The 60253-nt window shown below is 40.5% G+C and overlaps 4 protein-coding genes and 1 long non-coding RNA gene across 5 annotated transcripts; 1 reads left to right on the top strand and 4 right to left on the bottom strand.

The window, feature by feature from the left end:
• Positions 1-3213: 3213 nt before the first annotated feature.
• Positions 3214-10694, bottom strand: LOC124256754 (receptor-type tyrosine-protein phosphatase mu-like). The gene is made up of 12 exons (XM_046690717.1): positions 10221-10694; positions 9988-10049; positions 9668-9744; positions 8989-9076; positions 8597-8670; positions 7298-7334; positions 6845-6942; positions 6533-6658; positions 5333-5484; positions 4686-4821; positions 3800-3915; positions 3214-3582 (listed from the first exon to the last, which is right to left on the bottom strand). The coding sequence occupies exons 1-12, from the start codon at positions 10499-10501 to the stop codon at positions 3363-3365; spliced, it is 1467 nt and encodes a 488-aa protein (XP_046546673.1). The 5' UTR covers positions 10502-10694; the 3' UTR covers positions 3214-3362.
• Positions 10695-11785: 1091 nt separating this feature from the next.
• Positions 11786-19236, bottom strand: LOC124256733 (scavenger receptor class F member 1-like). Its single transcript, XM_046690696.1, has 3 exons — positions 19229-19236; positions 13999-14270; positions 11786-12561 (listed from the first exon to the last, which is right to left on the bottom strand). Exons 1-3 carry the CDS (start codon positions 19234-19236, stop codon positions 11786-11788), a joined length of 1056 nt encoding a protein of 351 aa, XP_046546652.1.
• Positions 19237-20072: 836 nt separating this feature from the next.
• Positions 20073-21403, bottom strand: LOC124256730. Its single transcript, XR_006893071.1, has 2 exons — positions 21255-21403; positions 20073-20287 (listed from the first exon to the last, which is right to left on the bottom strand). It is a non-coding gene; the product is annotated as an uncharacterized LOC124256730 (long non-coding RNA).
• Positions 21404-22708: 1305 nt separating this feature from the next.
• Positions 22709-28216, bottom strand: LOC124256732 (ornithine decarboxylase-like). The gene is given in 8 exon segments (XM_046690695.1): positions 22709-22875; positions 23555-23726; positions 23963-24128; positions 26009-26123; positions 26772-26832; positions 26834-26850; positions 27347-27443; positions 28193-28216. Coding segments are annotated over 8 exon segments (819 nt in total).
• Positions 28217-50126: 21910 nt separating this feature from the next.
• LOC124256763 (KH domain-containing, RNA-binding, signal transduction-associated protein 3-like) lies at positions 50127-56231 on the top strand (the record flags this gene model as incomplete). The annotated part of the gene is made up of 3 exons (XM_046690725.1): positions 50127-50338; positions 54912-55033; positions 56093-56231. Coding segments are annotated over exons 1-3 (388 nt in total), but the record flags the coding sequence as incomplete, so codon positions are not given.
• Positions 56232-60253: the final 4022 nt, after the last annotated feature.

The raw sequence follows: 60253 nt of genomic DNA, 5'->3' as shown, positions 1-60253 counted from the left end.
ATATGCATTTTGTTGTTTTCAGAATTCCATTTTACAGAAGACAGACTACATATCAGTGGAAACAATTCTTAAAGTAGTTGTGAGCACCTCGTCCTGACAATATATTCCAGATGAATATCTAGTTAATTGATGTAAGACATACAAAGGTTTGTACTGGTGGACCGGGTAACTATAGTAGTATTTATAGTGACTTGATTGTATACGAGCATGTGCGGCTTGTATTACTCATACTGTGGAGGACGGTGGGTAACCTAGGTAGTTTATAGCGTTCGCTCGTCACACCGAGCCCTGTCTGATTCCCTCACATGGGTACAATCTGTGAAGCCCATTTCTGGCGTCCCCGCCATGATATAGCTGGAATATTACTAAAGCGGCGTAAACTAAACTCACTCACTCACTTTAGCGTCCCCGCCGTGATATTGCTGGAATATTGCTAAAAAGCAGCGTAAAACATACTCTCACTCCTCCTAGTGCGGACATGGCGATCACACTATAAACATGCAATCTTCTACCATGAATATGATGTGGCCATGACACACCTCTCCACAAACCCTGTTAGTATATAGCAGGTTATGGAAACCCTCGACTAACCTTGCCTATGTATAAGTACGGATATATTTTGCATTCTGCCCGACTTGGAAGTCTTTCAAACCACCTTGATGTCAACGTATCTTGTTATGACGCATGATCTTGTTACGGAGATTGTCTTCCTCTGCCGCTACATGTTACTGCATTGGGAAATATATGTATATTCATATTCCGCAACAATTTGGATTGCTTTATTTATCACGCAACTCGGAGAGGGACAAGAACGCCCATGTCTTATTGGTAACTATACTGTCCCTCTGTCAACGTCATGCACAACAACAAAGCAACACACCCATGCTACACCCACTCACCCCCTTCTTAAACACACCCCTACCCCTCCCCTTCCGCAATAAACATACCCAACACCTTAAACACAACCTCCACCCCACAATAATCGCCCCCGCCCCCATTCCGCACAACAAACACACCCAACACCTTAAACACACCCCTCCACCCCCCACCCTACAATAAAACACACTCTACACCTACTCAACACCTTAAACACACACAATACACACCTACACACAAGAAACACACACAAACTCTCTGTCTCTCCTTTGAAGAGGAAACTTCTTAAAGACGATGGGTACAACGTGAAGCACATACTTCTGGTATCCCCGCGTTGATACTCGCTAGAGATATTGCTAAAAGCGGCGTAAACTCACTCACTCTTAAAAAAGAATGATTGTTTTGACTCCATTTTGAAGAGAAAGAGGACAATCGAACTGTGTGTTTCTATTTGGACCTCACACCTAGCTAGCACACCTTGACAAAACTGAAATAATGTTCAAAGTGACGTCAACAGCAATAAAGACTCACACAGATCATCAGTTCGAGAAACTACTGCATTACTTACCTTCAGTGAACGCTTGTCGCTGATCCGGCTACAGGAAACCGAAACAAAGAGAAATTTCCAAGTAAAGTTTCCAGACATTCCGACCTACCACACTGCAGTTGGGTAGAAACTGTGTGCCTGCATGGCCGAATGATAGATGCATCCTAAGATGCATACATTGTATACTATCGCTTCGTGCCTTTAACTAAATTGCCCTTGATAATGCAAGTTATTTCTTAACTTCTTTAAGAGGCATTTAGAAGTTGAGCCGTAAGGAAGGATAACAATATATGGATGAACTGAAATAAAGCAGTTGTTCATCATATATTGTTATCCTTCCTTGGGTTATTTCCCTTACCATCCACGGGGTTATTAAATAATTTCAAATAAAAACTTTTAATCATGACAAAATATAAATGTAAATAATATTTGGCACAAATAGAAAAAGGAAAGGAACAATTTATAAAACGGAAGTATCCGAAGATTTCCGAGTGTTACGAAGTCTTTTCGAATGCATGTCAAAATACCGGTTTTCAATCAGCGTATCGCAATACGTTTCGTTTTCATGTCTGAACCGGTATATACCTGTAAACCGGTTATATTGCGCAGCCCTAGTCTTTACTATCCTCTCGAACAAATTCCTTTCCGAGTTCCCTTACTGCTGTCGTACCCCGTCTCCATGCACAATCGTCTTAGCATCTTATCGTTAACGCTATGACGTGTTTGGCGGGATCCTGCTATCGACATTAGATAGTAATAATTCATAAACACATCCTGCAGGTATATGATGAATATGGGAAAGGTTTTGTCACTTTCGTTTAGAATATATATAAAATAAAAACCCATAATGATCCATAGCGCTTTATTTAAAAAATAGTAGAAAGCTTAAACAAGCTGAAACAAACAGAAATCAGTAAACTTTGTTTCAATCGACAGGCTTTAACATGCCGAAATCGGCTCTCGATTATGCAAGACAGATGTTGAACTGGAACGCGTACCTGCGAAACCATCACGATTAACACGAACAAACACAAATAGTGATAAGGTTAATATAAACATTCAAAGCTATAAGTAACATGTATGAAAATAATATCGGCGATAGCTAGACATCAATATGTACAAATTTTATTGAAAGTTGCAGAGTAATCTATTTCTTTTATCATGTCAAATTCACCTGGGAAGTAACTACGTTTGTAACGAACTCGAGGGACCACCAATAATTCGTTATAATCATTTCAACGGAAATATATGGCACGTGGACGCGACCGAAACAGTTATAAACGCAGTTTACTGTACAATCAAACATATCTACATTTTACAGTGAACTAGCAGCTTACACACTCTGCAAATACTGATTCATATCTCAAACGAAATGTACCCGAACGATGCTCTACTCATTACTGCAAACCACGCAGTGTAAACAAGATATGAACTTGAGGACGTGGCAGAACTAAAGAGTGACTTGTCTGTGTCTTGTGTTCTGTCTCTTGTCCCTACATTTTCCACTACACTAAATTAGAATCACATGCTCCCTCAGCGAGTACCGTTTGTAAACACCTGAAGAGATGGAGACGTGTGACAGCTGTGATTGGATGAAATAGTGCTTTGAGAGACATTTTAGAAGTTGTGAAGATGAAGGAAAACTAAGTTCTATGGATAGTCAACTACTTTATTGCAACGAGTGCGACGTTTCGGTCTAGGTTCTAATACCGTTATCAAGCAAGTGATCACTTGCTTGATAGCGGTGTTAGTACCTACACCGAAACATCACTTGCTTGATAACTAGCAGGATAAGTTAGCCGGAATTTGTGTTTTTATTGTAGTATAAAGGCCAGACTGTACCCGTGTGTACATGGGACGGCTGTTAACAGCCTGGGTGATTTAAAAATATATAACGTTTCTATAGAAGTCTATTTGAAAACATTTGGTGTTGTGAAGCCTACAGAGGTGAGACCCAGCTCACCCTTCGTGCCTCCTCGTCCATCGTCACTTCCGGAAGTGTCCCCTCCGCGGTACTGTCTGTGTGACTTGTCAGCAAGGGTATCGTTTCACAGACCACGTCACAGACATCGGGGAGAGAGGCCGTATCTCCATCTCCATGTTGCAGCTGACGTGTCCAGTGACGGGGAACATTTTCATACAGCACCTCTTCCTCATCACTGTCGGGGAACAGAAAGCAACATTCACCTTAACATCGAAACTGTAGTATTTTGAATTAATTTGTTCAAGAACATCTTTGATGAAGATCTCATATAAAGAAAATATGTTCAGCTGGTAAAATATCCTCTCCTCATTGGGGATTCCGAGAGATAAAATGTCCCAAGTACTGGTGGTCGTTGTGTGTCACTCCCCTTCCCCCCTACCCCCCACACTCACCTGTGCTTCTCAACCCGGCACCAGCATGCCTCACACTGAATATGCACTGGCTCCTTGAAGGTGTGTTCCGATTGTACGGCGTCCTTGAGAATGCTGTGTATGAATATATATTGTTCCTGGAATGCAACAGCTGTAACTTAATATCAAAGTTAGCAAGGAGCTGGGAACGTTTTGTACTTCGGGAATGTAAATGCTCATAATAATCCTGACCCAATATCATCAATGTCTGTATTATATAATGAGACTGGAACACGAGGTCAACATGCCATCATGTCATGAAATACAGCAATTTCGCAAAAGTTCATGTCTACACTGGAACATTTCCCGCTCATTGTTTTTGAACTGATAAAATAAAGTTATTGATTTTATAACATTTCAGCCTTTTGGGGAGAAAACCATTAATGTTGAATTTCAGCACACCCGGTTCATCAGACTGAACATAAGTACATAATGCCTGTTGAAAGAGGTCAAATGTAACATATGAAACGTTATATTTGGGATTACACTTTCTCCCTACATATTCGAGAACTCTTTGGCGCGGTGGGGTAGCCTAGTGGTTAAATCGTCCACTCGTTACGCTGAAGACCCTGGTTCGATTTCCCACATGAGTACAATGTGTGAAGTCCATTTCTGGTGTTCCCCGCCGTGATATTGCTTGAATATTGCTAAAAGCGGCGTAAAACCATACTCACTCACTCCAGAACTTTTTGGTTTGAGTCCCATCCGTGATTCGAACCCACACTCTCAGGGCACCTTTCGCCATAGATGTAACCTACTCAGCCACGGCGGCTGCCACAAACAAAGAAGAGTTCACAGACATCCCCGCCGCAAGCAGCGTCAGAAGAGCAGGCTATTTCATCAGTTTGTTTGACATTCAGTAACTAACCTTTGTCTGAACCATTTTCATCCTCTTCATACGGAAGTGCTGCACACAGTTGTAGACACAGACTCGACCCTCGTTCCGGGCCTGATCCAGGAGGTAGTCCAATGCTAGGAATGTCCCAGTCCGTCCAACGCCAGCACTGTGTAGGACAATCAATGATATTCTCAGTAAAGAACCTGCATATTTGTTAACTCTGTGGGGGCATTCGAAACCTACACCTAAACATTATCCATCATATATTGAGACCCGTGAAGATCCAGGTTAAAATCTATGTTCAGCAACCCATGCTTGTCGTTAGAGGCGACTAACGGGATCGGGTGGTCAGACTCGCTGACTTGGTTGACACATGCCATCGTTTCCAAATTGCGTAGAACAATGCTCATGCTGTTGATCACTGGATTGTCTGGTCCAGACTCGATTAGTTACATGTACAGACCGCCGCCATGTAGCTGGAATATTGCTGAGTGCGGCGTTAAACAACAACCAAACCCAAACAAAGGAGACCATCCACATTGATAAACGCAAATACCACGTGCATTTCATTCGGAAAAGGAGGCAATCCCAATATTAATTTTCAGGAACCTGAAGGAGCCATTGCAATTTTGACACCAGGTTCTAAATGAACGAGAAATTGTTTGAACACATCTCACCTGCAGTGAACCACTAAAGGCCCTGACACTGGCGGTCCCGACTCTTTCACTACTTTGTAGAAGTGTAACAACGCAGCAGTGTCCTCGGGAACCCCGTGGTCGGGCCACTGGGTGAAGTGGAACTGCTGGATCAGTGTTGTCTCTGTACCTTCCTGCAATCACAGACCCGTGAAGATCCGGGTTAGAATGAACCTTCAGTAACCCATGCTTGTCGTAAGAGGCGACTACAGGGATCGGGTGGTGAGGCTCGCTGGCTTGGTTGACACATGTCATCGTATCCCAGTCGATGCTCATGCTGATGATCACTGAATTGTCTGGGCCAGGCCCAATTATTTACAGACCGTCGCCATATAAGTGGAATATTGCTGCGGCCAGGGAGTGGAGAGTGGTGGCCACCTACCGTACAGACGGCCAGGGAGCGGAGGGTGTTCGCCACCTACCGTACAGATGGCCAGGGAGCGGTAGGTGTACGTCACCTACCTTAGAGACGGCCAGGGAGCGGAGGGTGTACGTCACCTACCGTACAGACGGCCAGGGAGCGGAGGGTGTACGTCACCTACCGTACATACGGTCAGGGAGCGGAGGGTGAACGTCACCTACCGTACAGACGGCCAGGGAGCGGAGGGTGTACGTCACCTACCTTAGAGACGGCCAGGGAGCGGTAAGTGTTGGCCACCTACCTTACAGACGGCCAGGGAGCGGAGGGTGTTGGCCACCTACCGTACAGACGGCCAGGGAGCGGAGGGTGTACGTCACCTACCTTACAGACGGCCAGGGAGCGGAGAGTGTACGTCACCTACCGTACAGACGGCCAGGGAGCGGAGGGTGTACGTCACCTACCTTAGAGACGGCCAGGGAGCGGTAAGTGTTGGCCACCTACCTTACAGACGGCCAGGGAGCGGAGGGCGTTGGCCACCTACCTTAGAGACGGCCAGGGAGCGGAGGGTGTACGTCACCTACCTTACAGACGGCCAGGGAGCAGAGGGTGTACGTTACCTACCTTACAGACGGCCAGGGAGCGGAGGGTGTACGTCACCTACCTTAGAGACGGCCAGGGAGCGGAGAGTGTACGTCACCTACCATACAGACGGCCAGGGAGCGGAGGGTGTACGTCACCTACCTTAGAGACGGCCAGGGGGTGGAGAGTGTACGTCACCTACTATACAGACGGCCAGGGAGCGGAGGGTGTACGTCACCTACCTTAGAGACGGCCAGGGAGCGGAGAGTGTGGCTATCGTGGACCTCTTCGTCCACGAACTGAACACTTATACAGCCGTACATCGTGGACTCGGACGTACAGTCTGGCCAGTACCTGTGGCACTTCACCTGGGAAAATGATCATCGTTGAATCTTCACTACATTAATGCAGGATAGTAGAACTTTTATTTACGAATGAATATCTAATGTGATGCTATAAACGGCGTGTAATGAAATCTGTATCTAAAGTACAAAATACATTTTACATGAATTTGTGAATAGGCTACCAAAAAAGTGTACATAATGCATTCTAACCCGTCCCATCTCCATGAGGTTTGTAAGCATGACAATCTTGTTGGTGTTCAGCTGCCATATCATTCTCCAGAAGTCGTTCTTGGTTTCTTCCAAAGGCCCTGTTGAAAAGTGTCAAAGCCACTCTTTTGTAAACAAACTTCAAGACACTATATTATGAATGTCATCGAATTCCTACTTCTTACTACTGGGTTGTGAGAATGATGAACTAATCAGTCTATCAAGTTATGATTGTTGACGTATTAATACCACTTGACATCAATGTGTACTTTGCTTTTTTGAGTTTACACGTTTATAAGTGAAAATATTTCCTTGTTTCGAAGAGTTCCTTGTAAGATTACAAATGTTGTGCTGGGACATTTCTGAATGACGGATAGAGTATGCCTATTGACAGTGTTACTTATGTGGAGATGGGGAAAAATGTGTTATTCCAAACCAGTGAACGCCTCCTCGTACCTTGAGCTGCAACATACCGGGCTGTGTCCATGTAACCCTGTAGGGAGATAGAGTCTCCATGATAAACTGAGTAACAGTACAGTAGGAAGTGAGGGGCATGTACCAGTTGCGTGGATATGTGCGCTATATATACTGGGACTCTCTATTATCGCGGCACGCGAAAACATCGGGAAAGCAGACACACCATGCCCCGCATCGACTGTTTACATAAAATATATTCATCGCTCTTGAAAAAGTCATTTGTTTCATTGGAATGTCATGTCTAATCGTAGAAATATTAAAGCATTCATCTTTACTGCCATTACATCTAGCATGAATCAAAACTTACTTGGTCAAAGGTAATCCTGCGACAACTATAAAGTCATTTGCATAGTTTCCGTGCTAAAAATATAACAGGAAGTGACGTATTATGCAACTTCCCTCTACACAGGCAGCAGCTTGTATGGTACGTTTAAAGGCGGAAAAACATTATTTTGTAATGTTATTGTTACCTTGCATCCAAATGAATAGAAGTTTCAGATGTTTGGGTTACAAACATGATGATATTACTAATGTGAATGAAATTCCTAAATATTTTTTAATGATCAAACTATTTAGAATCGTTACTTGTCTTAGTAAATGTTTCACAGTGCCATCTGCTTGTACCGCGTGCAACAGTAAGAAAATAGCAATACCGCGATAATAGAGAGTTGCTTCAATTTCCGGGTCAAACGAGACAATCGGAATTGCCGCAATGGTATTAAACGAGTTGCGACTATGTGTCACATTATTTATGAAAGAAACGAAGATTATACATCAGTCAACTGAAAATATATATAAAATGCTAAATGTCAGTAGCCGTTCATAATCCCGATGGCGACAACATTAACTACCGCGATAATAGAGGGTCCCATGATAAATATCCTATAATAAACAGGGACATTGCTATGAAGACTATATCTGTCACCTCGCAGCATGTCACTGTGAACGGATACTGATGTAGACAATCTACATGTACATCTTGGGGAAATCATGTGCTCGGTGTGATGCCTTTAATAAACCAAGTAGCCTTACAAGGCGAGTCTGGGTTCAGATCGACCGTCAGCTGATGGCGGCATTAACACGTATACTGTGACTGGACATCCTTACCAATTAAGACTACATACTGAAAACAAACGGAATATTAAGGGAACGGAACTGGATAAAATATTTAATTGCATTAAGCATACGTAAAACAGCCCACAGACTGACACACAATCAAACTCGATATTCTAACTAAATACAAAGATCACATTAAAAAGAAGAAGCTTGATTACGTACGTCTACGTAGGAGGCGTTGATGTAGTCGCTGTCATCTTCCTGTTCTACCTCCAGGGGCACTCGAGTGGTATCAACTGTAAATACATGGTACAACATCACATGTCTGTTTTTGTGGCACGGGACCCTCACTAAGAGTAACAATGTTATATTTGGAATTACACTTTTACAGTAGAGTACAGATTGTAGTACTTTTGTTGGGTTGAGTCCAGTAGGGGATTCGAACCCAAACTCTGAGAATCAGGCACCTAATCGCCGGCACACAAAGTCAGCCGTCTAACCCACGGAGCCACCGGACTCAAAGTAGAAGTTCCTCGTAACAAATGTTAATTTGAGTAAATATAATTTCCTTAATTACTAAAATGAACAATACAAGAGGGTATATAATTACATACATGGCAGGATATCTTTGTACCGGTTCTTCCCTTTGTTCTCGTCCAAGGAGGCAGAGTTCACTGGCTGTATGTGTGGAGATGGCAGTTTCTAAAACAGACTAGCCTGCATGTGAGTGATGTTATTTTACGCCTCAGACAGTTATATTCCAGCCATAGCGTAGCGAACCTGCTTGAATATGGTCTGAGCAAATCATTTGGTTCCATGACAGGCAAACAGCACTACCTTGCTATATACGTCAGCGAGATTATTTTGTATGTTGGGAATTAGAATCACAAGTGTGTAAACATTACAGCTGGACCCAGGACGTTCACCTCCGTGCTTTTAGCAGCGTTAACCACCCATTCATCGATATGGCCATGCATTACATCATTGTGTCGTGCGGTTGATGCATTCACTGTTTTCTTTGTTTGTTTGTTATTTAACGCCGCACTCAGCAATATCCCAGCTATATGGCGGCAACCTGTAAATTATCGAGTCTGGACCAGACAATCTAGTGATCAACAGCATGAGCATCGATCTACGCATTTTGGATATGATGACATGTGTCAACCAAGTCAGCGAACCTGACCACCCGATCCCTCTAGTCGCCTCTTGAGACAAGCATGGGCTACTGAAGACCAATTCTAAGCCGGGTCTTCACGGGTATATGATGTATTCAGAACCTAAAGGTACACCTACTTGGAACTCCCCCAGCATACACTCCATCCACGTGTCCCCGCTGAGCTCACCACACAGGTCTCCGCCAAGCTGATTGACTGGAAGATGAACGTACGGTAATTATGATGTACTGACTGCACACAGGTCGCATGTATTGTTTGTAGGAATGATCATACCGTATGTTCAGCCCTTATATGTTTGAGCCTGAATTAACCTCACATAAACATATTTGGGAGGTGGGGGGTGGGTGTGGGGTGTGGTGTCGGTTGGTTCAGGTGAAAGTCAAAACAATCCCATACACTCTGATATGGTCTGGATTAATTGTTTCGTTGTTCTGTTACCTGAACAGGTGTACGTTGAGGGTGATGTTCCTGGTGTTCCTGTCTGTCTTCCTCTCAGTCGTCTTTGTTTGAAAAGAAAACAACCTGAATGTCACTTTAAAACGTTGGATAGAGATATTAAATATACCAGACAATGTAAGATTTCGTATGTTCAAGGTGTGATTAGTTAAAGGTCATTCTGCCTGTGTACGTGACGTCAAAATGAATATTGCTAAATATAATTAACAGCTCACCTTTTGTACGCGATGAAAACGAGTAGGAAGATGGCGACAAAGACAACACATGTGATTCCAAAGTAAGCCCGAGTCTCTGTCCAGAAGAAACGTTCATTACATAGATGAAGCACACTCTCAAACAAAGCATGTCTACAGACATGTGTATCACCCTCTCGCCAGATGCTGTCATCAAAACACACAACCCTTTTAGCAGCGTTTTCAGTTGCAAACAATATATTATGTTGTATAGATAAACATAGTATGAAAGAAGAACAAGTGATAACCTGACATGTATTCATATATCTCTGCACGTCAATGTCGGTGAATTACAGCTTGTTCAGCTTGACCTGAACTACTCTACATATGCATGACCCGGGAGGTCAAATGGCACAAACGGCTGGTCGAGATAACTTCATTAAGTAGGGGAGCAGAGAATGTTATTAATGTTGCACTCGTGCGAAGCATACATACATGGATTCGTTACAGCCCGAATCGGAAGCAGTAAACCTTCTGTACCTTCTTTTTAAAGAAAGTTAGGACATTGCTGACGATTTTTCGACACAGATGTCAAACGGCGACCTTGTCTCGGCTGTTCGGACATTTTGACAATCAACTGACAAAGGTGCACCCCTTCACAATAACAGACCGAACCCGTTGTGACATCGTCACGCAATGCATTAGTATTGCTGAAGGGGTCGTTGTCGGCACAGGTACTACAGATACGTACCCCAGGTACGTTTCTGTATACAGATATGTACCCTAAACAAAGTCAAAATACAGAAACGTACCCGGTACCCTAAAAGGCGGACGAGTCCATATTCCGCAATCCAAAACTGAAACCGCATGTACTTGTTCCCTTTCAACTGATTGCACGTGGTATTCATATGCATCGCGAAATATCCGTTACTGTGTATTCTCATTACTTACATAACGCAATCAAATGTATCTAATACAACAGCATGACAGTTCCGATCAAGAATACGACACAATGGGAATGGAATCGTCCTAGGGTACGTTTCTGTATTCTCATTATGGCCAGGGTACATATCTGTATACAGAAACGTTACCTGGGGTACATATCTATAGTACTCGTGCCAACAACAACCCCTTCATCATTAGTATTCACTTGATCAGGTCAAGCTGAACAAGCTGAACAAGCTGTAGTAGGAAACAATTGTGGTCTTTTGCACAAGTCAAACCTATAAATAATCTGGTGTTTTTCAAATAGCCCCTTGTACCCGACAGACATCAAAACAGAAATCTTTACACCCACCCATTACTGTTACTACACATTCCGGTACTCACAGTAACTCCCTATAAACCTCATCCAACCGTCACAGGAACAAACTCCCTGTAAACCGCTGACAATAACCACAATGGGCCCCCTCCCTTCCCCTCGCTAGCACCTGTCACGGTAACCCACCCCAATGTCAACCAGCTGCTGCCGTCACCTATACGTCAGGTATCTATATCACAAAACCAGCTCAAGTCGATGGAACAGAAAACAAAGGCTATGTTTTGTGAGATGTAGATAAAATACACTACCCAGTTAGTACCAACACTGACACGCTATAACTGATAATTCACATTAGCCATTCCAGCTTACCATCTTGAATACGTCTTCCACCACACTTGTCCCCTGTGTACCCCGGCTTACAGCTGCCACACTCCCCTGTGATCCTATCACATCCACCTCTACAGTTGGGGGGGCAGGTAACATCACACTTGTCCCCTGTGTAACCCGGCTCACAGCTGTCACACTCCCCTGTGATCCTATTACATCCACCTTTACAGTTGTCGGGACAGGTAACATCACACTTGTCCCCTGTGTACCCCGGCTCACAGCTGTCACACTCCCCTGTGGTCCTATTACATCCACCTGTACAGTTGTAGGGACAGGTAACATCACACTTGTCCCCTGTGTACCCCGGCTCACAGCTGCCACACTCCCCTGTGATCCTATTACATCCATCTGTACAGTTGGAGGGACAAGGTGTTCTACAGTGTTGACCGTAATACTGGGGATTCTGACACGGTCCTGTACAACCAGCACCATAACGTTCACACTGTGTACAGGCTGTAGGACAGTTCACAGCACAGTTATCTCCCTTCTTGCCGGCCACACATCCCTCTGTACACACAACACGGGTGTTGTTCACCTGACAGTGAGAGTTGAGACAGGTGTCTGGACAGTTATGTTCACACTGTTTACCATAGAACCGGGACTCCAGACACTGGAGACACTCGCCAGATGACGTCACATTGACACAACGAGGTGGACACACACCGTCAACACAGGTCACGTTGTTACCGTCACAGTTGGTGCAAGGTACAGATGTAGAAGATGCCGTGACATGAACTGTAACACACATACAGTATGAAATATGAAATGCAAGGCATATTTCTAAACTCAGCATAACACACAAAGGAATCACAGTCGTTCTTTGGGTTATCTATAAGTTGTATTAGCTGATATTTAACATAGTCTTAACGTTAATATGAACTGAATGTTAACCTGTGTATGAAGACCACACTGCAAAAAGATACTTTGTCAAATGTGTACTGCCTACATTATATGTAGAACTGTACTAAAGTCATGTTACCTTATAAATGCAGAAATAAGGATTGACCTGGATGTTACAGTGAACGGAATGTGCACTTGTGTATCAGATACTAACAGTACACTATATTGAACGTAAAACGGCGTTAATAGAATCTTACCAGACATTGGGGTAATTGTAATTTGTAATTGTAATTGAATGTAATTAATTACAAAAATCTATGTAATTACATGTAATTTGTAATTGAATGTTTAAAATGTAATTTGTAATTGTAATTTAGTTAATTAATATCTCAATGTAATTGAATTTTTCAATTACTTTTTCAATTACATCAAATTACATCTCACTTGTTTATTTTGGTGGTCATCAGGCAACCCTTGCAATTATATTCTGTACAATAAGGAGGACAAAGCAGTGTTTTTCAATAAGATGCTTGTTGTCGGTATATACTCTAGCAGGTGTTAAGTTTTGAAAGCGATTTGAATGTCTAAGCCTTTGTAACTATCACCATCTGCACATTTGTGAAACAAAGGGAATCAGTAACGCATGACTGAATGTAGGTTGGTATTTTTGAGGAAATGGGGGATTAACAGTACTATTAGTCAAGTTCTATCAAAATGACCTCTTTGTTTTATTTCTCATAGGATAGGATATTCAAAATCTTACTGAACTGTAGTCCTATTTGTATAATCATGAAAGGTAATAAGCCATAAATCCAAGTTGACAAATCCTTTAGTATGTTAATGTGGATTATGTCAGATAGAGACCGGCTGATTATATATTGTAATGTAGGCCTGTAATGATGTCATGATACAGTACACCTAAGGTAACAGTGGTGGACAAAGTGTTTTTTTGCAACAAGAGATGATAGAGGTGTGTATTTGATAATAAGCCCAAAGAAATATGCAAAATACAAATTTGATCAAATAGTGTACATTGTAGATATAATCTAATTTTGCATTTCACTTTTTGATGACAAAAATATGAATTGGATTTAGTGTTTACCAACATCGATATCTTGTTGATTAAAGGAATAGCGAAATATATTTGTTTTGGTTTTTTTAACAAAGTAATTTGTAATGTAATTAATTACATTGGTAATGTAATTGTAATTTAATTAATTACATTTTAATTTAAGGTGTAATTGTATTTGTAATTGTAATTGAGGAAAATCAAAGTAATTGTAATTTAATTAATTACATTTCAAAGTAATTGAACCCATGTCTGAATCTTACCATTTTGGATCCATTGACACCACAGGATGACTGCTACCGACAAGACCTGTGACCCCATGGACACCGCCTGGAGGGACACCTGGTGTTTTTGTCTAGAATTGTCGCCAGTGGCTTGGCAGGACTGGCTCTGCGGCACAAGCGTCAAGGTGCCTGCAAGACAGCTCTTTGACACAGGGTAGCTGCAAGACAGAGTCCTTTGATACAGGGTAGCTGCAAGACAGAGTCCTTTGACACAGGGTACCTGCAAGACAGAGTCCTTCGATATAGGGTACCTGCAAGACACAGATCTTTGATACAGGGTACCTGCAAGACAGATTTCTTTGATACAGGGTACCTGCAAGACACAGTGCTTTGACATTTAGTTACCCCAAACGTACAAAGTTCCTCCTGCTGAGGGGTGTGCACATTTCATTAACTCCCGTTTCAGGAGAGTTTCAATGGTCATTTAATAAACTTACAGGCCAAAAGGGGAGTGCACCCCCTCTGGATCCGCCTGTGAAAACCAATATTTAATTTTGTCATTCGTTTTTGCCTGGAAAAGAGGAAATCATCATGCCACGACTGAGTGCCGCCAATCGAAACATCGCCATAGGCCGCATTGAAGCTGGGGGGTCGCATTTTGCAGTTGCCTGACATTTAGACGTTCATCAGAGCACCATATCTCTCCTTTGGGATCGTTTCCTTCAGACCAATTCCGCCCAAGATCGCCTGAGAAGCAACCGTCCAAGAGTCTGCACAACGCATCTCTGGTTTGAGAAGAATATCCTACCAAACTGTCAGGAATTGATTGCGTGAAGTAGAGATTCGATCAAGAAGGCCAGTTGTCGCCCTTGTTTTGGGAGACTTCCATCGGCGCAATCGCCTGCGGTGGTGTCGTGGAGTCCTGAACTTAGAAATTGGAGGCGAGTCTGGTTCAATGATTAATCACGATTTCTTCTTCATCGGCGTGTTTACCGTCGGAGAAATGAACGTTTTGCCCCTAATTGCATTCGACAGGTCGACAGATTCGGTGGAGACAGTGCCATGGTGTGGGGTGCGATATCCAGTATACAAAGATCTGATTTAGTGGTAGTTAAGGGGAATTTGACAGCAAATCGGTACATCAACGAAATCTTTGCACGTCACATGCTGCCGATTATGGACCGACTGTGGGAGTTCAAGCATGACAACGCTACTTCACATACAGCACGCGTCACGGTCCGCTACCTTGGCAATTCTAACTTCAAAGTCTTGCCATGGCCTTCCTGATCACCAGATCTAAACCCAATAGAATAGATCAACGTGCACGTCAACGCCAAAACACGCCTCAGACACTTCCACAACTGGCCATAGCATTGCAGGAAGAGTGTGGAAGAATTCCGCAAGAGCGAGTTCGTCGATAGATCCAGTCTGTACCGAGACGGTGCCGAGCAGTAATTGCTGCCAATGATGGCCATACAAAGTACTGACTTTGACGCCATCTTGTAGACTCAAGTAAACAGAAACACAACGATAAGGCTACTGTGTTGGCGAACTCTTTGTCTGTAGACGTGTGAATTTTTACCTTTTTACCACTGAAATTACATGAACTAATTGCTCTTGAACTAAAGCAAAATTTCTTCTAAAAATGGGGGGCGGTGGGGTAGCCTAGTGGTTAAAGCGTTGGCTCGTCACGTCGAAGACCCGGGTTCGATTCCCCACATGGGCACAATGTGTTCAGCCCATTTCTGGTGTCCCCCGCCGTGATATTGCTGGAATATTGCTAAAAGCGGCGTAAAACTAAACTCAGTCAGTCAGTCAGTCTAAAAATGGCTTATGCGTTTCCTTTTTTGAAGAGTGTATGTATCAAACTTGCGTTCATTGTGAAATGATTATTATCCTAATGTAGACATCAGCCTTCGGTGTTGCCGCAGGAAGAATAGCTACAGCCCTGAAAACAGCTTGACTGATGTAATGTGTACGTTCGTTTACGAGTAACGATCGTTAGCTTTCGGCAGAACACCGTAAATATATAGATACATGAAAATGTATTATGACGTACATGGAATTAATAAGGTACAACTGTGCTTCAGCTACATTCTCATAATACCACAGATGACATTTTTTAATTAATTGAAGTATTCTTTAAGGAACACTCACTCTCCTGGAGGAAATGTGTAGTCGTAGTCATAGTCACTGACTTGCACCAACTTGGCAGTATATGTTTAGACGTTCAAGAGTCTCTCTATATATAAACTCAATGTATTATTCAGAAATATCCTATACGTGTGTTTATGAATCACTATGACATTGTGACAATAATACCATGACATAAATATATATTTATCCACAACACTCACTCATTCACTCAATCTAAAACACTACAGAAACATAGACTACGAATAACTCACCACTGCTTCGTCAGCCACATCAACAGTGTTTTAACTTCCGTGCTTCTTTCCCCGAATAAAGCTCATGTTTGTCTAAACCACAAATTGCATCTGTTAGAATTCTTCCTCTCCTGCTTTTGATAGGCATTATTATGCGGAAATAGTGCCGATGCAAAGGCTAAACGAACAGAAGTTAGCTTTTCAACGAAATTTCACAGCTTTTGAAGGTTGCTGAAAGGGCATCATTTTGGACTTGAAATGGGCTACTTCCTTATGACAGTGACGCTATAAAGCACGGATTAGTTGTTGTATCATGAGTCAAAGGATGAATACGCACCCTGTATTTCATGTTTCACGAAAGTGCTCAAGGAGATCGGGTGTCTAAAACCTGGTTGCTGTCTCACCGCGACCCGCACCTCACATATATATAGATACACACAATGTGTGTCCTAATTGCTGTCTCATCGTAACCCGCACCTTATGTAGGTACGCTGTCCTGGTTGATGTCTCATCGTCACCCGTGCCTCATGTAGGTTCAGTGTCTTGGTTGATGTCTCATCATAACCCACACCTTATGTAGGTACAGTGTCTTGGTTGATGTCTCATCGTAACCCACACCTTATGTAGGTACAGTGTCCTGGTTGATGTCTCATCGTAACCAACACCTTATGTAGGTACAGTGTCTTGGTTGATGTCTCATCGTCACCTGTGCCTCATGTAGGTACAGCGTCTTCATTGATGTCTCATCGTAACCCACACCTTATGTAGGTACAGTGTCCTGGTTGATGTCTCATCGTAACCAGCATCTTATGTAGGTACAGTGTCTTGGTTGATGTCTCATCGTAACCCGTGCCTTATGTAGGTACAGTGTCGATGACGACATCAACCAAGACACTGTACCTACATAAGGTGCAGGTGACGATGAGACATCAACCAATACACTAACACCTACATAAGGTGTGGGGCTGGCAATGAGACATCAACCTACACTGTACCTACATAAGGTTACGGGTTATGATGAGACTTCAACCCGGACACTGTATACCACATGAGGCACAGATGACGATGAGACATCAACCAAGACACTGTACCTACATAAGGTGCAGGTGACGATGAGACATCAACCAATACACTGTACCTACATAAGGTGTGGGTTACGATGGGACATCAATCAATACACTGTACCTACATAAGGTGTGGGTTACGATGAGACATCAACCAGGACACTGTACCTACATAAAGTGCAGGTGACGATGAGACATCAACCAGGACACTGTACCTACATAAGGTGTGGGTTACGATGAGACATCAACCAGGACACTGTACCTACATAAGGTGCGGTTTACGATGAGACAGCAACCAGAGCTCACATGGTATCATCTTCCTGTTTCAATATAGTAGTTCAAAAGCAATTTCTCTCATTGTTGTTTGCTAATTTGGGTTAATTTTGCTTCCCTATTCCTTTTCAAATTATGAAATTGCTTTGGACATAGAAACAACCTCCCTTTGTCCACTTGGCAACGATAACGAATTATGTCCTTTTCAGAAAGAATACAAAAAACACACACAAGATGGACCAACATTGCAGCAACACATATTCCCCGGCAAACGAATTTGCAAAAACATATTTTCCCACTAATGTTTACTAAGCATAAACATATGGAAAAGAATATGAACAATACTGGTTTCAATACATGTTTGTTAAGTCCCTGTTGTACATTCTACCATGTGATTACCTCCCTTTTGTACTGATTTTGATAAACCAGGAAAGGAACTTGTGGCCCCGTCGACGCAGTCTATGCCGTCAGCTCGCTGTGTGGAGTTATGTCAATTGATGTAGTAGAGGTTTATGATTCTGGGTTCGAATCCCACATTCGCTGTGTGGAGTTATGTCAATTAATGTAGTAGAAGTTTATTATTCTGGGTTCGAATCCCACATTCGCTGTGTGGAGTTATGTCAATTGATGTAGTAGAAGTTTATGATTCTGGGTTCGAATCCCACATTCGCTGTGTGGAGTTATGTTCATTGATGAAGTAGAAGATTATGATTCTGGGTTCGAATCCCACATTCGCACTGATTATGAGTTTATTTGTCAGTGACATATCCGAGCTGAAGGGTTTCACCAAATTAGTGTAAGTGTGAAACCAGGACTACGTCGGGCTTTCCTTTAACATTTAACCCACACGAGGTGATATTCCATAAATACAACATAAACCTGACTCACTCAGTCTAATTCACAGCGGATGTAACATATAAATAAATTTATTATGGAAACGGTATTTATTTGGAGATTTTGCTCTAACATGCTCATCTTAAGAACCAAATGTTAATTACAGAAGCAAGTTAGGTCTTACATTTGTTTCAGTTGCATTACGAGGCCGACCGACACAAACACAGAAAAAATTACTTTTAACTGAAAACAAAACAGAACATTTGGGCGATTCTTAATTACATTTAGTAGGAATAATAGATACAGACGCACAATTTTTCGTCACTGTTGACGAATGACGAATGTTACGTAAGACTACTTTTTTTATTTACAAAAAACACCCCCCCCTTTTACCTCCTACAAATCAATGAACAAGTAAATATGAAACTCAGTATCCAAATAACCATCACTAAATCTTGAACAATTTGTCCAAAATGAACATTCTTCCAAACACTAGCTATCAAACATTGGCAACATCTTCAAAATTCGACTAATGATTTCCAAGTAGAATTACATCAAATCTCGGTTATTTATTCGTCAGAGTAATATAAAAAATAAACAGAGAATTATGTCATTTATTCTGTTTCAGAACTGAATGATGCACGAATAAATAATTGACAGGAATAATTATCAATAATCTATCACTTGATTAGATTATAATGATGTCATTACCTTTTCATGTTTACTAAAGCACACAGGATATTTAAAGGACACCAGATATCTGGTTGTCATTTCCAGCAAATTAATTCAAATGAGTTATTTGAACAGTTGAGGTATTTCACTAAAATGTAAATCGCTGTTTGGCTCCGCAGAAACATGCATATGCACAGTGGAAATCTTGAAGCAAGTACCGTTGGGCAGGGGGTTCATTGGTGGTGTGGGGGTGCCTCTTACATGACTCTAAACTTGACCTCGTGACGTTAAGTCAGAATGGACAACGGTACTGATATCCTGGGTTGTTGCAATACAGTCTTAATGGACGATATGCTAGGCCACATTGTGCAAATGACATTGGTTAGTTCGTACGTCAAATGGCTTTAGCACCTCTACCTTGGCCCACCAGGAGAACAGATCTCAGGTTTGTTAATAGTGCGAATCCCTCGGTCTGTAAATCTCACTGAATATGTCTTTTGTTAATGAAACCGAATCCCTCGGTCTGTGAATCTCGGTGAATATGTCTGTTGTTAATGAAACCGAATCCCTCGGTCTGTGAATCTCGCTGAATATGTCTGTTGTTAATATTCCTGAATTCCTCAGTCTGTGAATCTCGCTGAATATGTCTGTTGTTAATATTCCTGAATTCCTCGGTCTGTGAATCTCGCTAAATATGTCTGTTGTTAATATTACTGAATTCCTCGGTCTGTAAATCTCGCTGAATATGTCTGTTGTTAATGAAACCGAATCCTTCGGTCTGTGAATCTCGCTGACACCAATTGGAATATCGTTACATATAAGATATATTGATTAATTGTGAGATTTCAAAGTTTAAAAGCAATATGTGAGAAACGCAATACCATTTTCGTACTACAAGATTGTTAATTCCGTACTAAAAGTAGAACCGGTATTATTTGAATATTATCATGAGCGTCGTTTCCATAAATAGGACGACCAGATCAAGTCAAACATCAATCTAGATCGGCTGGGAATCAGGAGAGGAAACTGGAGGATGTTACTGTACTTTCAGAACGATGTCCATTCATCGGTTTCTGTCTTTGCTTCAAAACTGTTTTCCTAGAAATAGAAATTACATTCATACACTGCAAGTCATCACAGAAGCATTACACAGTCAGTCGTGTCAAGGTGATATGAGTTAAACTGCAAGTCATCACAGAAGCATTACACAGTCAGTCGTGTCAAGATGATGTGAGTTAAACTGCAAGTCATCACAGAAGCATTACAAAGTCAGACGTGTCAAGATGATGTGAGTTATACTGCAAGTCATCACAGAAGCATTACAAAGTCAGTCGTGTCAAGATGATGTGATGTTAAACTGCAAGTCATCACAGAAGCATTACACAGTCAGTCGTGTCAAGGTGATGTGAGTTAAACTGCAAGTCATCACAGAAGCATTACAAAGTCAGTCGTGTCAAGATGATGTGAGTTAAACTGCAAGTCATCACAGAAGCATTACAAAGTCAGTCGTGTCAAGGTGATGTACGAATGCTACGAGAAAGGTTACGAGATCTTAGGCTTACGAGAGCTTTGTGAAACGGGGCCCAGTTCTCCGTGTTTCCACTCTTCATGAGAACTGAATACGAGATCTTGGATTGTCAAAACAAGCCTTGATAAAACACTGGCTGAACCTGTTTTTACACTTAGTCTAGTTGTTTTCAATGCTAGGCAGTTTTCAGAGATGCATATAACTTGAATAAAGTGATCTGTAAAGGTTTTTGACCTACTTGTACACTTCACGCGTAACAAGAAGTTGACTGAGAAAAGCAGTTTAATGATTGAGTGTTTTCTGATTCCTCAGATTGATACAAAAACAGCTGATTCGTTGAAACCAGTCTTTAATCTGATGATGGGTAATAGACAGAATAACACACTAGGCACGAATGCATGCGGAAACTATGTCACACTGGGACTTGTTTTAATTCCTCGATAATGATCGAAACTGAAAATATTTATTTCATCGTTATAATATTTTCCTGAATCACTCGTGCCTTGTGAGTTATTAAGTGCATATCACCCGCCTTACCAGACATCTTCATCACACATGTAATGACACTCGGGCACCGGCATTCCGTTGAACCGTGACTGGAGACTGATAGAGTAGGCGCCCAGGTTCTCAAAGTAGAACCAGTCGCCGATCTGGAGTTCGGGAAGAGGGACTTCCTTCAGGACACAGTCAATGCTGTCATCACGTCGGACCCACAAGCTGGATGTGAAGGTCACATCACTAGTGGGTTCCTGAAGCAATGATATCTCTGTAAGAGTCTTTAAATTGCTGAACTCAACGATCAGTTGGTTCAAACGCAGATTTCAGGGTGGACTAAGTCTGAATATATAGAATTTTGATAAAACTTAAATGGTCCATTTAAACTGAAAAGGGGCAGCAATGAACTCGGAAATTCAGAAATCAGGAAATACAGACTTGATTCATTTAAGGTTTTGCATTACGAAAAGATCTGGGCGGAAGAAAAATATGCTTCAGGATAACGTTGAGAGCTTCTCAACAGAATTCACGTTATTGTATTACGTGTCAGAATACTGGAAAGGCCAAACCGGAAGATGTTACCCAATGATGAGAAATCCATGAACACAGTATCCCCTCTCGGTATATATAGGTCTCGCACTTCGGTTAACATCCGCCCTAACTCTGGATTCCTTGGCGTAGTCCCGTGGTCTCAAAATTACCTGCCCTTACTTTTCATTAGCAAATTATATTTGCTACGCTACAAACACACCTCCATGCTGGGTCGACGATGTCAGCAACATGGCGGCCACTTCCATTACAACACAGTTTGCGAAACACGAAACGAAAAACTGACTGAGACGCAAAAGAATGTGTTTTTGTTATTGAAAGGATGTCTCCCTGTTAATTAATACTAATGGTGGCTTTGCTTTCTTGACAATGTGAGTTATCCCCCTTACCGAATCTTATTCCTTACCTCGATGTTTGATTGGCTCGTAAATGTCAAGGGCGGATAATTTGAAATCGCGCGAACCACGACATTGGATCAAGCGGTTCGTGTAGGTTTACCGAAATGCCAGCACTTGTGATACAGAGGATGAGAACAGGTCTGAAACTTCAGTGAACCTACGATCAGTGGAATCTGGGGTGCATGTGTTCAAATCAAATTTGGCTCCTTACGTCACTCGCTACCGGTTTCTGCCACAAAATACCAATGAACTCCAATAAGCAAACTTGAAGCGATTTGAAAATGTAGAAATCACTCAATAAAATAATTTATCGTTTCCCCGCCAAAAACACTTCGCTTGCATAGGTCTGTTTGTTTTGAATTAACTTATAATAAAATCTTTCTTTGAAGCAAAAGGTAAGGCATAGACTGCTGAATAAATAATGTAAATGTAGTATTTGAATATATCCTAGTTTGTAAAAAGGCTTTTATGGCTTGGGTCATCAAACTACCTTTTTGGGTTTTTATCATTGGTTTCACTTTATACTTCAAAGTTATGCAATGGGTTTAGTTATAATTGTATTGGTTCTGTACATAAAGAGTTCACCTTGACTAATCGTGGTATGAAGCGAGTGTCTTCAAAGTGAACGATACCGAACGATCCATATGTACCATCGTTCATATAATACATGTAAGTTGGTTTCTCGCTGCCGAGCCTCTCCGGGTCCAATGTCGTCACTGTGAATACAATACATCTAAGCCATTCCTGTAAACATACCGATCTTGTTATTATTTCTTTGTCATTACTTTGATTTCAATAAAGGAAAGGTCTTAATGATAACCAAACACATCCTTAATCCGATTAAAGAGAAATCGACTGGGGTAAACATTAAGAAAGTACACCTCAGTGGGTTTTTTTTCAAACGTAAATATTTTACCTTCATTACAGGTCGCTTGTCGATGCTGCACGTGTAAACTGAGGTCGTGCAAAGCGTGGGAAGCATGATATCCATGAATAACAGAATGAACGTTTTCGGTCAATACCTTGATGGTCAATAATGTACTTGTGTGAGTTTATATTTCGCGAATTGATTATGCTTTCTTAATACAAATTGTTTATTCTTTATTTATCATTTTCTTACGATGGCCAATTTGTGTACTACAAATAAACTGACTTATGTGTCCTGGTTCCGTTCACCTCTGCTCTACAGAGGACATACATATATAATATGTACGTGCAGATCGACCTGGAGGAGACTCTGCTTAAGCATAGGTTCTAAGAGTTTATGCTGGTCGTAAGAGCTGAGGTTGACGGAGGAGTGATGCTCGTGTTATGCTCCAATTGTACTTGAATCATTATTTTTACCGTTATACTACGTGGCATTGCTGAAAACGGTCGCTGAAAACATTTGCTCACGTTCATGTGGATCTGTTTTCTCTGTGGGGGTCGTGCACTTCCTCTTTGCAATCACACTTGTTACTAAAGTGAAGGGTGATGTTGCAAAGTACCGTCCCGGCTCTGCTATGACCTTGACATTGGAGCTCAAGGGAAATACCTCATCCAGAGATGTATTCAACACGGCGGCAACCTAGAAATATAGCACATACTGCAAGGCATATCACCGACACTCATTTGCTGAGGTAACCGTGTGTTTTGTTTTGATGCGTGTGCGCGTGTCTATCGCTCTTTTTGTATTTGGGAAATAACGTACGTGGCAACTGTAACAGTTCACCTATCACCTCCATTCACTTCCTACGCCTCACAAACTGCTGATTCCACCTAAATTCTTTCGCCCTCTGCACAAGAAGAGGCAGTATACTTTACCTTTTCAAAGCATATTGGTGCTCCTTCGTGTCCATAGAAGCCCCCGCCAAGGTCCAGGGTGTTAAGAGTGAATTCCATTTTCGCTGCAATCTCAAACACAAGATGTGTTCTCCGTAGAGACTCGACGAACACTTCCGGGTCCTCTACTCCGCTACCCACGTGGAAACTGGTGGTAAGGACACATAGGACACAAGTATACACAATGCCTTGTTTTCACTATCACAGGTACAGAATACTGGAAACGACAATGCACGGGAATTGTGAAAGGTATCTACCAGGCTCATGATCAGCATAATCATGTTTAGAGGAAAAACATCGACCCACGTCCTTCATTAGGGACATTACAAACACAAGCGGCGTCAAAGACCACACATTTGCAACGTGCTCTTTCAAAAGAGAATATCTAATATAAAGAGCGAGGGCATTTTGAACCAAGATAAATGGTGTATGACCGACCCCAGTAAACCTTCGTAGTGCACATTAAATCGCACATGATGCTTGTTTTGCCCACCTGATGATCGCAGTGGCGCCCCTACCGGCGTGACTCATCCAGCTTACTGTCTACTACTGATACTTAGTGTGACTCCCACAAAATTATTTCAACAACATCTGTGGATCGTCAAGGCGATGATGATATTGCAAACTGGATCATTATAATACATTCTGAAACCGCAAAGTTTCGACATGTAGGTGAACTGGACTGGAGCGGGAGAAACCTAATGAATCAGGCTTACGACGGAAGTCCGTCATCATCTGAACGTAGGTCATTACCATGATATAGGTGAGTGCGTGATATAGGTTTAATCCCGCTTTTAACAATATTCCAGCAATATCACAGTGGTAGGTAAAAGAAAAGGGCTTCACACATTGTACCCAAGTGGGCAGTAGAACCCGGGTGTTTGGTGTGACGAGTGAACGCTTTAACCAGTTTCTAATATGTCCGTCAGTGCTAAAGCTCTGTACGAATGTATGACACAGTCAGAACACCATAATGGCGTAGGACGGTCATCCGAATGTAAATGTAAAGGCTGGATATTTTGTCCTAGTCTTTTGCACAAGTAACCCAAAATCCTGCCCTTTACCAGCTATCTGATAGGGTTCTGGGGCTCAAGGCACTGGTGCCATGGTCTCCACAGCAACAGTCTTTTAGCCAATCCCCAGGGGCTATGTTGTCACATGACAGGGGCAAGAGGGAGCGTGGGACCCCCAAGCCTGAAATCTTCCTCTTTCTGCCTGCACTGTCGAGGTGACAACAAGCCAGCTTGTTTTTTAGGTAAGAACCTCAGTTTGCTTCCATATTGCAACTAGGTCTTCTGTACTAAATTCCAATGCATAGTTATGTTGTTAGCTGGATAAGTAATTATCTGCGGCTTTTAAATTAATGCATTATTTAATTTGATAAATCACAATTAAAACAATTGTTGGGTCACTGTCATCAATTATTCTTGCTGTGCCAAACTGGCGAAAGGTCACTCATCTGTGACTGTCCAAACGTGCACTCGATGGCAAGAATAAATGACATGTTCTCATTGTAATATATTTTCATCTAAAAATTCATTTTAGTAAGGTACTTTGTGTGTTTAGCATTAATATAAGAGATCAGCGTGGCTTTCGTGGAGACAAATTGGTACAGATCAGAGCAGTCAACTGACATATGGTTACAATAGCAGTCGTCATCATCAATGTCTTATTGTGATCTTTCAGGATCTATCTGTTGTAACCCACAGACATCTGATATAATTCATAAGGCAATTGTTACAACAGAAGTTCATCAGTGATGTTGTACAGCACTGTCCAAAAAAAAAATACAACAAAATCAAATGATGTGTACCCTTTCAGAAAGAAGACAAAAGAAGAAATTCGGGCAACATCTCAACGTTGGTACAGATCAGAGCAGCTCGATGGTAGTTCACCGAATACCCCTTTATCCACCACCATGCACATGCAATGTTAAAAACAATTCATGTACCGAAGCATCGCGCGTCAATCAAATAGTCCCGGAAGGGTTTCTGCTTGACATGCTTGCTACCTTAAGCTAGTGGATACGTGGACTTGATCTTGTAGAGTTCAGCCTCGTTGTCAAAGGTCATCAAATCTATATTATTCTTTGCCGCATACTCAAGGTGGGAGATCTGCTTGCATGGATTGGCATACACAACTCCTGAAAGCCGGGGACACGCCCATCTGTAATACGGTCCCTATCTCGCCCTGCAAATATTGAAATCTTAGGAAAGGAGGAGGTAGGATAAGCAGTATAACGTCACTGGATAGGTGTTTTGTAAAGATTTAAGGCTTTAAAATATTTTGATAATTATGATAAATAGGTTCGAAATATCTGACACATTTTCTTACTGCCTTTGCAGGTTTCTTATTTATGGCACTGATCAAATGCAATCCACAACATGCAAATGGGTACCCGGTAGGATGAAATGACGGCCGTCTGTAATCAGACAATCCAGTGATTGACATCATGAGCATCAGCCTATGCAAATGGGACGCGACATGCATCAACCAAGTCAGCGAGCCGACAACCAATCCGTTAGTCGCCTCTAACGACAAGCAGGGATTGTTGAAGACCAATTTAACCCGGATCTCCATTGCCACGGCACTGGCGGTATGGCAACATGCTAAGTGTGGTCTAACTAAATACAACTACAGAATTCAACAGTCCTCACTATATTCAGTGAACATTTCCTTCACAAATATACGTCGAACATATGCTAATTATAGCAAGACCTCGTGCATCTCTGCGAACCAAATTAAGTTCAATGGCAACACAGATGCTTTAACCATTAGAACAAGATTGTACCTTGCTTTGCACAGTCGAAGCCGGCTCCAAGTTGGGAAAGAACTCGTAGCAATATTGGGATCAGCATTGCACTTGACAGCTACAGTCATGGAATAACGTGTAAAGATAAGGATACGGTCAGTAAGTTTTCACAACTACAATTACAAAGCACGACTGATGATAAACAGTACGCCTTTTTAGTTAATTGTTAACTAAGAATTCAAGTATTTCACATATTCTTCAAATAAAGTTCAGATGACATTTGCTTTCATTTTCAACAAATTGTCCTGACCCTTTGAAGGCAAATGTGTGACTATAATTACTATTATTACATTGACGACGCTTATTAACAAATACCCAGTGAAAGCAGGAATGAAGTTTCCTTTAAAATTGTATCAAATGCGCAATATAAAGTCCCTCCAAAATAGTGATAAGTATTATCATTAAGACAGTGATTTTGTGGTACATTTACTGGACTCTACTAATATCTCTCTCAGCAGTGACCATATAATAGATTATGGTATATATAATAGATTATATGGTCTCTGCTCTCAGTCATGCTCTCTAAATGGATATACCTAGAAGTAATCACATACCGTAGAACGGCGTCACCCTTGGCAGCAGTCTCCTCCAACGCCGGTAATTGTTTACAACGTCACCGAGATCGACAAGGAAGAGCAGATCATCACGGCCCTGCAACATGTGGAACATGTTTACAACAGGCCTTTACTTTAATACACAGTGGGAATATTGCTAAAAGCGGCGTAAAACCAAACTCACTCACTTACTCAGTACACAGTGAGGGGTTCTTCTTAAGTCTTTGACCTCGATCATGTCACACAGTGTAACCCACCCACTCCGGTCCGAGACTGCTGTGATGTAGGACCTCAATGGCCGTCTAATGTAAGGTCGCATTACACAGTAGCAGTCGTAGTATTAATAGATTGTTAGATGACTGTGATCTTTGAAGTTATAGGCAAGTACAAAATGGATAACATATCTTTGAATACTGACAAATAGATAAGGTATTGAAAAATATATTTTACTAATCGCAGATCTCACAAATCTATCAGTACAGGTAACACGTGGAAAAAGATACACGAGGCAATATATTAAAATATTATTGTACAGGGTAGGATCATTTGATAAACTTAAATGACAAACACACACACACACACCCCCACACACTCTAGATCCGCCTACGTTGTAAATATTTACAGATGGGTGTTACTAATGTTAGGCAAATATTATTAGGTAATATTTCCTGTTTGTCCACATCATCATTATGTACGGTACATTCAAAGGTAAAAATACCATTTGAATATTGTTGTGAAGTCAGAGCACTCGATTTCATAAACATGTCCTCCAAAACATTCACGACCACTAGATGTCATTGCAGCAGAGTAGTATTATGTATCTGTATATGTTATTTACACTCTTACCTTTTGATCCGCAGACTTTGCCATCTCGGTAATTATGTCGGACTTCGAGCGACAAGAATGTACTATACGATCTGGTGTCCATCCATTTGGAACAGGCAATATGTGACAAAACGGTTCTGAAATACCACAGCTATTTAGTACATAACCCTCATGTAAGGAAGACATCAGCAGTCGGGAGTCAAGAATACGCTCACGAATCACAGTAAACAAGAAATGGGGCCAAGAATACGCCTCACGAATCACAGTAAACAAGAAATGGGAGTCAAGAATACGCTGACGAATCACAGTAAACAACAAGAAATGGGAGTCAAGAATACGCTGACGAATCACAGTAAACAAGAAATGGAGTCAAGAATACGCTGACGAATCAAAGTAAACAAGAAATGGGAGTCAAGAATACGCTCACGAATCACAGTAAACAAGAAATGGGGGGCCAAGAATACGCTCACGAATCACAGTAAACAAAGAAATGGAGTCAAGAATTACGCTCACGAATCACAGTAACAAGAAAAGCCTTTAAAAGGCAACGATGGAGGAGGCACCCTGAGTAAATTAAGAAATTTAGTGAGATGGACGCGAGATGATTTGGGGTGAAGCTGATATCAAGGAGATGACCATACCTCCGTCTATTAGAGACTTGGTTCTCATTAGAGTTCGGCACTCGCATCGCAAATACGGTACTCTCATCTCCAGTATATGACATTTCATATCAAAGGTGCTTGTCATGTCTAACCATGTCTGAAATGACGGACGTAGAAAGCATGGTCCCACATATTGCTTCTATGTTAAGGCGGATAGTAACGAGTCATCAAAAGATGAAATATTCCCCGAACCATAGGCGGATCTATCAGTACAGGTAACACGTGGAAAGTAGATACACGAGGCAATATATTAAATATATTATTGTACAGAGTAGGATCATTTGATAAAACTTAAGGACAAAACACACACACACACACACACACACACACACACACACACACACACACACACACACACACACACACACACACACACACACACACACACACACACACACACACACACAGAGATCCTCCTACGTTGTAGGGGCGCGCACCCCCCCTTTTTGTCCTGAAAGTTCATCAAATGACAATTGAACCTTTCGTGAAAAATGAAGTGTGCAACCCACCCCTTTCTCAAAAGCTGTATCCGGCCCTGCCCGAACCCCGCATGTTTGCGAAAAGTCATATGAATCCTACCCGTTCAAAGAAATTCAGTCATCTCAGCACTCGCGGTAATTGTTACTCAACCCGCCTCTCGAACCAATTCTAGGAAACCAGACGGCCCAGACGCTAAATTCCAGAAAAAGCTAATGGTGCTACTAAAATGGAATGGATTTTCCGATTCTGCAATTCGAAATTTTGCACTGACTTAGTACAAGTGTGCTCTATTACATGTAAAAGTGCTTTGAATTGAAAGTGGATCAGTTTATTAACGTTTTTGATCAGTATAAACACAGAATGTGTTTAAATGGGAGATGCTGGAAACTGGACTGGCCCAAAATGAAGTGGTCTGACATTTTGGTGACCATCGAAACACGATCTCATCTGTATAGAGACGTTTTCAACATTTTGGAAACGCGAGATTTTGCCTCGACCCGCGGTCCACGCGTGACGTCACATCAGCAACCACATTCGGCTGACCCATCTAAGGAATTGATTCCAGACTGCAAGTTGCTCGGACCATTCCTGGCTTACGTCCAAACAGTTCCAGTACCGTACGGAGCACAACATCCGGCCCCGGTGGTTTGCGTAATACGTCCAATTTGCTCCAACGTCACCGATAGGCACGTCTTGCCTGTGCAGACAGCATCTACGGCAAAGGAGACAAGATTGGGATGGTGTTTTGCTCGCTGACGAGTCGAGATTTCATCTCAACAGCTCAGACGGCTGGGCAACGGTGTAGAGACGGCGAGATGAGCGCTATGCTGACGCGTGCGTTGTTCAACGTCGACAGTTTGGTGGCGATATGGTATGGGGAAACATGAAATCTCATGGTCGAACACAACTGAGATCCCGGGTTAGAATTGGTCTTCAGTAACCTATGATTGTCGTAAGAGGCGTCTAACGGCGTCATCGTATCCCAGCTGCGTAGATCGAGGCTTTATGCTGTTGATCACATGATTGTCTGGACTCGATTATTTACAGACCGCCGTCATATAGTAGGAATATTGTTGAGTGGCGTAAAACTAAACTCACTCACTCACTAAAGGCCCTATGGCAATCTGACAGGTCTGCGATACTGGGGTGAGATCATTGGACCTCATGTGCACCCGTTCATTCCAGGACAGAAAACGTAACTTCACGCTTCAGATAATGCCCGTTCACATGTCGCTCGTGCTGTGACAGATTTCCTGAGACAGCAGGACCTGTTCCTTATCGAACACGCTTGGGGTGAAATGGAGAGACGTGTACGTCAAGCCCACAATCAGGAGTGATTATTTTAGCTTCGTATTTTTAGTTTCGTATCACTGGGCTGTGCTTATAACTACTGTTAATTGGGACAAGCGTTGGTTTAGACATGTATCAGAATGTTCCCCAAGCTTTCTTCAATCGCTTAGTGTCGTCTATATGTCGTCGTTGTCTATGCGTCGTTGTCAAGCCTGCATCAACGTCAATGGTGGACACACACGATACTGAATTTGTAAACTGACGTTTGACACCACATCTCTTCAAAGGTGTGTCACGATGTCTAGTGTCAAATCATGCAGTATTCGTTATTATCCTGTCAACAGTTAAACAGTGATTAAGGAGAACCCTCTTATTATGTTATTAACCCTTTTTACATTAAAAATGGCATAGCATCAAATAATGTACAGTTACTTTATTCCTGTAGTATATTATCACTAAAGCTTTCCATATGGGAATAGCATCCCATTCACAGTTAATCGGTATTTGCCGAGACTTTTCCAGGTCAGTCAAGATTAAGGTAAATATTCTCGGAATGTTGGTTTTTGTAACCACTAATCTGTTTTGATTTGGTGGAACATTGATGTCATTGTATCAATGTGCGTTCAATGTATGTACGTTCGATATGATTTGTTAATCGTTTTGACGTTCAGAGCTTGTCTGCTTTACGCATTTGTCTGAGAGTAGCTGGTTGCCCCAGAAACCATTGGTCAACGATGTTAAACAGTTCGTCATGGGTTGCCTAACATGGTTAGGGGCGTAGTATGATAATTAAAGACTGTGACAGCCAACCAAGTGTTAACTATTAATACCGGTTTTGCTACACTATTAACTCCGCTACACTCTTAACAGTGCCCCTTAAAAGGTTTGTCTATATCATCTCCAATTAAAGGAATCCAGACTTGCTTGACTCCTGAGAATTTCCCCACAACGAAGTACATGTGATACATGTGGTCTCACCTTAGGCAGGTGAGTTTGTTCAGCATTGACTTTGTCCACCCAGCAGTAAACTTGACATTGGTGGACGCTTGTAGTGCAGGGAATTTGAACCTTGACTATGGCGGATCCTGGCAGAAGGTGCACTAGTCTTTACTCCATAAAATCACTTGTATATGAACGGATGTTACCATTGACCACTCTATATATGAACGGATGCTATTTGTGACATCAGTATATAAAAAGATGGGGCATCAATAGTGCTCTGACTAGTCTTTACTCATATAAAATCACAGTGTATATGAACGGATGTTATTTGACCACTGTGTATATGAACGGATGCTATATGACCACAGTATATATGAACGGATGCTATATGACCACAGTATATATGAACGGATGCTATATGACCACAGTATATATGAACGGATGCTATATGACCACAGTATATATGAACGGATGCTATATGACCACAGTGTATATGAACGGATGCTCTATGACCACAGTGTATATGAACGGATGCTATATGACCACAGTATATATGAACGGATGCTATATTACCACAGTGTATATGAATGTATGTATGAACGGATGCTATATGACCACAGTATATATGAACGGATGCTCTATGACCACAGTATAAATGAACGGATGCTATATGACCACAGTATATATGAACGGATGCTCTATGACCACAGTGTATATGAACGGATGCTCTATGACCACAGTGTATATGAACGGATGCTATATGACCACAGTGTATATGAACGTATATATGAACGGATGCTATATGACCACAGTGTATATGAACGGATGCTCTATGACCACAGTATAAACGTATGTATGAACGGATGCTATATGACCACAGTATATATGAACGGATGCTATATGACCACAGTGTATATGAACGGATGCTATATGACCACAGTGATATGAACGACTGCTATATGATAAAGGTCGGACAGTATATATGAACGGATGCTATATGACCACAGTGTATATGAACGGATGCTATATATGACCACAGTATATATGAACGGATGCTATATGACCACAGTATATATGAACGGATGCTATATGACCACAGTGTATATGAACGTGCTATATGAACAGTATATGCATGAACGGATGCTCCATGGCCACAGTATATATGAACGGATGCTATATGACCACAGTATATATGAACGGATGCTCTATGACCACAGTGTATATGAACGTATATATGAACGGATGCTCCATGGTCACAGTGTATATGAACGGATGCTCTATGACCACAGTGTATATGAACGGATGCTATATGACCACAGTATATATGAACGGATGCTACTATGACCACAGTGTATATGAACGGATGCTATATGACCACAGTATATATGAACGGATGCTCTATGACCACAGTATATGAACGGATGCTATATGACCACAGTATATATGAACGGATGCTATATGACCACAGTGTATATGATGACCGGTATATGCGGATGATATGAACGGATGCTATATGACCACAGTGTATATGAACGGATGCCTATATGACCACAGTGTATATATGAACGGATGCTCTATGGCCACAGTGTATATGAACGGATGCTCTATTACCACAGTGTATATGAACGGATGCTATATGACCAACAGTGTATATGAACAGTATATATGAACGGATGCTGATATATGACCACAGTGTATATGAACGGATGCTCTATTACCACAGTGTATATGAACGGATGCTATGACCACAGTGACCACAGTATATATGAACGGATGCTATATGACCACAGTGTATATGAACGGATGCTATATGACCACAGTATATATGAACGGATGCTATATATATGAACGGATGCTGCTATTGACCACAGTGTATATGAACGGATGCTATATGACCACAGTATATATGAACGGATGCTATGACCACAGTGACCACAGTGTATATGCGAACGGATGCTATATGACCACAGTGTATATGAACGGATGCTATATGACCACCAGTGTATATGAACGGATGCCGGATGCTATACCACAGTGTATATGAACGGATGCTATACTTGACCACAGTGAACGAACGGATGCTCTATGACCACAGTATATATGAACGGATGCTATATGACCATGCAGTGTATATGAACGGATGCTAGGTATGTATTGCCACAGAACAGTGTATATGAACCGATGCTACATGGTGTATATGACCAGTATATGAACGGATGCTAAATGACCACAGTGCTCTATATATGAACGGATGCTATATGACCACAGTGTATATGAACGGATGCTTACCACCAGTGTATATGAACGGATGCTATATGACCACAGTATATATGAACGGATGCTATATGACCACAGTGTATATATGAACGTATGAACGGATGCTATATGACCACAGTGTATATGAACGGATGCTATATGACCACAGTGTATATGAACGTTGCTATATGACCACGGATGAACGGATGTATTTGACCACAGTGTATATGAACGGATGCTCTATTACCACAGTGTATATGAACGGATGATATATGACCACAGTGTATATGAACGGATGCTGTATGACCACAGTGTATATGAACGGATGCTATATGACCACAGTGTATATGAACGTATATATGAACGGATGCTATATGACCACAGTGTATATGAACGGATGTTATATGACCACAGTGTATATGAACGGATGCTCTATGATCACAATGGTATAGGAACAGAAAAGATGTAATCACAATTGCTGATTGTGATGTTGAATGATATTACGTGGATTAGCATTTTAACAAACTACTTGATGTTACAGCATTATTCAGTTGGTATTAAGTCATGACTGTGTATTCCTTTATGTTCTATATTGTATTCATGATTTATCCGAGTGGAACTGTATATTTTAGTTCATGCACTCGCATGCGTACGGAATAGTCACAAAGAACATGTCACACATTGAAAAATGTAAATATTAATTGAAAATATTCACACTAATACTTGTGTATACAGTGATTTTTCTGGATGACTCCTTTTTGCATCAACATTGTGATATCTATTTCATACTATGTTGTTCCCCCTACGGAAAACAGCCAAAAAAAACCCCCATTCCATTGATGCTATGTTATTACAGGAGAGCGTTGCAAGCGTTTAAATGACTCTTGTGACTGCCAGGTTCCGCCATAGTTGACAGTCACAACATTCGTCATTTATGCAAATATCGACAATAAGATCATGAGCAGACTGGTACCAACTATTACCATATCTTCAACAGCATTAACGGGACGATTGAGTAGCCAAGTGGTTAAAGCATTGGCTCGTCACGCCGAAGACCCGTGTTTGATTCCCCACATGGGTACAATGTGTGAAGCCCATTTCTGGTCCCCCGCCACGATATTGCTGGAAGAGAGCACTCTCCTACCCAGATGTCCATGCGGCAAGCCAGCATAGTATCTCTGCCACAGGCCAGAAAAATGTGACGATTCGTCACATCTTGCAATGTCCATTCAATATAATGTACAGATCACTTTAACTGTTTTATTTTTGACGAGTCTACACATCTAACTAAACATCTTTAATAGAATGGTTTAGTTTCACTGAGAAAATATCCAAAAACATGTAACACTATTTCGATTTGTGTAGCGATCCTTTGTTTACATAGGTTGTACGGCTCCACGTGCTGTCATCGAAGCTGATGGAGAGCAAACGATGCAGCCAGTTTGATATCTAAATATGTACTGTCATAGACCTTACTGTCGCAGTTGTGGAAGAATATATATGTAACAATGTAAAACATTATGAAGAGAGCGCCGAAAAGCTTTCGTGAGTCCAGTCTCTTCTTATAATGAATATGCGCGTTTGATTACAAACAAGAGAAAAGTCCGGTCACGTGATATGCAAATTAGCCTGTGGCAGTGATGTTATGTTAAGTCATCGCTGTGCCGGAGTGTGGGAAGAGAGGCGTAAAAGTTAACTCACTCACTCAACGGCATTATGGGAAGCATATGCTCAGAAACTGGTTAAAGAAGGTTAGAGAAGGTTAGAGAAGACGAACTTGTTGAAAGTCTTTGAGAGTGGTTTAGGTCAGATGTCAAGTCAAAACATTGATTACACAACAGTCTCGTTTCCTGCTGACTGGGCTCGTTCCTATTGCGCAACTTAGTGCAATAACCAATCAAGAATTTTGAGACCAATTCATTTAACTGGATGCATAAATATTAATCAATATTATTTGATACATCTAAGAAGTTGTATATTGCAACAGTACGCTCCTTATAATCCTTGCAAACAGGTAGTGCAGCGAGCTCTGTTGTACAGCGAGCACTGACAAACGGAAACCTGGAAATCGTGCCAATCTCAAAACGAGACTCTGCCGCTAGAAAAGTTTGGCGGTCTGGTACGGACTTGATATTGTATCAATCGCATTGTGTGTTACAAAACTACACTGAATAAGCGCAAAGAACACATATCCAGATGCATTGTGAATCATTTTACTACCTGATCAAACAGGGGCAGTCTGTGACGTCTTAGTGAGGTCATGCAGCCTACACCTCGCCATATAATACAGAAATACGATGTTATTAAAGTTTAGAGTTAAAATTCATTTGTAAAACCATTTTCTTATGAAACAAGGAATTGGAATACAGTGCAACCATAGTTGTTTGTGGTGTCTATTTTCACTTTCACACGAGAAATTCGGATCGGCTGAAAAGTAGGTCATTGTCTGAATAGGTTAATGACTTAATGAAAGGTTTAATCAAACAGTCAGATGAAAGCAAGTGCTGTGAATCCATAAACCTAATACATAGAGATATGTATATACATTAGGAAGGGATCGCACCCTCTATTTTTCATAGCATCAATATGTTACCTTTAACCATAGCAAAGGAACTTATCCAATCCTCAATTGAACGTACTATCCGTATTAAATGACCCTCAAGGAATAGTTTAATGGCAAAACTTAAAACAAAGGGAACGAAAAACTAGTTTGTTAAGAGAAGCAAATGCGGCAAAAAATAACTCATTTTGTAGTGCTGATAAGTGTGGTCCTATGGCGTTAACAAAAAAGGTAATTTTCACGATTCTGGTATACAATCCTCAAGTTTCCTAAGTATAATCCGAGAACAGTATCTGGTGTAAGCTCCGCCAACTGCAATAACATCTCTGACACTCCTCTCTACTCACTGTATCACACGTTGAATTTGAGGTTGAGATATTGCCTTCCAGTTATGGTGGAGTTCTTGTTCCAATACATCGTGGTGGGCGAGCTGGCTAAGGTGCCAGGCTAGTGATCCAGCGAGCTTGGAGGTGCCGGGATCGAGCCCGCCTGTGACCGGTGGTAAAACCCTTGGGAGTAAACTTTGTGTGCAGACTCTTTCAGTGTTGTCACGAGCCCTAGTGTGCAGTACACAACCCTGTGCACTTAAACGACCCCACGAATCCGTTGGTAAATGACCAGATGATGGCCACGTGAATACGTGCAAACACCTAGTTGCGGGTACAGCAACGTGCAGTACACTTGGACAAAGTACTGGGACCATGTGTCCCAGTCCATCCAGCTGTGAATGGGTACCTCGAAGGGGTGAGAAAGTTACAATAACTCGGTGCGCCTCGTGGCAGCAAGAGTTGTATGATCCCCAGGGAGTTGGGATTGATAATATGATGTGCCGCTGAGATTGACATCCAATGAGCAAGGGAAAAACAAAGAAGCGCTTTGAGCATGCTTGTGAGATGGACTATAGTGCTATATAAATACCTGTATAATAATAGCATCAAGCAGTGGAGGATCACCCTGGCATATTCTAAGATCCATAAAGTCCCAAACATGCTCTATGAGATTGAGATCTGGATTCCTGGCTGGCCAAGGTAGAGCTGTTACCGCCTCTTGACGTATGAAATCGCAAACGGCACGTGCACGATGTGACTTAGGATTGTCGACCATGAAGACTGTCTATATTGTCTGTGTACCGTTGTCCATTCAGATTTTGTTTGATCGTCACAAGTTTAGAGTCATGTGAGAGACCACCCCTCACATCATACCCAACCCCCAGCAGTCAAGGAACCCCTGCAAAAGGGCACTTACTCCAAGAAAAAAAGTAGAAAGGCAGAGTCAATAGTGCAACTCCGACTATATCGTGAGCATGTGTTTATGAATCACTATCAAAACAGTGAAGATACCAGGTGTTCGCCGAAAGCTAAGCGTATCCTGCACCACCTTTTGGCAACCGCAATGAACATATGCAAAGGCAAGTCGGTTTTCAAAATTCGTGAAACAAATAGGGGATTTATAGCTGCATTGGAAGTCTGTCTTCTACATGCTGCACACGGCTGTTGTGTTTGGACATTTGAATCAAAAATGGTGCTGGTGTGTTTCAATACCCGTTTTTCGCTGTTTTTTGACAATGTTTCATTTCACTCAAACTCAACGAATATTGAATCAGTTGCCTCAATGCATGTTCTAACATGTCGTTTAAAGGGTCCCTGAAGCACACAAAAAGTTTCATTTACCTTAGAGTATAAATGGCCTCACCACGTTTAAGTTTATAAATGACTATCAAATTTTAGGGTGTCCCCATACTTTTTGTTTGTAGTATATGAAACAAACGAGACAAGGTAGTCTCACAATATGGTCTTCAACGCGAGATGCTTTGAAATAGTTTTAGTTTGCGATGCAAAAATCATCACAATGCAACATATGTTATATTTGGGATTACACTTTTCTCATTAAAGTACATATTCTATCTTAGCCACTTTTACTATTGCCGCCTTAGATTTGTGTATCAGGTGCTACTGTGGCTTCGTAGAGATTGGGGGCGGTGGGGTAGCCTAGTGGTTAAAGCGTTGGCTCGTCACGCCGAAGACCCGGGTTCGATTCCCCACATGGGCACAATGTGTTATGCCCATTTCTGGTGTCCCCCGCCATGATATTGCTGGAATATTGCTAAAAGCGGCGTTAAACTAAACTCAGTCAGTCAGTCGTAGAGATTGATGGCATTGCTGACTATTGCCGTAAGCTAAGGAAGTTTTATCCAACTTTGATCTTATGCTAGGTAATTTGGAGCGCATGGTGCAGTGGTAAGGCGTCTGGCTATCACGCTGAAGGACCGGGTTCCATTCCCGGTGGAGGCACCTTGGTTCGGTCCCGAGGTGGGCATATTTACGTAGTATCCTTGAACAAGATACTTCAATCCACATTGTCTAAGTTCACCCAGCTGTAAAATGGGTACCCGTGAAGATGTGCTGGTTGTGAGTGTTTACTCCCTGGAGCTGAAAGTATCGGAAAGTTCGATGTGTTTAGTTCATTGCGCCTAACAGGCAAATTTGACTTATTAATAAAGGTAAACTGACAGATTCCACTGGCAGAGATTTTGGAATCACCAAGTGGACTGGCCTGATGGAAGTGTTCTGAGACTTACGGCAGATGGACTGAATTTGGGCTGTATCAATACACAGTTATGCCATTTGGTTTCACAGTCAGGATATAAATCACATACAGTCATCTTCACCTACGACATTACCGGCAATCCGCTAGTGGGTGCCTACATCGATGATACCATCACTCATTCCATGGAATAGGAGGAACAACTGAAGAGGATCCGTGCCGTTATTGAAGACTCGCCTCAGCCAAGCTTGACTGAGAATTTAGCAAAGAGTAAATTTGGACCGGCAAGTGTACAACCCAAGGTCATGTCATAGGTCAAGGTCAGGTACAACAGGTTCAAGCGATGGTGGACTCTATTCTAAAGTCCCTAGTTCCCCAAAAGAAGAAGAATCTTAAGAAATATCTGGAACGGCTGGTTTCTACTGTAAATTTTGTAAGAATTCCTCACTTGTGACAGCCATTTTCACTCTAGTTTGCTCGAAAAAGAATGAGTCATTCTCATGAAATATCCTGTTAATAAAGTGCAACATTTTGAACCCTTTCAAAGTGGGCCACAGATGCTCGTGACATGGGTGCTGTTGCAGGAAGATGCATCAGATTTTGGTCATCCTGTTTGTAATTTTCAAGGACATTGGACAAGCACCAGACAGATTATTCCAATATTTATATTTGAATATATTTTGAAGTGTACCTTGGCACTATTTCGTTTCCTAGACAAATATTAGATATCGTATCGTTTTTTCTTCACAAGACGCAGTGGAATACTGGAGATACATATTCCCCTCGGCAGACTGAGTTAACGGCGTCAACCGTTGTTCGCAATATCAATCACTGGATTGTCTGGTGTAGAGTCGATGATGTACAGGACACTGTTTTTCAGCTGATATAGTTATGGGTGCGGAGCTATTCAACACACTAACAAAACACGGCTACCATGTGGTCACAGCTTCGTCAGTTATATCATATATCCAACACACCAACAAAACACAGCTACCATGTGGTCACAGCTTCGTCTGTTATATCATATATACAACACACTAACAAAACACAGCTACCATGTGGTCACAGCTTCGTCTGTTATGTCATATATCCAACACACTAACAAAACACAGCTACCATGTGGTCACAGTTTCGTCTGTTATATCATATATCCAACACACTAACAAAACACAGCTACCATGTGGTCACAGCTTCGTCAGTTATATCATATATCCAACACACCAACAAAACACAGCTACCATGTGGTCACAGTTTCGTCTGTTATATCATATATCCAACACACTTACAAAACACAGCTACCATGTGGTCACAGTTTCGTCTGTTATATCATATATACAACACACTAACAAAACACAGCTACCATGTGGTCACAGCTTCGTCTGTTATATCATATATCCAACACATTAACAAAACACAGCTACCATGTGGTCACAGCTTCGTCTGTTATATAATATATCCAACACAATAACAAAACACAGCTACCATGTGGTCACAGCATCGTCTGTTATATCATATATCCAACAAACTAACAAAACACAGCTACCATGTGGTCACAGCTTCGTCTGTTATATCATATATCCTACACACTAACAAAACACAGCTACCATGTGGTCACAGCTTCGTCTGTTATCTCATGTATCCAACACACTAACAAAACACAGCTACCATGTGGTCACAACTTCGTTAGTTATATAATATATCCAACACACTAACAAAACACAGCTACCATGTGGTCACAGCTTCGTCAGTTATATAATATATCCTACACACTAACAAAACACAGCTACCATGTGGTCACAACTTCGTCACTTATATCATATATCCAACACACTAACAAAACACAGCTACCATGTGGTCACAGCTTCGTCAGTTATATCATATATCAAACACACTAACAAAACACAGCTACCATGTGGTCACAACTTCGTCAGTTATATCATATATCCAACACACTAACAAAACACAGCTACCATGTGGTCACAGCTTCGTCTGTTATACAATATATCCAACACACTAACAAAACACAGCTACCATGTGGTCACAGCTTCGTCAGTTATATCATATATACAACACACTAACAAAACACAGCTACCATGTGGTCACAGCTTCGTCTGTTATATCATATATACTAACACACCAACAAAACACAGCTACCATGTGGTCACAGCTTCGTCACAGCTTGTCTGAACGCAAATAAGTCTGTTATATCATATATCCAACACACTAACAAAAGCCACACAGCTACCATGTGGTCGCAGCTTCAGTCTGTTATATAATATATCTAACACACTAACAAAAGTTCACAGCTACCATGTGGTCACAGCTTCGTCAGTTATATAATATATCCAACAAACTAACAAAACACAGCTACCATGTGGTCACAGCTTCGTCAGTTATATCATATATACAACACACTAACAAAACACAGCTACCATGTGGTCGCAGCTTCGTCTGTTATATAATATATCCAACAAATTAACAAAACACAGCTACCAACTGGTCACAGCTTCGTCTGTTATATAATATATCCAACAAACTAACAAAACACAGCTACCGTGTGGTAACAACTTCGTCAGTTATATCATATATCCAACACACTAACAAAACACAGCTACCATGTGGTCACAGCTTCGTCTGTTATATAATATATCCAACACAATAACAAAACACAACTACCATGTGGTCACAGCTTCGTCAGTTATATCATATATACAACACACTTACAAAACACAACTACCATGTGGTCACAGCTTCGTCTGTTATATCATATATACAACACACGAACAAAACACAGCTACCATGTGGTCACAGCTTCGTCTGTTATATAATATATCCAACACACTAACAAAGCACAGCTACCATGTGGTCACAGCTTCGGTCGTATCAGTCTGTTATATCATATATCCAACAAACTAACAAAACACAGCTACCATGTGGTCACAGCTTCGTCTGTTATATCATATATCTAACACACTAACAGAACACAGCTACCATGTGGTCACAGCTTCGTCTGTTATATCATATATCCAACACACTAACAAAACACAGCTACCATGTGGTCACATATCACCAGCTTCGTCTGTTGTTGTCATATATCCAACACACTAACAAAACACAGCTACCATGTGGTCACAACAGTTTTGTCTGTTATATCATATATCCAACACACCAACAAAACACAGCTACCATGTGGTCACAAGAAGCTTCGCGGCAGTTATATCATATATCCAACACACCAACAAAACACAGCTACCATGTGGTCACAGCTTCGTCAGTTATATAATATATCCTACACACTAACAAAACACAGCTACCATGTGGTCACAACTTCGTCAGTTATATCATATATCCAACACACTAACAAAACACAGCTACCATGTGGTCACAGCTTCGTCAGTTATATCATATATCCAACACACTAACAAAACACAGCTACCATGTGGTCACAACTTCGTCAGTTATATCATATATCTAACAAACTAACAAAACACAGCTACCATGTGGTCACAGCTTCGTCTGTTATACAATATATCCAACACACTAAGAAAACACAGCTACCATGTGGTCACAGCTTCGTCAGTTATATCATATATACAACACACTAACAAAACACAGCTACCATGTGGTCACAGCTTCGTCTGTTATATCATATATACAACACACCAACAAAACACAGCTACCATGTGGTCACAGCTTCGTCTGTTATATCATATATCCAACACACTAACAAAACACAGCTACCATGTGGTCGCAGCTTCGTCTGTTATATAATATATCTAACACACTAACAAAACACAGCTACCATGTGGTCACAGCTTCGTCTGTTATATAATATATCCAACAAACTAACAAAACACACCTACCATGTGGTCACAACTTCGTCAGTTATATCATATATACAACACACTAACAAAACACAGCTACCATGTGGTCGCAGCTTCGTCTGTTATATAATATATCCAACAAATTAACAAAACACAGCTACCAACTGGTCACAGCTTCGTCTGTTATATAATATATCCAACAAACTAGCAAAACACAGCTACCGTGTGGTCACAACTTCGTCTGTTATATAATATATCCAACACACTAACAAAACACAGCTACCATGTGGTCACAGCTTCGTCAGTTATATCATATATCCAACACACTAACAAAACACTGCTACCATGTGGTCACAGCTTCGTCTGTTATGTCATATATCCAACAAACTAACAAAACACAGCTACCATGTGGTCACAGCTTCGTCTGTTATATAATATATCTAACACACTAACAAAACACAGCTACCATGTGGTCACAGCTTCGTCTCTTATATCATATATCCAACAAACTAACAAAACACAGCTACCATGTGGTCACAACTTCGTCAGTTATATCATATATCCAACACACTAACAAAACACAGCTACTATGTGGTCACAGCTTCGTCTGTTATATCATATATCCAACACACTAACAAAACACAGCTACCATGTGGTCGCAGCTTCGTCTGTTATATAATATATCCAACAAATTAACAAAACACAGCTACCAACTGGTCACAGCTTCGTCTGTTATATAATATATCCAACAAACTAACAAAACACAGCTACCGTGTGGTAACAACTTCGTCAGTTATATCATATATCCAACACACTAACAAAACACAGCTACCATGTGGTCACAGCTTCGTCTGTTATATAATATATCCAACACAATAACAAAACACAACTACCATGTGGTCACAGCTTCGTCAGTTATATCATATATACAACACACCAACAAAACACAACTACCATGTGGTCACAGCTTCGTCTGTTATATCATATATACAACACACGAACAAAACACAGCTACCATGTGGTCACAGCTTCGTCTGTTATATAATATATCCAACACACTAACAAAGCACAGCTACCATGTGGTCACAGCTTCGTCTGTTATATCATATATCCAACAAACTAACAAAACACAGCTACCATGTGGTCACAGCTTCGTCTGTTATATCATATATCTAACACACTAACAGAACACAGCTACCATGTGGTCACAGCTTCGTCTGTTATATCATATATCCAACACACTAACAAAACACAGCTACCATGTGGTCACAGCTTCGTCTGTTATGTCATATATCCAACACACTAACAAAACACAGCTACCATGTGGTCACAGTTTTGTCTGTTATATCATATATCCAACACACTAACAAAACACAGCTACCATGTGGTCACAGCTTCGTCAGTTATATCATATATCCAACACACCAACAAAACACAGCTACCATGTGGTCACAGCTTCGTCAGTTATATAATATATCCTACACACTAACAAAACACAGGTACCATGTGGTCACAACTTCGTCAGTTATATCATATATCCAACACACTAACAAAACACAGCTACCATGTGGTCACAGCTTCGTCAGTTATATCATATATCCAACACACTAACAAAACACAGCTACCATGTGGTCACAACTTCGTCAGTTATATCATATATCTAACAAACTAACAAAACACACAAGCTACCATGTGGTCACAGCTTCGTCTGTTATACAATATATCCAACACACTAAGAAAAACACAGCTACCATGTGGTCACAGCTTCGTCAGTTATATCATATATACAACACACTAACAAAACACAGCTACCATGTGGTCACAGCTTCGTCTGTTATATCATATATACAACACACCAACAAAACACAGCTACCATGTGGTCACAGCTTCGTCTGTTATATCATATATCCAACACACTAACAAAACACAGCTACCATGTGGTCGCAGCTTCGTCTGTTATATAATATATCTAACACACTAACAAAACACAGCTACCATGTGGTCACAGCTTCGTCTGTTATATAATATATCCAACAAACTAACAAAACACACCTACCATGTGGTCACAACTTCGTCAGTTATATCATATATACAACACACTAACAAAACACAGCTACCATGTGGTCGCAGCTTCGTCTGTTATATAATATATCCAACAAATTAACAAAACACAGCTACCAACTGGTCACAGCTTCGTCTGTTATATAATATATCCAACAAACTAGCAAAACACAGCTACCGTGTGGTCACAACTTCGTCTGTTATATAATATATCCAACACACTAACAAAACACAGCTACCATGTGGTCACAGCTTCGTCAGTTATATCATATATCCAACACACTAACAAAACACTGCTACCATGTGGTCACAGCTTCGTCTGTTATGTCATATATCCAACAAACTAACAAAACACAGCTACCATGTGGTCACAGCTTCGTCTGTTATATAATATATCTAATACACTAACAAAACACACAGCTACCATGTGGTCACAGCTTCGTCTCTTATATCATATATCCAACAAACTAACAAAACACAGCTACCATGTGGTCACAACTTCGTCAGTTATATCATATATCCAACACACTAACAAAACACAGCTACTATGTGGTCACAGCTTCGTCTGTTATATCATATATCCAACACACTAACAAAACACAGCTACCATGTGGTCACAGCTTCGTCTGTTATATAATTTATCCAACACACTAACAAAACACAGCTACCAAGTGGTCACAGTTTCGTCTGTTATAAAATATATATCCAACACATTAACAAAACACAGCTACCATGTGGTCACAACTTCGTCAGTTATATCATATATCCAACAAACTAACAAATCACAGCTACCATGTGGTCACAGCTTCGTCTGTTATACAATATATCCAACACACTAACAAAACACAGCTACCATGTGGTCACAGCTTCGTTAGTTATATCATATATACAACACACTAACAAAACACAGCTACCATGTGGTCACAGCTTCGTCTGTTATATCATATATACAACACACCAACAAAACACAGCTACCATGTGGTCACAGCTTCGTCTGTTATATCATATATCCAACACACTAACAAAACACAGCTACCATGTGGTCGCAGCTTCGTCTGTTATATAATATATCTAACACACTAACAAAACACAGCTACCATGTGGTCACAGCTTCGTCTGTTATATCATATATCCAACAAACTAACAAAACACACCTACCATGTGGTCACAACTTCGTCAGTTATATCATATATACAACACACTAACAAAACACAGCTACCATGTATGTCGCCAGCAAACTGCTTCGTCTGTTATATAATATATCCAACAAATTAACAAAACACAGCTACCAACTGGTCACAGCTTCGTCTGTTATATAATATATCCAACAAACTAACAAAACACAGCTACCGTGTGGTCACAACTTCGTCAGTTACATCATATATCCAACACACTAACAAAACACAGCTACTATGTGGTCACAGCTTCGTCTGTTATATAATATATCCAACACACTAACAAAACACAGCTACCATGTGGTCACAGCTTCGTCTGTTATATAATATATCCAACATAATAACAAAACAAAGCTACCATGTGGTCACAGCTTCGTCTGTTATATCATATATCCAACACACTAACAAAACACAGCTACCATGTGGTCACAACTTCGTCTGTTATATAATATATCCAACACACTAACAAAACACAGCTACCATGTGGTCACAGCTTCGTCAGTTATATCATATATCCAACACACTAACAAAACACAGCTACCATGTGGTCACAGCTTCGTCTGTTATATCATATATCCAACAAACTAACAAAACACAGCTACCATGTGGTCACAGCTTCGTCTGTTATATAATATATCTAACACACTAACAAAACACAGCTACCATGTGGTCACAGCTTCGTCAGTTATATCATATATCCAACAAACTAACAAAACACAGCTACCATGTGGTCACAACTTCGTCAGTTATATCATATATCCAACACACTAACAAAACACAGCTACTATGTGGTCACAGCTTCGTCTGTTATATCATATATCCAACACACTAACAAAACACAGCTACCATGTGGTCACAGCTTCGTCTGTTATATAATTTATCCAACACACTAACAAAACACAGCTACCAAGTGGTCACAGTTTCGTCTGTTATAAAATATATATCCAACACACTAACAAAACACAGCTACCATGTGGTCACAGCTTCGTCTGTTATATAATATATCCAACACACTAACAAAACACAGCTACCATGTGGTCACAGCTTCGTCTGTTATATAATATATCCAACACACTAACAAAACACGGCTACCATGTGGTCACAGCTTCGTCTGTTATATAATATATACAACACACTAACAAAACACAGCTACCATGTGGTCACAACTTCGTCAGTTATATCATATATCCAACACACTAACAAAACACAGCTACCATGTGGTCACAGCTTCGTCTGTTATATCATATATCCAACACACTAACAAAACACAGCTACCATGTGGTCACAGCTTCGTCTGTTATATAATATATCCAACACACTAACAAAACACAGCTACCATGTGGTCACAGCTTCGTCAGTTATATCATATATCCAACACACTAACAAAACACAACTACCATGTGGTCACAACTTCGTCAACTATATAATATATCCAACACACTAACAAAACACACCTACCATGTGGTCACAACTTCGTCAGTTATATAATATATCCAACACACTTACAAAACACAGCTACCATGTGGTCACAGCTTCGTCTGTTATATAATATATCCAACACACTAACAAAACACAGCTACCATGTGGTCACAACTTCGTCAGTTATATCATATATCCAACACACTAACAAAACACAGCTACCATGTGGTCACTGCTTCGTCTGTTATATCATATATACAACTCACTAACAAAACACAGCTACCATGTGGTCGCAGCCTCGTCAGTTATATCATATATCCAACACACTAACAAAACACAGCTACCATGTGGTCACAGCTTCGTCAGTTATATAATATATCCAACACACTAACAAAACACAGCTACCATGTGGTCACAGCTTCGTCAGTTATATAATATATCCAACACACTAACAAAACACAACTACCATGTGGTCACAACTTCGTCAACTATATAATATATCCAACACACTAACAAAACACACCTACCATGTGGTCACAACTTCGTCAGTTATATAATATATCCAACACACTAACAAAACACAGCTACCATGTGGTCACAGCTTCGTCAGTTATATAATATATCCAACACACTAACAAAACACAGCTACCATGTGGTCACAGCTTCGTCAGTTATATAATATATCCAACACACTAACAAAACACAGCTACCAACTGGTCACAACTTCGTCAGTTATAGACGAACACATTCATAATACAGCAGTATATACCTTATTATACTACAAATTGTTCTTAAGAAGATCTCTGAATGCCTTAAACGTAAATTGAACAGTGTGCATTACTTACATAAAAGTGCTTCTCGTATCTGCCACAGTTTCAAGTGTTTTGAGAAACAACAGATTGTTCAGTTAAAAGCAAAGCAATGCATAAATAAATACAATTGGATTACCAGATGTTAGCTGAAGTGATTCATCCATTACTGTACCTAATGCATTATTCAGAACCCGAGGATCCATTCCATGCAACGATTGATATACTTTAAACTTACTATCTATATAAACGTACATTAGAAAGGGGGCGGTGGGGTAGCCTGATGGTTATAGCGTTCGCTCGTCACGCGGAAGGCCCGGGTTCGGTTCCCCACATGGGTACAATGTGTGAAGCCCATTTCTGGCGTCCCCCGCCGTGATATTGCTGGAATATTGCTCAAATCGGCGTAAACCCCAACTCACTCACTCACATAAGAAAGGTATGATACTTTATGGATAACAACTTCTTTATTACATTATGATGCGAAGTTTCGGTGTAGATTCTTATACCGCTGTCAAGCAAGATGTATTACAGGTTGTTATCCACAAAGTAGCTACTGTTCTGATTAATTTATCAACTTCTAAAATGCCAATCAAACAGACTATATACGTGTTGACCGTGGTCAAGTTCCTTGACTTGGTTGACGCTTGTAATCGTATCAATTGGGAAGATCGATACTCATGCTATTGATCACTGGATTGTCTGGTCCAGATTCGATTATTTACTGGAATATAGCTGAATGCGGCGTAAAACAACAAACAAACATGAAGTGTTCGGTACATTTGTTCTGTGGCTGTGCTATTTATTGTGTAACACCTTCCCAAGTGTAATCCATTGAACATGTGATATTCAGTGACGGGCAGCCATACTAGACTTAGACAGAAAGATCTGTGGAGAGCTGCAATGGGCTGATTCCAGAATCGCCTGCATTTGTGTAGAAATTTCTAGGATATTTCCTTCAGAAAATCCATAATGAACCTTTATCATAACGTCCCGTCTCATTTGATAATATCAGCATTTGGAGAGATCGAATTGATTTACAACTTTTGAATTTATCTTCAGCAAACATTTTACAGTATTAGTGGTGTGTGCTTTGTTTGTGGCTGTGTTATGAGAGTCGTATGATTGTCCCCTGAGAGTGTAAGACCACTTTAATCAAATCGTTGAAATGAAGTTACCTTTTGAGGCAAGAAACACGCACGCACGCACGCACACACACACCACAGCGGGCATACGTCTTTAATGAAATGGCCATTTTCATCATAACACTCTTAACATCCAGACATGTTATTTATCTATATTCTGTTATTGAAAAGAGGCTGTGGTTCACAAAATAAGATCATTGCCGTTCATGCATGCCAAGTACGGGATACAATGTATGTCTTAGGCGTCGCAGATTCTTACAAACGTGCATAGTCAGAAACCTCCAGATTCAAGTATAGGTTCCCAGAACAGGTATACAGCTGTCCCATGCAATACTGCAGTATATGTTCTCCAAAATAAAGTTATTTTGTACTGTAAGGGAAATGATATTTACACTGGCTGGTTAAAGGGATGCATAATGTACATTTCAGAATGAAAAACAACTGTCAGGTAAAATGAAAGCATATTTGAGATAAGCTGGTGCGAAACGATATTATCCAACACCGAATCGATACATTCTCAATTTGTAAGCCGAGGCGCAGCGGAGTTATCGTTCTTGAAATTCGATTTTCCAGGCAGGTGGCCCCTTAGTTGTATTGTATTCATACGCAAAATTGCAAATAACATTTTCTCCACAGAATAAAAAAGGATTACTTATATGATCGCTGCATAAATATGCTTATTTGCTGAATCATTTAGTTGTAAACGGAAAGTTTGCAATTTTTTTTGCATGTTGCAGCGAGTGAATGCGTAAGTGCGACCTATTTGGTCACGAACTATATCGGAAGTACCGCGGGATAAGAGCTCAGTCGCTGTCAGGAAAGAAGCCGGTTTGTTCAAGTAAGGACAGAAAAGTAGCGTTAATTTTACAGAAAATGTCGAACAACGATTCTAAGATGAGGATTGGGGATGGGCAGGACAACACTACTTATCTTGAAGAACTTCGGCTTGAGTCCCGCCAAACAAATCCAAATTCACATGCAGGGCGCTTGCTTCAATCAGGTAAGATAACCAGTAAAATTTGGCTGAGGTGCGCCGACATGTGCTCGGCCATGTTGTCCCTTCCCCATTGTTCAGAAAAAGTGAAATCTTTGATATCCAGGCGCTGTTTCAATTGCATTTAACCAGTACTCCCAGCCCAAGGCCAATATTTACAAGAAAATATCTTGTTTCTTTTCCAGTGTTGGAATATATTATGAAAATACATTGTGTAAGAAAGGCATACGCCGATTAGGCTGCAGAATAAAGAGGCACCTCAACAAAACGTCTACGATTTCATGAGGGTCAAGAGAAAACGGCCTGTTTTGTTTCAAAATAAAGATAAAAACGTGCGTTTGTGTAGTAGCAATTAGGCGTCATATTTTTGTTGCACTTTTGTTAAATGTGTAATAGGCAGTGTATTTATAAAAACAAGGATATGTGCTCTATTTATTTGGACACAACATTGCAAAGTGCACTGTTTTTCTTTGTCATGGCAAATAAATTGTAAATAGCAGTTTCTTTTATGAAAATACATGGTAATCAGTTGCTAGTTAATCAATCCTTTCAAAACTTACATTTAGGAAAAATATTTTGAAACAGCAAATACAAAGTAAAAAGTGGGGGCACCTGTAAATTTATGTATTTTAGGGGTCGAACACGTTTTGCAAAGTGTCTATTAATGAACAGGCAACATGTAACTAGATAACAAATATATCACTTTTCTTTAGAAACAAAGTATCAAAGTGAATTCTAAACATTTGAAAATCTTGGGCCATAGACACTATACAGATTGCAAAATGTTTTAAATGACTAAAATCAACTGGACAAAAGTAAAGGAAAAAGAAAACCATTTCTCCACTTTTGATCTTACACATTTGTGGTCAGTATCAACTACAAACAGTACACTGCTACAGCAGCTCCCTGGGTAAAATCAATGTACTTGAGGTGCAACATATCGGTGTTCACCATCAAGTTTACCACAGACATAATTTATGTCATCAGTTAAGTCGGTGGTATACAAGTCAGTAGCTACATACATGCTAACATTTGTATACCGCCGATATCCAGCTAAGCTGCTCAAAGGCGCTTTGTTTTTTCCCTCGATGACTGGATGTCAATCTCAACGTCATGCGTGTTATCAATCTCAACTGCCTGGGGATCATACAACTCTTGCAGCCACTAGGTGCACCGAGTTAGTGTGGCTTTCCCATCCTTATGAGGTACCTATTCGCAGCTGGGTGGACTGGGACACATAGTCACAGTACTTTGTCCAAGTTTACTGCACGTTGCGGTACCTGCAACTAGGTGTTTGCACATATTCATGTGGCCACCATCTGGTCATATACCAACAGATTCGTGGGTTCTTTCAAGTGCACAGGGTTGTGTACTGTACACTAGGGCTTGTGACAACACTGAAGGAGTCTGCACACAAAGTTGACTCCAAGGTTTTTACAGCTAGTCGTTTTATTGATACTGGGATCTCTGAGGTCTGATATCTTGCCAGATATTGCTTTGAGGGTCAGATGAACATGCTACCTTTATCATGTAGTGAAATGGTACTTACTCAAAATCTAAAACCTAGGATATCAGAAGCCACAAAGACTTTGATACAAAGCACATCCATACATAGGTATCTAAAATGTATCCATACATAATAAAAAATTTAATAACTGAACATAGTTTGCTAGTGTACACTGGCCACATTTTTTTAATTTACCAGGAAGCCTTTTTACACAATACAGAGAAAAGCAAAAAAGTATTGTACATTTATGCATCAGGATCTCATAAACTTAGCCACAGTCTTGGAACTATAGTGTTAAGATAAATTTTTCAGCCTATAAGAGAAAGTTCAGATCAAGGATCTTATGCTGCAGGAAGTTTTTATTGTCCCCTGCGGAACGGGGGACTATATATTTAGCGGCCTCCGTCCGTACGTCCCGATTCTTGTTAACGCGATATCTCATGAACCGTGGTACCCAATGTCTTCAACTTTGGTGGCAGCCTACATTGGGGGGTTACACAGACACTATTTGATTTGGGTGACCTTGACCTTATTTTCAAGGTCACCACGACAAAAATGGAGGCACTTGCGCTAATCAACAATGATTGAGTAATGTTCTTCTACAGTGAGCGTGTAATGCCTACCAGCTTAATGGCATCTCCATGAACATGTGTTTGGCAATGTTTGGTCTTTACCAAACACCAACACATGTTTTTTATGAATGAGTAAGTGCATATGATATATGTACATGCGTTGAATAACATCGACAGCAAGGAGGAAAAGAAAAATGTCTCCCAAAATCCCCTTTCTTGTCCATAGTAGGAGGGGCAAGCCCCGTTAAACCCCACTAAAATATTTTGAGCACCTGTAGAATGCCCCACCATGATTTGTATAGATGAAGTTAATTTTGCAAATTGACAGGTGCCAGATGTCATGGACACTACAATTGTCAATGTTTCTTTGTACTTTGCCACTCTCGCACCCCTTCATTAGACAACAGGGAACTGTTTTCTTTTCAGTGGCAGTGTTCACGAATGGTGTTTAAAAGTAACAGGACATTGGGTCCTGTAAGTTTCAGATGTCTGTCTGACCCATTGAAAATTCACAGGACCCACAGAATAAAATTAAACTCGCATTTCAGATTTAACATTTCTTATAATTGGCATTGAAATTATTAACAAACATAAGATTTATTAACAGCAAACAAGTGCCACATGTCACATATAACGACTTCAGTCAAAGTCATTGTGAAATATACAGTCGCACCGGGGCCGGCGGGTTGTACAGTTCTATCAGACCGTTGGCAAATCTGCTGGATTTGTCCAAGGGTCAGACGCTATTCGTGAACACTGCAGTGGTAGTAGTTTTACTAAAGGAGGGAGGGGATACAGCAATCAGCATGTTCACCTGTCCACTCCTTTTGACTGCACCTTCAGCAGTTATTGCTTTCTTCTGTGCTGCAGCTGCTGCCACCACTTCAGTACCTAGTGGTTGTAGCCAATTGAAAAATTGATTTCTTTGTTAGTCTCCATCATTTTCTTTTCATGCTGTGTGTTAACAGTAACACTTGCTCCTTCCAGCATGTTGCCATGTCAGGTCATTTCTATGATCATGTGAAGGTTTATCTCAAGGATCTGTTTTGAAAAAGTAATTTGAGACATGTCAAAATATATTTTTACTTCTGAGTATATTCTAATTTTCATTTTGAAGTAAAGTTTCAAAAGGTCTAATACATTGAGATGTACTTTGAACCTCCATTACCTATCTCTAGTAAATTGACCAACTAAACTATTCAGACCTTTCCTAAATGCAGCTTGAAAGATTTGTCCGTGGAGCAGCTTTTCAAAGGGTAGTTTTTCATAGCACCAAAATCAGGGTTGGAAATACACCATATATTAGTGTGCCATGGCACAGTAAATATCGAAATGATACGGATAAAAGATGTTCTATATGCCCTTTTGACACACCTAATTTTCTAGAGACACAGCTCACATTTAGTCATTTAATCCCCCAAACCATTATTTTTTTCCAAACTGAATAATACCATACATATTTGAGTGCTCATAAACCCATTTCTTTATTTAACAATAAATTTCAAATGATCATCATTGTTATTTATTCTAAAAACATGTGGGCATTCTTGATTTTTGAAAGGCACATCTAAAATATTTGTCTGGTGCCCAAAAGGCACACTTAGAAAAAAAAGTATTTCTATCCCTGAAAATCTACTTAGAATCTAGTCTTTATAGTGTAATTTTAACTTGATCAACATTTTTAGGCTTCAGCAAACAATTTTGAACTAAATGATGTGCAAGTTGAATCTTTTAGAACAGAGTTGGTTAATTTCCAGGTTTTAATAGTGTCTGCCACTTTATACAGACGGAACTTAAAGAATTTGTCAACTTATGCCAATATTTTGCCTTGCCAAAAATGCTTACAACCATAGCTAGATCTTGTTCAAAACAGAATTTGTTTTGTCTCATACTTCTGACAAGTAGTTTTTGTCAGGACACATTTGGATGCCAGCAGACCCAGTTCACTTTATTTTGCCTGATTTTAGTTGATCAAATTGTGAATGAAGTACCTTACTTTGTTACACTACAACTTACAAGGTGGCAGTGTTATATTGAATGAGTGCTATCTGTGTCAGTGGTCCATATTTAGCTAGCTTCAAAAGCATGACTCACAAACTGGTGTATTATGACACTTTGTATGTGTATAAAGCACTTACTGCACTGGCATCTATATTTCCAACGAGTTGGTATTTGTTAAAGTACAGGGTGCTTGCAGGTTGTTTGGTCTGGGTCAGGTTTCTATAAGTGTATCGTTTTCCAGCTAACATACCTTATGTTATCACTACTGAAACTATAATGCTATTTGTAATTCTTTTCCAATTGGTTAACTCAGGACTGCCAGTCAGTTGTTACCATGGCCCAATTGCAGGGTAACAGTAATTTGATTTCTGGAAATGTTTTATTTCTCTTTAGTTCAGTCTCCTGGAATTAGTGCAACACCAGAATTTTGCAATGATTGTGAACATGCATGATGTGGTTGATGTGGTTTATCTCATATTATGATGTCTTGTGTTTACAGAAATAAGCAGAATAGAGAAAGGAGAGGCCAAAGAGCGAGTTGTCTCATGGATTGACGTGCATCCAAACAACCCCCAGCCTATGTCTGTCAGAGTGCGCATTCCAGTGAAAGAACACCCCAGAGTGAGTAGTAGTGTCATTGTCATTCATTCTGTCCCAAATAGTCCTTATACCAGTATTGTCCGCTCTGGCTTAAATTTTCAAAGGCTCACTTTCACCCCTTCACCATAAAATCCAGGGGTCGATTTTATAGGAGTACAGTATAACAAACAATACAATGTGTGTGGAAAGTCAGAAACAGACAAAGTGAGAGATAGGTTTACTTCGGGACATATTTGTCTCTCATCATAACCTTTGGAAAGAAATTGGACTTGGACAACTTGATCATTTATATTCATCATTATTTTGACTATCTGATGTTTTTTGTCCTTGACATTAGAGTGTTCAACACACACAAACATCACACAAACTTGTGAAAGACAACAACACCCTAAAAACCAAGTCATTATCTGAGTATTTACAATATCTGCAAGACTTAACACACCTCATTGGGTGGAACTAAACATTGTTACCCATAACTGTAGTACAAGCTGACTTGTTTGATCTCATTTGTCACATAAGAGGTTCTGTATTTGCATTGCTATTTTCAGTATGACACATGGCTATTATGATTTCAACCAATCATTTTAAACACAATTTCTGATTATATCCTACTTCTGAATATACGGTACCGGATTGGCTGAAGCAAATGGATGGAATGTGCCAAATGTCAATATATGCAAAATAAAAGTAGATTGTAGTCAAGGAACTGTTTTTGGAATCGATAAAAAGGGATAGAAAAACGAAAGAGGTTTTGCTCAGCAAACGGATGTGTTTAATCCACATTGCTGTCCTGTTTCGGAGATAATGCATTCAGTTATTCTTCAAATAATTATTAAGTTCCATATGAGTTATATACTGGTTCACTCACTACATCCACAACACCCACCTGTCTTGAGCTGGTGAGTTTCAAGTAATACACTCTGAAGCCAACATTGTTGTGCTGATTTATCCACCCAAAAAACCCAGACTGTGACCAAATGATTTTATAAAAACAAAAGTACTCATGTGAAACATGTTAGGTGTTTGTTTTGATTGTATTGATGTTGAAGAATGTATTGATGTTGTGATCTTTTCTTTCAGTTCAACTTTGTTGGCAAATTGTTGGGACCCAAAGGAAGCTCCCTGAAGAGACTCCAAGAGGAAACAGGTACCAAGATGTCCATCCTAGGAAAGGGATCCATGAGAGACAAAGCCAAGGTAACTTGTCATTGCATTACAAGTGGGGGTTTATTTCTGTGTATGGATTTCCTTTAACTTTGTTTTGTAATTTTGTTTGAGAGTAAATGGAATTTAACCCATTCAATACTGCAGACTGGATTTCTGGCCAAAGTGTAGGCACATCAAATGGTATATGAATTCAGGAACCTACCTGACATGATTCATTTATTCAATCTATCACTTTTCACAGTATAAGACCCGTGAAGATCCGGATTAGAATACTGATCTTCAGTAACCCATGCATGTAAGAGGTGACTAACGGGATCGGGTTGGTCAGGCTCGCTGGACTTGTGGACACCATTGGTTCCTAATTAATTAGATCGATGCTCATGCTGTTGATCACTGGATTGTCTGGTCCAGACTTGATTATTTACAGACTGCCACCATATAGTTGGAACATTGCGAAAGTGCAGCGTGAAACTAAACTCACTCAGTTTAAACGCATGTTTGATTTCTGTTCAGCATAATTTATCAACAGGTTTAAAATTATAAACTATCTTCTGCAATGTTTTTGAAAAAACAATTCAATCCAATTTACGAGCACATGCTTGGCAGTGGTTCAACCTCTAAATTGTCAAATAGTGAAATAACGATGTTTTGTGGAAATCATTTCCCTGCAATTATGTAATGTAAATCAAGTGGCATTTCAGAGCTTTTCGTTGTCTCGATCTCAACACATGGATACAATGTTTAATGTGTAATATATGCAGGAGCATTTTTGACACAGGTCACAACCTAGCACCACCATACAGCTGGAATATTGCTGGAGTGCGGGCGAAAGCTAAACTGAAACCTCACAACCTAGCATGATATGTCCACAAAGTTCAATATTTTAAGTAAAAAGTTATTTCTTGTTAAAATGTTCAAAATTACATGGTTTTACAAAAACATTCATCTAAATCTAAAAGTTATTGCACATGAGGCTGGTGTCCATTGCTGTAATATGATCGGCTTTAGATCACATGCTTGAACTTGACCATAAAACCTCCAGTTTTATATTAAAATGGACTCCGCCTGTGCACATTTGTCTTTTCCGAGCAGAACTTTTAAAACCGCTTCATTTCTTCACCAAACTTGCATCTGGTGGTGTACTGCGCCTTTTGGTAGTTTGGAATTCTGAATTAAATATTTTTACGCTTCCATGGCAACAAGTTCACTTTAGACTGAAATTGGTGGTTGTGCTCTTCCCGAGCAGAACTCTAAAACCATTCACTATTTCTTCACCAAATTTGGCACATAGATGGGTCTGGTGGTGTACTGGTGCCTTTTGGTAGTTTTGGAATTCTTAATAAAATATTTTTGGCATTTCCATGGCAACAAGTTTGATTTAGACTGAAATTGGTGATAGTGCTCCTTTCTGGAGCAGAACTTTAAAAACCTTTCAATACTCTCCTTCCACTTTTCTATATACACACCTTAACATTTGACATCATCATTACTCGTAGACATAATCATGAAGAGTATTTTGCCATTGCAGGGGATATTGATTACTTTGTCTTGTTTTGTATCTTAACATGGATTTGCTCATGTAGACTTGATTTTGTTATCAGTGATAAGGGGGACTAGAGAGAAAAGGTTCGTATGACTGTGCCTCAGTGTGCGGATATTTCCGTCGTACATTCCGCAGACTCCAGTGTTCTTCTGGTTGTCGGGTGTGTCCACACTTCCAGCATTCAGTCACAGAGCAAGACAATGTCATAGTGCTGCTTGGGTTTTTATCAGTCCTTGTAGTCTCCTATATTTGTCACACTCCATCTGCTAACTTGTTAACGCGTAACGCGTTTTGCGGGGGGTATTAAAATGTCCATGCACATTTGTCTTTTCCGGAGCGGAACTCTAAAACCGTTCAATATTTCTTCACCAAACTTGGCACATACATGGATCTGGTGGTGTACTGGTGACTTTTGGTAGTTTGGGATTTCTGAATGAAAGTTTCTTTGGTGTTTCCATGGTAACAAGTTTCACTTAGACTGAATTGGGAGCAGTGGTCTTACGGAGCAGAACTCTAAAACTGTTCACTATTTCTTCATCAAACTTGGCACATAGATTGGTCTGGTGGTGTACTGGTGCCTTTGGTAGTTTTGGATTTCAGAAAATATCTTTGCATTTCCATGCCAACAAGGGTTTGACTTGGACTGAAACTGGTGGTAGTGCTCCTTTCTTGAGCAGAACTTTAATAACCTTACAATACTCTCCTTCCGCTTTTCTATATACACACCAAAATATTTGATATAATCATAACTTGTAGACATATTCATGAAAAGTATTTTGCCATTGCGGGGGATGTTGATGACTTTGTGTTCTTGTTCCAATAAAATCTGTTGCATCTGCAAATTTACTCCTAGTATTGATTTTCAGAGCTTTAGTGCGTATCAAAGAAGTCTTGGTGTTGTCTCTTCTTAATATGCTTAAAGGGATTGGGGGTAGCCCAATGGTTTAAGCTGCTGGGCTCGTCACCGGGAAGACCCAGGTTCGAATCCCACATGGGTACAATGTGTAGAAGCCCATTTCTGGTGTCCCCGGCCATTGATGTTGCTGGAATATTGCTAAAAGCTAAAGCGTAAAACCAAACTCAGTCAGTCAGTAATATTCTTAAAGCTGCTGTTATCTGTAAATAAGTGACCATTCATATATTTAAAAAATCATATTTTTCCGATTGTGTAAGCCTAAGAAATATATAAGAAATAGTTATATTGGATAGCTTACAATTGTCAAACAATTACCACAGTTTTCAATTCTTTGCTTAATCTGGGTGTTATGAATATGTGAGCTTACAATTTTATTATCCCACCGGCATGTAATGCGATGGGATATAGTCGTCGTGTCGTCAGTCCGTCCGTCCGTAATCATTTTGTTTCCGGAGCATAACTCAAAAAACGTTTACAGATTATTGTCATTTTTATTCTTCTCGATTTCCATGGAAACGTTTTGGACTTAGTCTTAAAGAAGGGTGGGCTTCGTTTCTGGAGTATAACTCTAGAACCGTTCAAGATTTTTCAACAAAACTTGGTAGATATATTAAACAGAACCTTAAGTGGTGCCTTTTGCTATTTGCAGATTTTTGGCATTTTAATTTTTCCTGGTTTCCATGGAAACGATTTAGATTTAGTCTCAAAAGGGAGGGGTGGGTTTTGTTTCAAAAACTTCTTAATATCTTTCAGTAAAACTTGGCAGCAATGTGAGGCAGATCTTGAAGTGGTGCCTTTTGCTATTTGCAGATTTTTATCATTTATGTTTTCATCATTTCCATGGAAACGATTTGCACTTAGTGTAAAATCAAAGCTGGACTTTTAAGTAACTGTCAGATGATTTGTTCTTTCAAAGATGTGGGGTCGGGGATATGTCATCTTCTGATGACTCTTGTTTAAAAATGAACTTTATCCTTGATAAATGAGGTGATTGTGGGTAGCCTAGTGGTTAAAGCGTCTAATTGTCACGCTTCAAAGACCTGGGTTCGATTCCTCACATGGGCAAAATGTGTGAAGCCCATTTCTGGTGTCTCCCTCATTGATATGGCTGGAATATTGCTAAAGCCAGCGTGAAACCAAACTCACTCACTTCATAAATGAAGGCTTCATCTATCATCTCAGACTCTGGGAACTCAGTTCCAGAGCAGCTAATCGATATTTAGTGAACGATTATTAATGTCTATGATCTGTGTCAGATAGCCAGCGCAGTTAGTGATTAATATCGCTTCTATTTATGGTGTATCCATTTCTTATTGTGTAAAGTAATTTCATGTGTGTTCGTGGAGGATGAACTGCGAAGGAAGGGAAGGAAGTACCACCCTCAGTGATGAGCTGCATGTGTTTGTAGAGGTGTTCTCTGAAATGACGACAACTATGGTAGACTGACACATGCAATAGGAGAACTTAAGAAATTCTACAGCCAGTAAGTAAATTTATTTCAGAATCCCACAGAACATTTTCAGTTTGGCTTGTAATCAGTTATGCAAGTAAGTAGAGTTTCATAAATAAAACTTTGAAAATATTTTGGGAGTCAATGTGAAACATCTACAAGAAT

This window comes from Haliotis rubra, unplaced genomic scaffold (assembly GCF_003918875.1).
Source record: "Haliotis rubra isolate DU_JTF1 unplaced genomic scaffold, ASM391887v1 Scf638, whole genome shotgun sequence".
NCBI lineage: Eukaryota > Metazoa > Mollusca > Gastropoda > Lepetellida > Haliotidae > Haliotis > Haliotis rubra.
Note: the sequence above shows the minus strand (reverse complement) of the source record. Positions and strands in the feature narration are given on the sequence as shown.

Bases quoted from the DNA above. Each gene is read 5' to 3' on its own strand.
- LOC124256754 (XM_046690717.1), bottom strand. From the start codon at position 10,501: ATGAATACATGTCAGGTTATCACTTGTTCTTCTTTCATACTATGTTTA. The intron at 7,335-8,596 runs GTACGTAATCAA...ATCTCCCTACAG, and splicing joins TCAACGCCTCCTACGTAGAC to GGTTACATGGACACAGCCCG. The intron at 6,659-6,844 runs GTTAGAATGCAT...TCATTTTCCCAG, and splicing joins ACCTCATGGAGATGGGACGG to GTGAAGTGCCACAGGTACTG.
- LOC124256733 (XM_046690696.1), bottom strand. The intron at 12,562-13,998 runs GTAAGATTCAGA...TGTGTGTTACAG, and splicing joins GTGTCAATGGATCCAAAATG to TTCATGTCACGGCATCTTCT.